This window comes from Mycena indigotica (genome assembly GCF_014461135.1).
Source record: "Mycena indigotica strain 171206Taipei chromosome Unknown Mind.scaff0008, whole genome shotgun sequence".
Classification (NCBI taxonomy): Eukaryota; Fungi; Basidiomycota; class Agaricomycetes; order Agaricales; family Mycenaceae; genus Mycena; species Mycena indigotica.
The window spans coordinates 2,157,245-2,207,985 of NW_023503007.1; the positions used below are offsets into that span (position 1 = coordinate 2,157,245).

The window sequence follows — 50,741 nt, forward strand, 5'->3', positions numbered from 1 at the left end:
GTCATTTTCTTGACAGAGAAAAGTCATTTCTGACTTTCCCTTGTCAACAAAGATCATAAGAAGACGACCAACGAGCAGGAGGAGATGGCCAAGACCCTCGTCCTACTTCGCAAGTGGGAGGAACTCCGCACCAACGGTCATCTCAAAACATTCCTCGACGCTATGCGCGTGAAAACCCAAAAACTCCTCGAATGTGGCATCCAAAGCTTGTTTTCCACACTCAACCATGACGAACTCCATCAGGCTGAAGCCATTTTCGACGAGAACCCCAGTACCATGCGTCTCTCGAAGCTTGCTCATTACTCCCGCATCCAACTCGAAGACAAGGCCGAGATTCGTCGTGAGCAGGTTCGTAAAAAGGTCGAATCCCTCAAGAACGAGTACAATTCCGCGTCAGAGCTACTCGCTCGACTCGAATCTGCTCACTCCCAGGTCATTTTCCTCTGCGAATCGTCCATTCTCATCCATCTGACCGATTCCCTCAGGCATCGCTCTTTGGTTTTACCCAAGATAACGATTTCATGAACGAATATGGCCACACCACGATCATGAACGTCCCAATCGACTCTCCCGTGTCCTCTGCATCCTCTCTCACTGATATGCCCGCACTGGAAACGATCCCTGAGCATGGAGATCATTCCCCGGTGATCCATTCCATCCCAATGGGTATTCCTGACGCTCCAGCTTGCTCCACCTGCCCTTCCACGCAGGCTCACACTTTCCGCCCTTGCCCTACTGATCATGTCGCCTGACAATCTCAGCATTGCAAACCCCTAATCCAACTTCTCGTCTGTCGTCACCGTCGTTTACAATCATTCCTGTCGTTACAGTAGCGTTTTGAATCACAAAGGGCGTGTTGTTCCTTGATTTCCTCTGTTTCGGCACTTTTCCTACTCGAAGATTTGGTGGATACCGAAGATCTCGTTTCCAGAAACTGCGATCAGGCTACCTTGGCAGTCCTGCATGAGGCCGTGGTCCGGGTATATCCTTCTCCATGCTTGCATTTCATAAGAAAGTGGCAATCTCGACGGTAATAGCATATCTTTGAGGGTGGAAACATGATCCAGATCGCCAAAGTGTTTCGCTCTTTTGAGAGAACCATGCTTTTGCGGTCCACAGCCATGCTGCGCTCCATGTTCTCCATGTTGTGCCAAAACGTGCACCACGTTGGGCCCATCTCCCCCATTTTTAAGATCTTGCTGTCCCAGCAATAAGCCATCGCCTATAAAAGATGTCCTGGTTCGATAACCCATTCCAGTTTCTCTCGCATCTCTATCCAAAGACATTCGCTCCTTTCCAATCTCGACCAGTACGAGCGTTTCCTCCACAGTCTCCTCCAAGTACTGACGATATGAACCCTCAGACGTCTCCAGTTGAACACCAAATGGCAGACTCGATGTATGCCCCTCGCGAACCCGAGGAAGGAGTTCCAGAAGAACTTCGAAGCCGACGTTCACGAGTTCATAACCACCGTTTCCGACTTGCGCATTCGTACCAACGACGAGAATGTCCGTAAAATTCACTTGTTGTATCGGTATTTGGTGCGTCGTTACTTTTCCTAGTCGGAATAATGGTACTCATCATCGTTCGAAGCTTCCCCAGCTCAAGGAGGAAGAGGTCCGCGACCGTTTGGCTGCCAGCCAGTTGATCTATCAAGACCTTCCCCATGCGCTTCAAAAACTCCATGCGATTCAGAACAATATTCGCAACGACAGCAAGTGGACTGCCAAAGTCAATCAACATCTTCGCGACACCAACACTTGTATCGCCCATATGCAGCATATCGACGCGTCTGCACGCACATTCGCGGCTCATCGCAACAAAGCGGATGAATCCAAGAAAAAGACCCCTGAGACCAAAAAGGTAATATCATTTCCCAAAGCGGAAGCGACACTATCTTATCAGTGACAGACATCTTCGTCCAAGAACACTCCGGTTTCACTTTTCTCCGTCGAAGATTTCCTCCGCAACTCATCATCGCGTCAGAATACTTGTTCTTCGACCGTTAACCAGTCGCACAAGGTATTTTCCCTGTTGAATATTCCTTCGAACGTTGATTTACTCCAGCGACAGCGTTCCACTGAACTTCGAAGAAGAAGAAGAAGAGGTTCGTCATCTCTTCTCCGACTCTGAGTCGAACGTTTTCATCGTCAATCTCCCTGACTCGGTGCGTTTTTATCCAGGAAGGCTCTGGCGATAACCGACAAGAGTCCCTCTAAGAAGAAGCGCAACAAGGCCAGTTCTCCCGAGCTCATAGACGAGTCTGGCAAGACCCCCGCGCCGATCTCTTCTTTCTCTTTCAAGAAGAAAGACCCCAAGGACCTCCCAACTGTGCGTAAACTCCTTCCGATGTCGATTCCTCGCTGATACGTATCTTGACAGATCCCCGCGGCTGCCGTAGCCGGAATTGTAACTTTTCCTTGACAAGATTTCGAATTTCCTAACTTGAATTTCCCAGATTTTGACCAATCCGTACCCGATTGACGATTCTGCTCCTGCTGATCTCGAATACAAGACCATTCAAGAACTTCTCGATCAATTCGCGCAAGGAGGTGAAGTCCGAATCACCAATAAGCAGCTGACCGCCTGCCTCGAACTCGCTCAGCAGCAAGTGCTCATCGCTGTTCAGCGTATGGCATATGCCCGTGACTCGTACGAAGTAGTCGCTCGTCGCTACCAAACACTCTTCGACCTCGCGAAGGACCGCAACATGAAAGTTGATAGTAAACTCCCGTTCGTCCCTCTCAGTCTCGTCATAGTGCTCGATTTCTGACTTCTCCTCGTCAGCGATCCGTCTCAGTACTTGGCTATCATCCGCGGAAATGCTCGTCTCGCAACTCCCAACGGTCCTTCCCATGGCCGCAAGTAAATTCATTACTGCCCATCGAAATCCCTTCTCCCATAGTACTATATACCCCCACATTCGTTTCCAAGGCTTTCCAGATCAGCTGTTCCGGTCGTTACTTGAACTGTACTATGTCTTCACACCTCGAACGAATGTATTCTTGCGTTGTGACACTTCTTCTCTTCGATTTCGAAGCAGTCTTCAGCCTTACGGCGTCGTCATCTGACTTTTCGCTCTCGGAATCTGACTCTTCCTCGTCAAGATCTATGTCTCCAAACTGTAAATCCGTTCCTTCCACATCCTCTCGGCCTTCTGCGAGCTCATCCAGTTCCTCTTTCGACATGTCGATCATCTTTTCGATGTCTTTTGAGAAAGAAATCTTCTCCCTGGCTTCATAGGGTATTACTCGGAATGCGCCAATCTTCCCTGGTACCATAGCTCCATTTAGCTCGCATACTAGATAAGATCCACCCATTGTCCGTCTAACAACCACCATTGGTCCAAGATAACGAAGTTTTGCCTTCTTGTCCAGACTTTTCTCGATGCGAGTGTTGCGAATCAAGACGATATCCCCAGGTTTGAAGTCATAATCTTTGATAGTAGCAGCATGAATGCGCTCATATCGTCGAACAGCTTCTAACTTCTCCTTTGAGACTCAATCTCTCATCTCCTGAACATGACTTCGATGTTTCACCAATGCCCTCGCTCGATATCCAACCAACTCAGCGGTACTGATGATTTTCCCTGGGTATTCGACCAGCCATGTCGATTCCACTATGTCGAATGGCAAAATCGGATGACAACCAGTCGCGGCGTAATAGGGTGAGCAGCCTAATCCTCTCCGAATGGTGATTCTGTCCACCCAAGTGACTTGAGGCAAGAAATAAAACCATTTGTTAGGGTTACCAGCGCACGCTTTCACAATCGACTGTCGAACATCTCGATGTCCACTCTCCACAGGTCCATTCGCCTTCGAATTATAGGGTGAAATCTTGATTCCGGTAATGCCATACTTGTTCCCGAGCCATTCGAGAGCCGCGAGAAACTGAGGCGCATTATCCGTCACCAATTCAGCAGGACAACCCCAGCGACAGATGATATTCTCGAGTAAGAACATCCCAATCGCCGACGCCGTGTCTGATCTCAAGCCCTTAGCTTCCAGCCATCTACTCAATGAATCCCTCGCCGCAATGACCAACTTGTGTCCGTTTGAAGTCGCTCCCATGACCATCACATCGGTATGGATTTTCTGGAACAAGCTCGGAGTCTTCGTAGGTATAGGCGGTATTCGAATCATCGTACTCTGACGAACTTGACACATATGGCACGTTTTCACATACCAAGATACGTCTCGATCCATCTGAGGCCACCATAATCTGACTTCAATCAAGGATTTCGTTGCATACGCTCCTCGATGACCCAAACTATCGTGTGCAGAACGCATCGCGTACATCCTATGTTCCTTCTTAACAACGATTTTGTGCATCCCATCCTTATCTCAACGGAAAAGCCTTCCTTTCTCACTTAGAAAGAACTTCCGAGCGTATTTTATCAACGCTTCGAAGGCCCTGTCCGTGAATCCAGCCGGTCTTTTCTTGGTATTTCGAAGCCACTTCTCGACTAACTCGAGTTTCTCATCCGCGCGTACTCCCTCTGTCGTCCGATGCTCTTCAGGATATGGTTCCCTCTTCTTAGCATCCCATTTGAACGCTGAATTCGGTAGGAGTTTCTCAGGCTCTCGCACGAACGATGAAATGTACTGTGGCATCTCAATTCCTTCTCTGCGATAAGTGTCCCTGATAATTTCTGCCTCATCCATTGATTCCACATAGGTATCCAAGCAAAGTTGGCCATGTTCCCTCCAGGCTTCGTTCTCCATTGTGTCATTCTCATCGAGATCCAACGCTCCGGAAGTAGAATCCACCTCTCGTGTCAATTTCCGACTTGAAATCATCATACTCCTTCGGTTGAGGAATCGAATAATCCCAATCTTTATGCACTCCTGGCTTCACCAACTCGGGTCCATCATCAGTATTCTCATACTCTTCATCTCCCGGTACTTTGTCTCGTCTCGAGAGTCCATCTGGCGTAAAGGTCTTGCCGATTACATGTTTCAACTCGAAATGGAACATGAGAATCTGTTCAATCCACCGATTTATCGTTGCATTCGGGCCCATGCCAGGATTATCCAGCATTCCCTTAATATACGACGCATCCGTTTCAAGTACCAGATTTCTACAGCCCAAAATCCAATATTGCATGTGCTCCAAGCCTCGCTTTATGCCAAACAACTCTCGTTTCGCCTGAGAAAAGTTCGCCTGTCTCTCGTCGAGCGGTATTGATGAAAATCTTGAGTAGTATCGTTTCTTGGGACTGTTCTCATGATACTGGTAGATCACGATTCCGATTCCCTTGTACGAACTATCGATCTGAATCACTTTTGTCCATCCTTCTCAGTAATTCAACGGTCGAATCGCTGGACACTCCGCCACTGCCTTCTTGATCAACGCCATAGAAGCCTCTTGAAGCTCTCCCCACTCGAATTCCACCCCTTTCTTCAGCATATCCGTCATCGGCTTGCTCATAATATGGAAGTCTTGAATGAAGTGCTTGATATACGTCAAGACTCCTAAGAATTGTCTTATCTCAGAGACATTCTTCAAAGGAGGCCATCGTGTAATGACTCCTACTCGATCCGTCGATGGTCTTCTCCCCTCGTACGAACAAGTATGGCCTACGACCACGAATTCATCCGCACACAACACCGCCTTCATGCCAGAAACCGTCAAACCTGAATATTTCAATCTCTGAACTACTCGATTCACGTTCTGCATATGCTCCCAGAAGAATCTACGAATCCCCTTATTCTCAGGTATCGTCTCCTCTTCTCCGTTCTCATCCTCATATCGCGTTGCTGGTCCTCGAATAGGTACATCATCGATATATGGCATCGAAACATGGGGAACCTCTTCTCTCAAGACGAAATTGATATCGTCATGGAAAATCGGTATGGAATTCGTCCATCCTTGAGGAAGTTTCACTAATCTCAACGCTCCGAAGGGCGACTGAAACGTTGTGTAGTCCCTTGAGGTCTCCGCAAGGTCTCTATGATCATATCCCGAGTACAAATCCAAAACTCCCCCACACGCTCGACCCGAAAAGTGGTCTGCCAACTCTTCCGTCGCAGGTGGGATTCCTGAATGCGCAATTGTAACCGCGTTTAACGGCTCCAAGGCATGAACGAGTCGAATACTCTTGCCGTCCTTCTTGAGAACACCAAAGAACTTTGAGCGATATGAAGCATTCGACGGTTCGTACACGCCCGCGTCGATTTTCTTCTTAATCACTTTACAAAACTCCTCTAGTTGACCTCTCGGAATCGGAATACTCTTCTCTATCCACACCTTATGCTCGACCGTCGGTATTTCGACAGGTGGAAAGAAATCATGTCTCAAAGTTCCTCGCTCCTCGTCATTCCAAGCGAACGCAGGCCAATGAAGTATCATGAAATTATGAATAACCTTCATTTCCTCGCTCCTCAAGAACCCAGTGTTGTGAACTTTATCGATAACTTCCATCCTCTCCTGCGTATACCTCTCGGTAGGTACGAATTCACTCGGATTTGGTGATAACTTAGGCATTTCAGCCAAAGGATCCCCGATGATTTCCCTCTTTATGCGATATTTCTCTGGAAGCTCACCATAAACTGGCCTCGTTTTCAACGCAACCGGTTTATACTTCTTCCCAGCGAACGTATCCATAATCTCGATTCCCACTTCTGCAGGTGAACCATTTCTCTCTCGATCGAACCCAAGGTCGGCGCATTTCAGACACGGAATCGACGATTCATGCTGATGTACGTTCCCCAGATAAGATGCTTCTACCGCCGCTCTAACTTCCTCATCTACTCCTTGACGGACACCCAATTCAGACTCGAATTTTACCACTCGCCCACTTTTCCTACTCTGCGAAGAGTTGTCGACTCGCTGCTGGACAAACTCCTCGAGCAACTCCCTTGCCTTTCGGTCCTTGGACATGGATTTCGACTCTTTACTGGCTGTTAGGTACGCCAATTGCAGTTCTTCATCCTCAAATCGACACCCATCCTCAGGTTCGATGTATCCCTCCACTCGCAACTCGCCCTTTTCATCAATTCCCATCCACACACACAGTTCTTCGCCTCCCCAGTCTCCCACTAGTTCCTTGACGAGTTCTGAAAATCCGATTCCACCTCGACTTTGGCCCTATGCTCTCGGTTTTCCTTCTGAGCAGGCGGATCCTTCCCAGGTTCTTCGACCCGTTTCGAGTTCGACACCACAGAATAAGTTCCCCTTGCCTGAGTCGGTATCACACACCTTCGCTCTCGGTTAGGATCGCGAATAGTGAGCATTTGGTTCCCATTTCCGAAGTTTTCTAACTTGGATTCCGTCACGAGATCGAATGGTCGTCCGAGCAGAACTTCATAAGCCACTTGGTCGATGATATGCACTTGCAGATAGACGGGTATGTCTCCAAACAAGAAGCATACGTTTCGTGCTAACCCAGCAGACTTCTTCAGTTGCCCATTCGCACTTTGCATGTAGATTTGCAAGTCAGGATCCCAAGGAATCCCCAATCTTTCCACTACCGACAACGCCATCGACACAATTTGTGATCCACTGTCAATAACACACTCTACACACTCTCGCGCAGCGATTAACGGCCACACAACCCTCAACGACGCCCGAATCTTTCCCTGAGAAGACTTGCTTGGGCGGTTCTCCCGGTGGGAGAGAAGCCACATACTGGAGATATGGGTCGGTACTCACGTATGAGCCTTCCCGTATTCTGTATTGCTTATCCTCTTCAGTAGAAATGTAGAACGAGTCCACCATTGGCAATTCGTCGATGTCTACCGCGTCATTTTGGAGTCGAACTTCAACGTTCTCATCTTCCATGAACGGGTATTCCGATCCTTCATCCAATTTCCCATGTAACAAGACTGGCTTTATAGGTTGTCGAGTCCGCTTCGTCGATTTCCGCATCGCTTTCGCATACTCTGGAGAAAGAGAGATCAAATCGCCCACAGTAACATCGTGCACGACTGTATTTTCTGTCTTTTCCACAATTCGCTTAATTATATGCGGGTCGTCGAACTTCGTCGCCAACTTATACGCCCTCTCTTCTACATCTCGCTTCTTATTCGTCTCGCTTGGGCGATTCCGAGTTGGGTACCATCCTGGCAGCATATTCCAACTTTTCGTCCTCAGAATCTTCTCCTCTGAATCGAGCTTTTGCGTTTCTTCTTTGGCACATCCTCTTTCTCCAGCACCTCCGGCTCAGATTCTTCCTCCTCACTCGAAGACTCGACAGGATCATCCCTTTTCCTTCGATCTTCCTTCTTTTTCGACAATTCCTTTTCCTTATTCGCAACTTTCGATCGGTTCTCAGGAGATTTCGTTGCCTCAGGAGCTTTCTTTCGCCAGCTTCCTGTCTCCTTCCTCGAACTATCTAAAAATTTCGTCCCTCCCCAGCGTTAGAGTCTTTTCCCGAACGCGTATTCGCAAATTGGGACTCCATCGACTGATTCGCGGACTGCGAACTGGATCCAGATTGGTTCTGCATGGCCTGAACCATATTGTACATCGTCATGAACTGTTGAAAGTTCGGATCGATTGGGGGCAAGCCTGGTTGAGCAGGCCCTTGAAGGTACGCAGGGTACGCTTCACTCTTTTGCCCCGTTTCCCCCATTCTCTGCTGCTGTCTACCTCCTATCCCTTGCTGCGACGCTGAATCTCGTTGTAGGATTTGTGGAAACGATTGGATCGCCCCCGGCTGGTTCGAGAATCGTGCTGGTTCATGAGCTGAGACATTATTCGATTGATATTGTCTAGTCATAGCAGCCATTTGCGCCCTCAATGAACGGATTTCATCCTCATTCGTGTCATACAGCAAATTATACTGCTCGCTGGGAGTATATTCGTTGTAGAACGACGATTGAAGGTTTGTCTGCGCATTTCCTGACACAATATTCCCTCCGCCTTTGCCATACCAGTCGAGAATCCGTTGATATCTCGAGACATTCTCAGGATACTTCGGAATATATTGACCTCCTGGTAGACGCAAGCCTCCATTCTCCATAACGATCTTCCCTTGGTCCAACAACATCCTCTTCTTTGGGCAATCTCGCACCATGTGTCCAGTTTCTTCACAGAAATGACACTGGTCCCCTCCACTCTGTTGTCCTCCATATCCACGACTTCCTCCTTGTTGATAATCGCGCTGCGGTGGTCCCGATTGAGGGTGCGCATGCTCCTTGGACTTACTTTCGGTAGCCTGATGGAACTGCTTCATCGTTTCGATGAGTTGCTTGTCCCTGACAGCCATAACGTCCTTCAACGCGTTTATTTCTAAGGCGAAACTCTCCATTTGATCGCGAAACTCGTTTTTCACTCTAATATCGTTCGTAGAGTTTCCGCTTTTCGAGCTCGAGAGCAAATTCGAGGGTTTCGAGTCGTTTCTCATCATCGCATCTGCCTCCCGTCCAGACCAATTGTTCGCCAACCATTCCACCACCTTCAAGACGTCCTTGTAGTTCCACTTATCGCCTCTTCGAGATTTTCCCGTTTTGGTTTCCCGCATTCGCGTTCGGACCCAAGATATTTGCCACATTCGGTTGGTTCAACACAACTTCGACTGCCGAAGCAAAATCGTCGCTGAGCGTACCAAGAATCGACGATACCAACTCTTTGTTGGTGATTTGCGATGGTGGTCTGAGCAGTTTTCGGATTCTGCCAAAAAGAATGCACAAAATCGAATCACTAGACCCAGATCTTCACGACTAGCACCCCGTGCCTCGGCGCAAATTTCCTTCAAGCGTCTCCTCGACCCTTCGTTGACCTCCTCCAACTCCGGATACATCTTCAGTATCTCCGCCTTCCACCCATCGAAGTCTCCTCCAGCAAACGCTGTCAGATTCCGCCACGCTTCCTTCACATGCTTAGTATCGAGATACCTCAGCACCGTCTCCTTCTTTTCCGCGTCGTTCTCGATGCCTCCCTGCACGATGATTCGTTCGCACTCCTCTAGGAACTTCTCCAACTTGGCAGGAGTCTTTCCATCGAAGCTAGGACGACCAGAATCCCATGTTTCAGGCACCTTGAACCGCACCGCTGCTCCTCCTTGAGCGTTTCTACCTCCACCACCTCCATTTCCACCTGCGCCACCTCCGTTCCCGCCATTTCCACCATTTCCATCGTCCATGTTTTCGTTGTTCTGTTGAATCGGAGGTTCGTTAAGCCAATTCGTGTTGATTTCGCTCTCAGATAAGTCGGTTAGAGGCGAAGATGGTGTCGGAGATTGTTGTTCTTCTTCGACAGTAGCTGAATTTGTGTTGGTTTTGCGCTTTGTTGTAGATTTCGATTGAACGCGCTTTTGAGTTGATGCTTGAGTCGGTCTTTTCGACGAATATGCTTGAGTTTTTGTCAATTTTGTCGGGAATGTCCGATTTCGATCGCCTTGCGAGTTACGGGTAGTCCTCGGTTTCGCGTTCGCAGATAGTTTTTTGGTACGAATAACGGTGTCGGTCTCAGTTCTCCAACTCCGCGTAGTAAATTCGGAAAATCGTTCGGTTGGGAATCAGTTAGATCTCGCTGTTTCCCTTTTAGTGGTATTTTGACGTTCGATCCAAGCGTGTGGGCGCTTGCTTTTTCTTCTTGCTTGTCACAAATTGCACGAAACCAAGTTTCAGCAATACTCGATCACCCCTCGCGGTGGGCTCCAGATGATGAGTGCGGAGTGGGGACAAAGCAAATGAGCCTCTAACTAATCAAACCAACAAAAACAACCAAAACTCCACTTGAGATAGAGAGAAAGTTGTATAATGTCGAGTAGGAAAAGTCACAAAACCCAAAATATCGTCGACTCCTTGTGCGAGAACAGACCCCTGTGAACAGAGCCTTGGCACAAATGTGTAAGGTTGTAGGGTTGATACAAGTTTCTTGCGAAAAACGTTGATTTGTTGTGCCCCAAAGCGTACTATCGACGAAACTCAGCAATAGAGAAGCGCCAATACGATGCCCGGAGAGTTTATACTCGTTGGATCAGGACTAACTGCCTTAAACCCTCTGAGTTGTCTCGAGTCAGGAACTAACTGCCTTAAACTCTCGACCAGCAACCGAAACCCAATAAACAGCAACCGGAACTCTTGTATTCAGCAACCGAAACCCTCAACCAATAATCCTTCCGACGCGATAATACTATTTCGAAAGAGCTAGCAAGATAGATTTGACGAGCTAGATCCCCAGATGCACCTAGTAGAGCGGGGCAATCCGTGAATCCCCCAAATACAAGACAGTGATATAAATACTAAAACGAAATTGATAGAATCAAGGAAAATCTCGAGTAAGAAAAGTCGTCCATGTGCATAATTGTATAGGTATCGTTTTGCCATACGGCCTAGAGTCGAAAATCCAGGTCCAGATGACTGGTATCGCGTGTATTGGAGTCAATGACCTGTGTAAATCTTCCGTGTTCGCGACCATCTAGTTTTGCTTGTGAAGAATCCCTCGATCTTGAGTAGGATAAGTGGATAGCTCTGCTTCCCAGCTTTCGATTGACACCCATAACTCGTATCTTGTGCGTATGGCCTCAGCGGTAGTTGTCCCAACTCTCCTGGCGCATTTCCAATGTTCAGATGATCAGTTCCTCGACAGTGTTTTAGAGTCGCCGTTGATCACAGGTCCAGGCCCCAATCAATTGAGTAGGTTTTCGCCGTTCAACCGTCCCTTGGCACTCCCGATCCTCCAGCATGATCCGAAACCACGTTCCAATGATGTCAGTCATCGATACCAACAGAGATAGGGGTGGCCCTAGTCTAGGAGTTGTCGATCTCGAGTCTCCACTGAGCGCCAAACCGAATATGCCTTTTAGAATACACTCCCTTTGGGTATTTTGCATAGAATTGGATGGATTCTAGCGAGAAACGGGCTCTGCGAACTTTTCCTAGTCAAGATTTTGGAATCACCATGAGCGATTTGATAGGATTTGACTGGATTTTGATAGGTTCTTGTGCAGGTAACTCCCTAGTTGACCATTCGGGACTCATGTCAACTCTGAGACGTGCGCTGAGCAACAAAATCGACAAAAATAGTCGTTTCCTGGTCTGTCCCAGACTGCGGCTTATCAGCGCCCCCCGCTTTTCACGCGGGTATTTCCAGGATCCTGCGTATCGGTTTTCCCGTCTCCACCGTCCTCCCCTAGTCCGCCCTCCCAGTATCAGTCTCTGGGATTGGGTACAGGCGTCCCTTTGACGCAGCGATGGCGGCTGCCCTCTGACGTCCTTCCGTGTTCGGGCCTTGCGACCGCTTCTTCAGCGTCCTTTTCGACGCTTACGAGTCGTCATGTTGTTGGAATTACCCTGGTCGCGGGCCCGGCGGTCCCTCCGACCTTCGTGAGTATTTGGGCGCCCTCGCACGTCGGTTGGTTGTTGCTTTGGTGCCGTGTGAAGAAGACGAGGCGGATAGAGAGGTGTTTGAGGATCTGTGGCCAGTCCTCGTGCATAGTCGGCCACTGCCCTACTTTCGCGTTTACTGACCCCTTTAGTAGCGAGACATCCTTCGCTTTATGTTCTCGTTGTCCTTGGCGGGTCTCCCCGTCTTCCTGTCCCGCGGCCTCTGGGATCTGGCCCTCGACTGCGTCGGTTGCGTGTTCCCCTCGTCGTCCCGCCCCCGTGCCGAGTTGCTCCTTCATCATTTACAACAGCCCCGCCCGCTGCTCGTTCCCCACTACTTTGCTTGGGATCCGGTGTTGGAATTTGGGGTGCGGTTCTGGGATGGTCCCGACCCGCGCGCCGCGGCGACCTTTGCGGGGGCCCGCAACCTTCAAGAGGCGGAGTTGGGAACCACTTTCTCCTTTCTGGGCATGGCGGAAGCGTTGGGCGGAGTGGTTGGATCCTGGTACGGAGCCTTCCCCGCCCGTTGTTGTTCGTCAGGACGCTCCCGAGATGCTTTTCCCGGATCCGCCAGTTGTTGAGGAGCTGGAGTCTGTGGTCGGTGCCGGACTGCTGCCACCCGGGCCGGGAGTCGTTCGGCATCGAGCCCCCGCCGGTCTTCCCGAGGGTAACGTCTGGTCCCCGATCCTCTCCTTCCGCCCCCGCTCCTCGCCGGTAGCTCCCGATGTCGTTATGCTTGATGCCGATGATTCGGACGATGTGTTGATGGGCCCTTCGCGTGCGTCATCGCCTGGTTTAGAGATGTTGCCCGGTCCTCCCCTCCCGATCCGCGAGGTGTCTGTGATTGAGATTTCAGACAATGATCCGCTGACCCCTGTGGTCCTCAGCCGTCCTGCCCCCCGCACCTTCCCGTCGAACCGGGTGTCGCGGCTTACCGTGGAGGACACGGACGGCTACGTACCCTCTGCCCCCGGCTTTGAGTCGTACGGGCGTGACAGAGTGTTTCCCGGGGGAGCCGTTGCGCCGCCTTGGCGAAGTGGTTCGGACCATCACGCCTCGTTGCTCTTTTTGCGTGCAGACGGGTCAACTTTGTACCGTCTGGGGTCAGCCCGGCGACCTCGCCTCTAAGCTTCCGGCCAACGTCCGGCGTGCTTGTGACTGGTGTAGTCGCTCGCACCGCCATTGCAATTCGTGGGGCCCGTTTGCGGCCGCTTACGAGGCCAAGGATTTGGGCGGATCGCCCTGGCGTTTCGAGTTTTGGGAGTGTACAGATGAGGAGGGCGTATATGCCTCGTTAGAGATGGACTCGCGGTTCGCGGACCTTCAAGCGGTGTCGGAGAGCTTCCTCTACCGGCGTTTCTGCTTCCGCTTTCTCTCCAACACCCTTCGGGCGCGACATCGGCGTCGCTCGGAAGACCGGGGGCACTCTACTCGCCCCAACATCCGGAACCAACATGCGGGCCGTCAACCGTCCCCGCGGCGCCCCCGGGCTAGGTCACGGGGCCCCCGGACCGGGTCCACGCGTCGGTGTTCCCGTTCTCCTTCTCCTCGTCGGTCGGCCTCTCCGGCTCGTCGGCCAGTACCGCCTCTCCGCACACGGTCGCCCGTGCCTCCTCGTTCTACCCCAATCACTCCTGCTCGCCCTCCCCCCACGGGGCCGCGTACAGGATGTGCACTCAGTTTTACTAATAAAACTGTGGCTACTGGTGAAGGGCTGTACTCATAAAACCTGGGGGAGCTCATGCCAGCCATGGCCGGAGTATTGTGACAAAAAATGTGACATTCAATCAATTGTGAATATCTCAATGAGTTTGACAGCTATGACTAAGCTATTACCAGATATGGAAAGGCAAATCACTATTCTTTCAGGCCGAAGACCCGGATAAACATCTAGGTAGGCCTGTGATCTAGGGCAAAGGTATACATCCTAATTAGGCTAAAATTGATGTATCCTGACATAGCCAGCAATGGTACTGATGTCCATCAAAAATCGTTCCACATTGATCACTTTATCTTGATGCCATCAATCCCATCATCAATACCATGATCTAACACCCAAAAATAAATACAATGGTTTTTTAAAAAGTGTGACATTTGTGACCCTTGAGCCCTTCCCCAGGTTTTATGAGTACAGCTAGCCACAGTTTTATTAGTATTCCTGAGTGAATGAGCTGCCGCGTAGGGACGCGGGCTGCCCCGAGGCGGGGACCAGTTCGGGTCGTGCAGTCCCCTCGACGCGATGGGTGACATGCCTTTCCGCCCGGAGAATTACCCGGACGTACTGCTCTGGTTCGGCGAGCCGTCGCCGGTTCGGGCCGCTGCCGAGGCGCACCGTTTGTTGGACGACCCGGATGTGGCCCAATCGTGCCGGTTCTCCGCCGTAGGGGTGACGCTTCTGCACCAGTTGCTCACCCGGCCCCAGGACAGCCCTCTATCCCTCGGCGTTTTGCGTTCGATCCGGTCCGAGACTCGCATGTTGATGCAGCCGGCGGATTTCGAGTTGATGGATTACCTGGGTCACCGGTTCTCCGCTGCTCAGATGGTGGAGCTGTATACTCGGGTGATGAGTGTCTTCGGTGCCGTTGATGACTCGGGATCAACCCGGCTCGGTTGGTGGGAACAGAGGGCCGCCGCGGATCGTCGCCAGGCCGGTCGCTCGGGCCCCGTTCCTGGGGGTACTCGGCCTGGGTCGGGGTCGCGACGTTCTCCCCCATCAGGTCCTTCGGCAGGTCGAAAGGGAAAGGGTCGTGCGTAGCCGGCAGGTGTTTTTTTTTTTTTTTTTGTATTTTATTATTTTGTACCTCTCGTTTTTTTTTGGACTTTTTGCAATAGACCGTGTTGCCCTCTCGTGTGTTCTGTTGTGCGGGCGTAAGGGGATCACTTAGATTCTGTCAGACTGCGGGTCGGGCCATGCAAGGACCTCCTCTCCTAAGAACATGCGCGCGGAACAGAACAGACGGATAGTCAGGCCCGCAGGTATGGCGGGCGGGGTAGATTGAAACCGAAAGGGCCCGTGAACTCGGTCCCTTGCCATGGTCAGTGGTCGAAGGTTCGAATCAGGTCGTGTCGGGCCTGATGAGTCGATAACGTCTCCTTGCACGGAGTAAGGTAGTTCTTCAGACGATCTAAGCGATAGAGTACAGGGTACACTATCGCGCCTTATATACGCAGGCCCGCAAAGGGGGTGATCGGACACCCTGGCCTCTCCTCCTCCTCCTCGCTCCCATTCCTGGCCGCAGAGGGGACGATCGTACATCCCTTGCAGGCCAGGCGCTACTCCTAACCTCCTAGCACTCCTCCCCAGTCCCCTTGTGTCAAGTTGGGCTCGGCGACGGCTCGACACGTCGTTCTCGGTCACGTGCTTCCCACGTGTGCGTTCCTCCTACTGGGGCGCATGTTCCCCGTCGTCACATGCTGCGTGCTACGGGCCCGCGATGGCCCGACACCAGCGCTGGAGCGGACGGGCCGGGTCTTATCCGTGACAGGTGTCCAATCACCCCTTTGCGGGCCTGCGTATATAATGCGCGAGCATACCATGTACTCTATCGCTTAGATCGTCTGAAGAACTACCTTTCTCCATGCAAGGAGGTGCCAACGACTCATCGGGCCTGACATGACCCGATTTGAACCTTCGACCACCGACAGCGGCAAGGGACTGAGTTAACGGGCCCTTTCAGTTTCGATCTAACCCACTCACTCTGCTTGTGGGCCTGACAATCCGTCTGTTCTGTTCCGGGCGCGCGTTCTTAGGAGAAGTCCTTGCACGGCTGACCCGCAGTCTGACAGTCACCGTAATATGGCGAGACGGTGCTGTCCCGTACGGTAAGCACCTTGGACTCGAGGGCTTACGGTATGGCGTGGGGCCATCCCAGCACCGTCAGAGCCCGTACCATACATGCCCGTAGCTGTATATGGTATGGTCTACAGCCCTAGGTTCCACCCATGCAATGTTATGATTAAAAGAGGAAAGATCCAGCAAAGAATGATATAACTGATTTAGGCTTGTTGTCTAGACTCCAAGAGATTGGCACAGCCAGAGCCAATCTTGTATAATGTCCTGGCAAAACAGAGACAACACCCAGTGAAACGCGGAAAATCCGGCAGTAGGTGGGGAAAGTGGAAACCCAACAAACACCCAAAACAACCAGATCAAAGCGGGTGAGGTCGGGGCTCCATGCAAAGTATATGCATGCTGCAATCCATAAGGAGGAAGTGATGATGGCAAAGCTGAGTGGGAACCATAGATAGATGGATGGTGGTGGTGATGTAGGTAATGTAGATGTAGATGTGAGTGTGGGTGAAGATGTGAGTGTGGGTATAGGTGTAGGTGTGGATGTGGGTGTGGGTGTGGGTAGATAAGACCTGCTCACCATATCATAAGAGGAAGGACCTGCCCTCTCTAACCACTAATACACTGGGAAAGTGAACTAATAGAGGAGTTCAATCAAGACCTCAACCCTATTAATCTACTAATCCACTAGTTTTTTGTGTATGTGTGTGTGTTCGGGGGTTCGAGTTGCAGGAAACAACTAACTGATTTAGAATATCCAAATATAGCAATAGAATCTGCTTATTGAGAACTTTCTACAGATCACTTTGTACTGTTGTTATGAAACACAGAAGAAGGAACAATTAAGCTCAACCTTTAAAGTGCTTCACAAAATGAACAAGAATATGTATCTGTTCTTGACACAAGATACTAACTCAAATATGCAAACAAACTTGCTTCCTAGCCACTTGTTTCTTACTATAAACAAGATCCCTTGCTTCCTTGTCCTTGCACTTAACCTAACTTGACTACTACCTTGCTACCTGGTTACCTGGTTGTCACACTTGTGACCTAGCTGCCTTGCTTACTTGCCAAATATGGTAATAAGTGGGGTGGGATTCGTTCTTCTTATCTACTACAATCGAGCTCCTTATATACTACTCAGAAATTAATTATGTAATGTGACAATTAAACCAATGATGTGACAAAAGAAGCACTATGACTCAGTTGGAGTCAGTATGACTCAGTTCGAGTCATTGTGGCTGTGCATTCTAGAATATTCTGGACAATCAATCTTCTATATTGGAATGTTCTATTCCCATAACCAATGGTTCTGGTTCAGGTCTAGGCCGGAGTTCTGTGGCTGTGCTGCTAGAGCGGTCCAGAGCTGGTATTCTTAGCATTTCTGTATCTAGACTCATATAATTCTGCTATAACTTTGGAATGTTCTCAAGTATTTAGAGCATTCAAATCAGAATATTTGCTCTGTTTGATCAGTTTCTAGATGTGCTCCATTTACAGGCTCATCATCTCCCTTTTTCATAAATATTGACCGTCCTCGGTCAACTGATCATACTTGTATTTGACTACATTTTTCATCAAAACCCAGCTACATTTTTCACTGGACATGGAATTACATTTTTCAGTAATACCATGGATGAACATTCCAAGGTTACTTTCAGAAGTCTAGTGAGTTTAATTATCCACCACTTATGTCTAACACCTAGTCATTATTTTGCTGAACACTACTGTGGTTGTCTAACAATATTGGGATCATCACTATATATTTCTCAGAATTTTCCACAATTTTATGGCTTGCCATCTAATTTTTCTGAATATTCCCGGCAGTATTCCATCCCATATCACCTTCTTTGTAGTTATCCTGCGCGATGATATGTTATTTACATCAATCGGTCTTTGTCCGAAGCTGTTCTGCTTTGGTCTTGCACTTCTGCAGCATATATCATTGTTATCCTCTTATAACGGAGTCTTATCCTAATAAGATCGTTCTTATCGGTCATAATCAGTTGCAGATCATAGACCTCTTATGTTTGTTCGTCCTCAATCGCGTTTAGCAGCTCTCGAAAATCTTATCTGACGGTCGGCGATTTCGGTCCATCTCGGCGGACAGGATCTTCGGCCGGAGTCGGTCCGTTGCCGATCACGGTTCCCACACGCGCTTCTTTCTTCTCGTCCACCATCTACGCTGCTTCAGCCAGCTCCTCTCCGGTCAAACACCCTCGCGTTCGCAATCTAGGCAACCTGGACGACTTCATCAAGCCCTGGGCAACGCTGGCTTCCAGCCTTTCAGTCTATCTCGCGACTTCCGCGGGGCTGTGTCGGCAACGCGTCATCGCTCGACGCTGGTGCTTCTTTCGCGTCTCGCGCTCCATTTCGCGTTCTTCGACGGCGGGATGCTGACGGAAACACATTGGAGTGTTTCCCAGGTCCGGGATTATCGTGTTGGACGGGGTGAAGCACTGGTATGGGGTTCCATGCGGAGGGACCAGCGAGATACTCTCGGGTGAGTGCTCCTTTTCAGTTCTTTATGAATCTAGTCGGTCTCCTTTGCTTTCGCACCCTGTACCTCTCGTGTCGCGGTGCCTCCTCATGCAACTGCGCAACGTCGAATCCCGCGCTGTGTGTTCGGGATCGCTCGCGATCTCGACACGAACGTGGTCCCTTTTCGAACCCCGGTCCGTCATTCCGGCTATCTCTCACGGTAACTTCTGGGCAGATCCAGGCCCTTCCCTATGACTCTTGGTGACTCACTGCGGAAGCGGCACCGCTATTCGTGGCCTTAGTCAGCCGCCGCCGCTGGCCTCTATATATGTGGGTTTTCTCCTCCGTTGTGCTCGGCTCCACACCTGTATACCATTACATAATCCAGTTTAATGTACCATTATTGTTCAAATCCGCTACTCAAACTGTGCAGTTCCCATCCCGGAATGCGCAGTTTATCAAAGTTGGAGTCATGACTGATTCAACTTGATCAAGTTGAATTATCTGAGCCTTGACAACCTTGATATATGATAGTACATATTAAAGAGCAGTGACCCTAGGTCTTCAACTGTTCCTTTTTAGTTGACAGGCCCGAGTTCAGAGCTCTAGGCTATAATCCAGTCATACAATATTGTATATCATGACTGTCATATTGAGAAAATGGGTAACATAGGTAAACGGAATGCATAACTTAAATCTCATAATTTGTAGAGGCCTGCTCCACCATATCTTCAAAATTTATAAATTAAATTCCAGATTAGACATAATGGTTGAGTTCATTGAAAAGTCTTATTATAATAGACTTGAACTCTCCAGGCCAGTGGTTCATTTCCTGATGGGAGACGCTTGTCATCACCAAGCTGAAGTTTTCCTCTGTGATCCAATTTGATCCATGAATCACGAATATGCTTCAATTTCTGAGGGCACTCCCTGGCAAAGTGACCTGTGTGATCACAGTAATAGCATCTAGACTTATCTGCAGTACTGTATGACTTTCTTGCAGGGCTTTTGTCTGTAAATTCGTTGACGGATTTATTGATATGTTCAGACTGTACAGCTTGACCAGACTGAAACATTGCAGAAAACTTAATTGGTGAAGTACCATGTGTCAACTCTAATTCAGCTTTCTTAGCCTCAATATAGTACTCAGCAATTTCAGTCCTATTCTTGCCTATAGAGAACTTTTCTGCAATACCAAGTAAATCTTGTAATGTGATAGAGCCATTGTCAATTGACAGAGGCTCTATAATAACTTCCATATTCATCAAGGAATCAGAAATTTTGGAAATAATATTTCTGATTGCCCATGCAAAATAGTGTGTCAATGTAGAAACATACAAGTTACAGAACATCATATGGATTGATTCCTGTGAGTCCGGTATTACTTCTGCAAGCTTTGCACATCTGATATTGTGAATATGAAGCTTTCCACATTCTACTTGAGAGATTCTAGGCATTGTAATGAATGACCTAAGAGTATCTTCAAAATTATTCAAATGAAGTTTGGGCTGGTTGTACAGTGGCGGCGGCTATTGATGCAACACCCAAATCGGGAAGAAATTGTCACACATGTGTTACATCGAGTGAAAACGCACCATTTTGGTATTTACAGCTATGCTACAGGCTAGAAAATATACAGCAAGGGTACAGTAGGGTACAATAGGTGTATTAGTAGTCAATCCAAGCAAAATTATTGGCTTTTAGCTGCACTAGACGACGAGGAAGGGAGTTGTAGGTATGAATAGCGTACTGCTTGAAGGATTCCGAGTGCCAGATTTCGCGGCACATTTCCAGCAGCCTCTCGTTGGTTGCAACTGTTGGGTAATCCGGGTGTTGACGAAGCCGACGCTTGAGCTCGGCCCACACGTTCTCGATCTGCGAGATGTCTGGTGATGCGGGTGGCCATGGCATCGTGTTGATGCCCTTGTCCTTGAGGAATGCCTTGGCCAAGCGTGATGTGTGCTTCGGGTCATTGTCCTGCTGGAAGATGAGGAAGGAGCAGCGGGTGGGGGAGCTGTCATAGTGGTCGATGATGGGGAGGAGACCGCGTTTGAGAATGTCGACATATTGATGCGCGTTCATGAGACCTTTGACTTCGATGAGCTCGCTGACGCCCTCGGGGTGAATGGCGCCCCAAAGCATCAGCTTCATTTTGCCTCGACCATGCCGGTGCTCTTGCTGCACATTGCGGGGCACCAGCAGATCCTGGCCACGACGCCGCCGGCAGTAACGACGCCCATCCGAGCCGCCAACCATTATCTTTGTCTCGTCTGAATTAATCATGACACCGCGAGCAAAGATAGCAGGGTCGGTCCAGGACTCGAACTGCTCGTACCACTGCTTGCGGAGGTTGTAGTGGGGGGGTGTGAAGGGGAGTTTTTGACGCTGGACGTGGCCAACAAGACCATGACGATGGAGAGAATCCCGGACCTAAAGAAAAAAGTCAGTGAAAAGTGATTGGAGTGATGCATTGTCGCGCACCGTACGGGCTGGAATGTGCGGGAACATAACCCTCTGCACATCTGCCCCATCCGTAACGTCCCCTGCCTCCAACGCCGCCTCCACCCGCTCGATATCCTGCTCTGTGATTGATGTCTTCCTCCCGGCCTTGCCCTTCTGCTTGTCAAGGTGCACATTGTCACCGTTCTTTTTGACACTCTTGTAGTTCCGAAAGAGTGCCGACTTGTCGCACATGGACAGGCGCGGGTGCTCAGCGATCCTCTGCCACGACCACTCAAAGTCGTCCCGCAGCAGGAGGACCTGCGCGCTCTTTCCAGGAGTAACCAGCGAGTACTTGCGGCGCTGCCGAGGCGTACCCGGCTGTGTGAGGTGCACAGGCATGGCCAGGAGGAGGGAGGGAAGAGGGGTGGCGGAAACCGGGTGCTGCTGGCTTTTATACGACCGGTGGCGCTGGTTGTTGAGGCCAGTGGCGCTTGTTGACTGCCTCATGCAGTCAACAAACACGCCGTGACCCAACAGACGCGTCTGTGGGCCAACGACGCGTCGAGGAAATCAGCCGACAAGGTCGGAGGCAAGTGGGTCACACGAAATAACGCTTTTGATCTACTCTACCAAAATGGGACATTGCATCAATAGCCGCCGCCACTGTATATAGCCTTCACTTCATCAACAAATTCACTATAACTGTGAGGAGGCTGGTAGCTGTCAAGGTCCCTCCAACTGAATTGTTTGACAGGTGGAACATAACAGGTTAAGCACTCCTTCTTGTCCTGCTCATTGACTATGGGAGCACATTGGATAATTCTATTTATTTGATAAATGTAATCATCCAAATCATCAGGACCATCAGTTTTGAGTCTAGGACGATCTTCATCCAAAACATTTGGAACTTGAAAAGGAACCAAGAATGACATAATTGACCAGCAATTCTGGGTAGGGGATTAAAATGAAGAAAGAAAAACTGAATTGAAGAGAAAGTAAAATTTGATCAAGTTTCTTTGTCCTTGTCAAATAATTGGTAAGTAGTATTGTCTTCTCACTACTTGGGTATATCTAAGCTTACACTTAGATCTTTGATCTGGTGGAAAGTGTGCAAGATTCCTTTTGAATTATGCAATTGGATTTCTGAATGAACCCCCTCGCGGTGGGCTCCAATATAATACACTGGGAAAGTGAACTAATAGAGGAGTTCAATCAAGACCTCAACCCTATTAATCTACTAATCCACTAGTTTTTTGTGTATGTGTGTGTGTTCGGGGGTTCGAGTTGCAGGAAACAACTAACTGATTTAGAATATCCAAATATAGCAATAGAATCTGCTTATTGAGAACTTTCTACAGATCACTTTGTACTGTTGTTATGAAACACAGAAGAAGGAACAATTAAGCTCAACCTTTAAAGTGCTTCACAAAATGAACAAGAATATGTATCTGTTCTTGACACAAGATACTAACTCAAATATGCAAACAAACTTGCTTCCTAGCCACTTGTTTCTTACTATAAACAAGATCCCTTGCTTCCTTGTCCTTGCACTTAACCTAACTTGACTACTACCTGGTTACCTGGTTACCTGGTTGTCACACTTGTGACCTAGCTGCCTTGCTTACTTGCCAAATATGGTAATAAGTGGGGTGGGATTCGTTCTTCTTATCTACTACAATCGAGCTCCTTATATACTACTCAGAAATTAATTATGTAATGTGACAATTAAACCAATGATGTGACAAAAGAAGCACTATGACTCAGTTGGAGTCAGTATGACTCAGTTCGAGTCATTGTGGCTGTGCATTCTAGAATATTCTGGACAATCAATCTTCTATATTGGAATGTTCTATTCCCATAACCAATGGTTCTGGTTCAGGTCTAGGCCGGAGTTCTGTGGCTGTGCTGCTAGAGCGGTCCAGAGCTGGTATTCTTAGCATTTCTGTATCTAGACTCATATAATTCTGCTATAACTTTGAAATGTTCTCAAGTATTTAGAGCATTCAAATCAGAATATTTGCTCTGTTTGATCAGTTTCTAGATGTGCTCCATTTACAGGCTCATCACCACCAACCCAATATGCAACTAAACCCCAAACCAAAACAACCTCCTCCTAATATGGTAACAGTCACAGTCACAGTCACATCGAATATATTTGTTGTTGTTGATATATTATTTGTTGTTTTTATTGTTGTGGTGGATAGCACTGAAGCCAGCATCAAGAGCATCAAACAATATGCCATATATAGCAATAATGTTCCAGATATGGGTCGCTCCATCAGGTGAGGGCGACGTTCCATATTAGGCAAGACGCGTCTGAGCATAGTCGCAGTCTTCCTGCTCAACCAACTCCTATATCATAGGTCGTCTCGGACCGACGGCGTTGACGTTTGACAGCTGACGTTGATGTTGACAGATGTTCCTTAATAGATACCCCGCAGCCGCGATCGTGATTCGTAATCTCGCTGAGTCAGATCAAAAGCAGCGCAAGAGGTGAGGAAACCCAGAGGGGAATTCACTGTCTATCTAGGTACAAAAGGCCCCCAATATATACATTTTGGCTCGTCACTCCGTCACGGTACTGCAGTCACTCCACAGCGCCCTCGTCGCTACCACTGCCCCCTCGTCGCTGGCGACGTTGCCTCGTCTCCTTAACGGCTTACACTATGCTTAGTGAGCTGCTGAGTAAGCCTTAGCAAGCCTTACTCATCGCACTAGCTTGCCTCCCGCCCTCTTGCTGTGCTTTGCTCTTCGACGGCCACCACCCGCCGTGTCGCCCGCCCTTCACCAGTTATGCTAATACTATAGTATTTCAATCAGTTCGTCAGGGGGCTGGTCACGCAGCCAACCCCCCTGACAAACTGAAGCTTTTGTCAGTGGCGGAGCCGCTGCATCACTGACAAACATATTTGTCACACAGAAGCCCCAGCCAGCCACTCTGGCCTAAGCCGCCTTTCACCAGGTCCAGTTGGGATTTCAGTTCGAATCTGAATCAGACTGGACTGAATGTACATTTGACATTCAGGTTTGACCAAAGCCATTCCTGGGCCCAGGTTTGAGCAGGTCCAGCTATTTTCAGGCTAAAAATGTCAGTTCGGGACTGGTTCACACCAGAGTTCGGTGTTCAGGTTCAGCAAAATTTGGATTTGAACTGAACTGGAGTCTGGCATTATTCAGACAAAAATGGCCAAGAACTGGGCCAAACTAGACCAAATCGGACTTAGCCATCACTACCTGGGACCACTATTAGTGGTATTTCACCTTGAAAAAATATATCAAAACTATGTGGTGCTAGGCACAATCAGGCTGCTTGGCCTGAAGTGTTTATGAAACCTAAAAACCGGTTTATAAACAGGGTCTTAGGGATTTTTTTTTACAAACTGTTTGTTAATAGAGGTTATTAGCAGCCCCAATTCTAGCAAAATACAGAGGACTGATGCGTGAAAACTAAGTATGATTTGAGCTACACTTGTAAATTTTGGGAGAAAAGTGCCTGGTTGCATGGCACAGAGAAGTGGTAACATTTTAAAAGATGTAAGAACAACTCCACCTTTCAGTTGATTGACTACAAGTTACGAGGTAAACCAAAATTCATAAACCTGTTTTTTTTCTTTTTCGCTGCTGATAACCTATTTTTTTTAATCTATGAAACAAGTCCTAAGTCTCAAGTTGATCGGGATTCGGGAGACTTTGAACATCAATTATGGAAACATCTATCAAGTCCAAGTCTGTCAGATAAGCTGTCACCTACTGTCTGATGAGCTATGGTTGGGCGACGAGTACAGGAGCTACCCGAGAAAATCTAAAGACACTGATGTCATCCCCTACGTATGCCTCACCTTGTGTATATTTAGCAGTGACACTTGAAGACTATATAAACTGTGGAGGCGACTCCTAGTTGTTGCCATTGTTGAATCATGATGGCTCTCCACCTCTCACTCAGTCTAAGGCTGCAAGTCTCTTTTTTCTGTCTCAATCAACTTGATTTATAATGAAAACAGTGCTTGCCTTTCCACCTTCTTCCTAGTTGTTGCCGGGATATCAAATGTTAGATTCCCTCAGGTGTCGCAAGTTGAGCCCGGCCATCGGATAGTCATTAGTTGGGACATTGAGTCCATTCATGACGTGTAAGTCTTTTGTTGGGTTTCTTTAGAACAGAGTCATTAACATTAGGACAAAGGAACACAATTGATGTTGTATTGGTCAAATCTGGCTGGAACCAACTTGTAGTTGTGTTTGTCTATGGCTCCTTTCTTGTTCTGACTCTCGACTAAGGTCACAGACTCTCCGAAGCACGATGCAGTTGTTCTCAGTGGTGCTGTCGACGTGCAAGCTAAAGCAGTCAGTTTCATTCTGCCTGATGCAGACGAAGGGTAACTTTCCGATTTAATGCCCACTGCTACTCACCTTTCATGCCTCCACAGAACATACTTGTTGACGATATCGGAGTCACAGTCGCCAGATACACACCAGAAACGCAGTATCTTGTCTTCCTCGACGCCTTTTATCATCGCTCCAAGGCGTATCCACTTCACCCCTACCGGCCCCGGCGCCAGTGTGGGGACACAGACAATCGCACCGTCCTCGCGCTCACTCTCCGCTTTATCGTCTAGTATCTCCGTCGTCTTATCAACCTTATCGACCGGTGACACAGCAGGGTTAAGCTCCTTGTCGAGTGCTGCCTCGTCTGCGTTATCAGCAATAGAAAGCGACGCCAGCAGAGTAAGCTCGGCGGAGAGCGTCAGCGCGACGTCTACACAGACACACGATCCCAGTGCGGCGTCGAGAGAGGTTGTGGCGAATCGATTCGCCGTTGCATGCGGGCTGGTGGTGGCTGGTGGTCTGGTCCTTGGGGTTGGATTACTCTAGTCTCCCAGTCTGAGCCTCTGACTGGCCTCTGAGGTCGCTGGTACATAATACAAGCATGGCAACATGGAAGTTCTGGAAAAAGATCTGATGTCCTTGGCGTGGGACGCCGCGCCGATCGACAACTCGAAGAAAGCAACACTCATTTGAGATTGAAGCCCGTTAAAGTTCCCTGGCCAGGGTGTATTCCTGCCCGAGCCATCCACTCCGTATACCACGTTGATTCAGGGCGTAAGTATACCTTGCGAGCTTAGAACTGCGGATTCTAGCGAAAATTCCGAATCAAAACGTTGTCAATCAGTTTTTTACCCCTACATGCGTCACACCTCATTTTCTTGGCTTTCTGCTTTTTCTTCCCTCCGCCCCGTCCACTCCTTCACCCACACACCCACCCAGCGAGTCCGACATGCTCGCTCGCTCGACTACTCTCTTTTTCTTGGGGCTCACGACGCTCGCGGCCGCCGGGCCGACGACGGAAGCGGAGGCATCTGCTCTTCTCGGTTCGTGCTTGGTTTACCCCTCTCCCATTTCCATTTTCAAGTCTGAGCCCTAACTCAAACAAACCAGGTGAAGCCGAATGCCAGCCATATGGCTACCAGCCGGTCACGAACGCCATCCTTGCGAAGCAGTTCCCGCCAATATGGGTGCCCGTGCCAAGTTTACAGAATGACACGGATGCCTTAGCAAAGTTCCGTTCTATCGAAGCCAATATTCCCAAGATTGCGCCGAAAGTCTGTCTCTGTGTTACTTGGTTCACTTTTGCCGTGTTGACTCTGGAGTAGGGCGAGAATGGTGTTCCAAGCAACACCACAGTGTATGATCGCGCTGCTGACCCCGATTGTTGGTGGACGCAGGCTCAATGTGTCCAGCCCAAGGCTGCGGGTGTAAAACCTGACATCTTCAATGTCCCTGAGGTGCGTCGAATCATTGCATGTTCCGATGTCGCATTAATTCACCTCTGTAACAGCCACGGACACTGGGCTACGGTTTCGATGATGGCCCGTACTGTGGACATAACGCGTTCTACAACTATTTGTCCCAGAAAAACCAGAAAGCTAGTGTGTCAACTGCGTTCTTCCCCTCGCCGGTAAATCTCACAACCTGCTAGCAATGTTCTTCGTTGGCTCCAACGTTCTTAACAACCCTCTCCAAGCCCAGCGTGCCGTAGCCGATGGGCACGAAATATGCGTCCGTGAGTAGTAGTATCCTCCACCCATGTCCTCTTATTTACTTTCTGCAGACTCTTGGTCGCATGCATTCATGACCGCTTTCAACAACGAGCAGGCCTATGGCGAGCTCTACTTTACTATGAAGGCCATTAAACTCGTCACTGGCTATACCCCCAAATGCTGGCGGGTGAGTCGTTCTTTTTGTTGTCTTCTTCCTTTCTCTAACTGGCTCAGCCTCCCCGTGGGGATGTCGACGATCGCATTCGGTTCATTGCCCAGTCGCTCGGACTCGACAACGTTATGTGGAAGTACGACTCGTTTGACTGGGAGAAGGGTCTGAATGGTGTCACGGAGGACACTGTTCGGAGCAACTACGAGAAGCTCATCAGCGACGCAAGCACTGGCGTGCTGAATACTGTCCGTTACATTCCTGGTTTTCTCCTGCACCCAAGCTAATGTCGTCAACAGGCCGGCGCCATCATTCTTGCCCACGAGCTTAGCAACTACACAATGCAAGTTGCGGTGGATTACTATCCCAAACTCGCTGCAGCCTTTGATGTATGCTTCCACCCTTTGGGCCGTGTTTCTAATATCTGACTAAATGTCTAGCACATTGTCCCAATTGCCGTTGCCTTCAACAAGACGCAGCCATATGCGGAGACGGATCTGACCATGCCTGATTTCAAGCAATGTGTGTTGGACCTTTCTCCTTCCTCGTGTCTTCATTGACGTCTCCTCTAGACATTGCTCAACGCCCAGCATCCTCTTCGAACAGCTCTTCTTCCAACAATAGCAATGGCAAAGGCGATGGCAAGAACGATTCCTCAAACAGTACGAACGGCAAAACTAGCGTGTCAGGAGCTAGTGCAGCCATTGTCGTACGACCATTATCGACAGGGGGAATTCTCTTAGCGACTCTTGCAGTCGCTATCGCGATGCTCTAGTCAATATATGATGTCTTATTTTTTGTTGGTCGATGGGACATTTGATACTGATACTTACATCTTGCCTACGATTATGCGTTGGCTTATAGTGTAGACGATCTACATATACAGATACCAATGTGCGCGGTTGCGCAGCCAGCTTCTGTCGCGAAAATGAGGTGTCAGCCACGCTGTGACGATCCATGTGATGCAGTCACGGTGACGCGACCACCAATTCTCTTTCACTTTCGTCATGCGGCAAAAACTCGCTCTACTGGATCTTCCTATTGAGCTGCTGCAGGAATGCATACTCTATCTATCGCTTGTTGATCTAATTGCCTGTCGAAATACCGGGAATCGTGTCTTGCGAAAGCTCCTCGCTGGGTCAGTGGCAATCCAGTACAAGATGCACCAGGAACGCGCAGGCGTCAACGAAAACCCAAACTCGAGGGAGATCCGCGGGCTTACCACCTCAGAACGACTAGTCTCGCTGCTCGCTCGGGAGCGGAACTGGTTCGACATTACCCCGTTGAATGGTCGTGGTTACAGACTCAAAATGCCGGATCCTGAGGGAGCGTGGTTGTATAAACTTCTCCCAGATGGGATCCTCATCGTTGACGGGCAAGTCCCCAACTCGCTTCCCGGTCATTGCACCAGCGTCAAGTATACTCCGCTTGCATTGTCAGGTGGACTGGCCCGTTCACAGTCCGAGCCTACTCCCATTGCTGTAGAGACCAACTTGGAGCCCTGGACTACCCTATTCTCCGGCAAGCAAATCGTTGGATTAGCAACTTACCCAGGGGAGGAACTTGTCGCTGTGGCTACCTCGTAAGCTATTCGTCTCTATATCATGAACAGACGGTTGACCGATTCTAAACTGCAGCACACCGCCTTCCACGCACTCTTCCCTTTTTTCTCTGGATATTCACCTGATCGAAATGCCTATGGGGAGACCTCATTCAAATGCCACCGAATCCATCCTGAATCTTGCGTGTTCCTCCATTCATTACCTCGAATCCCTTGCCCAGATCGAGATTGTGGGCTCCACGCTAGCAGTTGCGTTAGAATTCGAAATCGTTCCTGGGCCACAGACCGATTTGCGACACTTGTCCCTCAAGCAAGAGCTACACATAATGAACTGGAAGTCGGGACGATCACTTATAGTATGTGTTTATTTTGTTTTACCTTGACTCTCATTGGAACATCATGCAGAAGCCATTTGACTGTGGTAGTATCGCTCCAGTTTTTCTCCGACCCGACGTCGTCATGATTCCCCATGCAGGTTTGAATCAGCTGCAGGTGTTTCGCCTTGACCTCGACTGCGACGAGCCCGCTAGCCTCGACCGATATAACACCAACTTCGTCTCCTTTGCCTTGCCATCCCTTGCCTCAGGTGTTTCGATTGTCAGGGACAGCTTCAAGTCGTACAGCGCACCGCCACCGCAACAAGAGCCGAGGCCGGTCTCTGGTGTCCAGGAGCCATTCTCGTCCAGAGCTGATACATGCCTGGTCAATTGCCACTACCAGACTTTCCAGACGCGGACGGACTTCTATGACGACGACGAGGACAACGTTCATTGGCATGAATTTACCGAAGTTACAGACCACTGTTTTGTCGTCCGGAGAGCATCACTGCTCGACATATTCAGCTCTAGCGTTGTTCGTGCAAGAGATCTCGTGGTTGCGTGGGAGCGCTGGGGTCCCGGCTGTTTGCGTTTTCTAGACTTCGCAGCGGGCCAAGGTGCTGGACAGAGACTAATCGGTCTTGCTCCTCGAGCACGAGGTGATTACTCTCACGGCCGGTACCTGCAAATACTCGATTTTAATCCGTGGAATCACAAGAAGCCAGTGCCCGACTCTGACTCAGACTCAAAATCTTCAAACCGCTCGAGGCTTGTAGGCGAGAAAGGAGCATGCCTCGCGTCATTCTCTGCGTTCACGAGCCCCCCGATGTCATCGACTTTGCCATACACCGAAGTCACATCTGCGCAGGCCTACGACTTCGACGAGGTGAGGTTGTCGGATTCGTGTATCCTGGGTCTTCGGGTGAGTCTTCTCAACCAACGCCGTGCCGCTTACAATTCCTGACATGACCCTCACGTAGAAGCACGGCGAGCTCGGTGGTATCAGGGAAATCCATATCTTACATTTGGGTTGAGAGGTGACTTTATTCAATCTTGGCCTCCATGAACTTGAAGTCCGATTCTCAACTTTTAGACACAGACTTCGATTTGCGCAAGTAGTAATTGTACTTATTGTTGTACTAGTAGTAGTAGTACTTAGCATTCCTATGTGATACTTGAATCGTTTCAATGTCAATGGCAACAGTAGATAACTCTCTCCTCGGTGGGGGTGTGGAGGATGGTACTTGTACGATAAAGGATGCAGGAAGTGAGTTGCGCTCAAAATTTAAATATCTCAGGTGGAATTCCTGCTTACATCATCAGCACTTCTTTCGCGCCGTCCCCCATCTCCAGCCACACACACGCCATCCTTTCGCAAGGTCTGCTAGGACTATGGACGCCCGACTGCGGAGAGTAAACAAGGAGATCGCCGGTGCGTGTGGCTTCATCGATCCCCGCCGCTCCTTGCAGCGACAGTGGCCACTCAAGTCTGTTGACTGACTGGTGTGGGTGCAGACTGCAAGAACGACAAGACGTCAAATATCACCATCGACCTCATCGACGACTCGCCTTTCCATCTCCGCGGGTCGTTCCCGGGCCCAGAGGACACGCCCTACCAAGGGGGCCTCTTTCAAGTCGTGTGTAGCCTTGCCACTCTATAGCGACCAGCTTGCTAACTCTTGCGCTTCCTTCGTTGCTTTAGGATATTGTCATCCCTGACTCGTACCCATTCCAGCCAGTAAAGATGAAGTTCATCACGAAAGTCTACCATCCTAATGTGTCGTCCGCATCGGGGGCAATCTGCCTCGACATCCTCAAAGACGCGTGGTCGCCCGTGCTTACCCTCAAATCGACACTCATCTCGCTGCAAAGTTTGCTCTGCTCACCCGAGCCGAGCGACCCCCAGGATGCAGAAGTCGCAAAGCACTACACTACAAGTCGGCGGAGCTTTGAGGAAACCGCACGGTATTGGACCAAGTCGTATGCTATGCCAAACGGAGGGGCACCGGAAGGAGCAGGAGCCTCGAAGGCGGGGGCTGCTCCCAGGGACGAGGTGGCGATTGCGGGGCTTGAGAAAGCACATGTCGACCAATTTGAGGCTCTGGGTTTCCCTCGCGCCAAAGTGGTGCGTGTTTTTCTACCTTTGCCAGTGTTTCCCTTTTTTGACTCTCTCTCTCTCTCAGATCGACGTTCTCCGCAGACTGAACTACCGCGGAGCCAATGTCGCAAAGATACAGGACGACCGTATTGTGGAGGAGTTGTTAAAATAGTCGCTTGGAGATATCCACGTCTGTTGAACTTTGTGTTTGTACGATTCCAAATGTTGTTCATTGGTCGATGTACTTTTATTGAGATCCTGAGTTTACAATTACGAGTGGGATTCTTGTGTGTGTGAAATAATCTACTGTAGTACTTTGATTTGGTACAATAACTAGTACAAGTCCGTATTAAAACAAAAAGCAAATTTATGCATTGTTTCCAGCACTTATATCGAGGACTTCGTCAGAGTCCGAGCACTGTCGCAGTTTGCCATACACCTGCCAGTGCCTTCCTTGAGTGGATGCGTCCCCGAAGCTCCCGCTCCTGCTGTACCCATGATGCGAAAAAACTTTGTTGATCTCGTATTCACGCGCCGCGTCTTCTGCGGCGACGGTGCGGGTGTGTGTGATGAGGCGACAGACGAGTATGCTGTGCATCACTTGGACCGGACTGTGTATGATAGAATTGGGTTGAAAACGGAAGATCGACGAAGACGGGAAAAAGGACTGACGTGTCGAAGACTTCACGGAGTCCGCTCTAAAAGAACATCAGTATGCCAGACTGAGGGTCGGGGAGGACGAACGCACAGGTGCGACGTAGAGACAAATGAGGGACGCCACTGTAAAGGCTATATTGGAGCGGATTTTTCGTCAGAAGACAGCATTTTTGGCGAATAATGAAGGCCCTACGGAGTATGGCGGGATAAAACCAGACACCTGGCCCAAGTTCAATACGGTCTAATCAGGTTGTGTGATTAATGAAGCATACCGTCGCGATGCAAGCTCTGCAACATCCCTGTTTTGTCGGGAACTGCGTGAACGGGATTCAATCAACTGGTTTAAATTGGCCCGAAACGAATTTACGCCTACATTTGTGGCAAACTTTCCAGAGGGTCAAGAGGAATATTGCTATGCCAAAAGAGGTCAGCTGTCATGGAGCTATTTGGACAGAAACGCACTCGTTTCGGATGCCAATAACGCCCACGAAGCAAATTTTGCGAAATAGGTTGTCCTTGGCGTTGAGACATAGCATGTTACTGCTAGATCTGGACCCAATGCTTCGATATCATTGAAAGAATGGACCCATCTTAGGCCGGTCCACAATGCAAGGGCGGCAATGGTCTTCAAGTTGTTTCATCAGTCAGCTGCTTGCCAAAAGTGCGGTCAAAGGAACTTGGACGTACAAACCACATCAACCCGAAGAACAGCAGTAGGGACTTGGAGCGCTGGTACAGCGTATAGGTGCGAATCATGAGGATGACTTGATATGATGTTTGATTCGAGCGTACGACTATGGAAGAACTCACGTTGTGTTATCCCGATGCCAAAGAGTGAAAATGCTATACGGCTGTTCAGCACCAAACGCCAACGTCTTGAGTGTTCTGGGCACTCGCCGGTGGTGAACATCGTCACCTCATCGCACACCTGAAACACCCGTCAACGCTGATTTTAACTGAGATAGCTAACGCACAAAGAACCCTTTCAGCAACGCGTGTATCAGCGGTGCTGTGGCACCAACGAAGGTCCCGTAGCGTGTCCACAGATAGAGGGCTTTGATGATCGTCCATCGCGACCGCCAGATGTGGAGATACTCTTCATTCAGCTGGAGGACAGTGTCGTATATCTGCAACACAAATAAAAATAAATCTTGGGCGGCAGATTCGGGTTAGGCGCCGACTTGCCAACAGAGCCAAAAACGCGACTAGCCCGGAACAGTCAGTACGCAGCCAACTCCCAGAAAACGCGGTGTGTTCTATTGTTTGGCAACTAACCTTTGATATACTGCGAAGGTAGCCCATGTCAGCCCTTGATTGTCCACATGCCATGAAAGAACGGCGACGGACGAAAACAACTTGTATGTCTGCCCGCAGTGTCTCGCTGTCCATCGAACGAAGGAGTGGGTTGGTCTGCCAGTGGTGGCGCCGAAGAGGGCGAAATCAGCAGCTGCGAGAGAGATGGCATATAAGTATCGAAAGAAGCACATCTCCGTCTGTAGGATCAACTCAGGCTGTCATGGTACGGCGGTGTTGACGCGGAAGATGACCATAGACTATTTTGAATGCATGGAATCATCACAGAACCTAGATGGATGTGGGTAGCTGCGTCCAGGAGGCGTAGTAGTGCACTCACAGGCATGTGCTTTGGAGCATTCTTCACTGGTATCTATATCTTCCCACTGGAGGACCCTCCGAGGACCCGCTGGGAGCGTGGCAGGCAGGTGAAAGTCTTGGTCTGCGGGCGGGACCAGTCCAATCAAGCACGTCAATCTTTGTGATACAGGTTGCGCAGGGGGCAGATTGGGCGGATCTAGCCATGGCCAAAACGCTGAAGGCGGCGATGGCCAGTGTTGCAGTCATCTAATTTTCGTAGTGTCCGGCATTGTAGAACGTTCGGGTCGGCAACCGTAGCTGTAGAGACAGCATGCAACTACTCCGAGTCGGAGCTGCGACGGAGCAGAATAGCGAAGTGCCAATGAGCGGCAACCTAAATGGACGTGTTTCAGCGTGGTTCGATGATATTGTATCAGAGCGGCCAGCCCTCGGTTTGGCGGGCAGCATGAGCCTGCATATGACAGTATCAGGTATTCCTGGAGCGGTGCCATGACCACCTCCCATACTGTATTGACATCTACCCGACTAGTCAGTACCAAGGATAACAAATTGTGTGGAGGTAGCAGAAAGGCAGCGGAAATAGGTGGCTATGCACCTGACATGGCAAACCGGGAACTGTCCAGCTAAAAATCTCCAGTCTACTTCCGTAGACTTCCCAGGACGGACAGGTGGCACTTAAGGACATGTCGGGCCCCAGCGGGGAAGAAAAGACTGTGCAGAAGTGCGTGGGCGTCTTTCCTCAACGCTGCCCTTGGAAATGCGCGTTAACGAGGAAAATGAGAGAAAGTGTGATGTAACGCCTCGGTCACTGTTGATTACCGATCACGAGGTCAGCGGATCCGATAAGATTAGATTACAACATCACGACGAAATTATTAAGTGGAGCAGTTACTCGGTAAGTAGTCTGAGGACACCGTCCGGGTCGGCATCATCTCTCACTAATCCTTTGAACTCGGATTTGCCCATCAGAAAATCGACCCGTTTCACGCCGTCGTTTCTTGCGTCGGTCTCCCTCTCCTTCCAGTCAGCCGCCGGCACACCGTCCGTGCTCGCGACCGCTTCTTTTCGGCACCGACGCGTAAATGCCTGACCCACAGAAGCCTCTTCTTCCGCAGAAAGCGCGGCCCAATCGTCGGGCGTGATCCGAGTGTGCAGAGAGCGATGGATCGCGACAAGAACATCACCAATGGCTATTGGAGGAAACGTGCCTGGCGACGCAAGCGCAGACTCCGGGGCCTTGAGGTCGATAGGATAGAACGCGAGACGCGGGCTCGGATGCATTATCCGCAGCGACATCCGTGGCGGATAGAAAGCTACTTCTCGCAGCTCTTCGGCCGAGAGTCCGACCTTCTCTCCAGCGCGTAGGGGCATAATTCGGGTAGGTTCGAAGCGGGACGACGCGAGGTCAAGGGAGAATAAAGGGGTTGGTGTGTTTCCGTCGAGACAGGGATGTATTTGGGGAGGGGGGACAACGACATCGCTATCGGTTGCCCATGGATCAATTCCAGGAAGAGGTATAAATGGGGTTGGGTACCCAACCTGGGGTTCCGATGCATCAATGGCTGTCACCACAGACATGGAATGATGAATGAAGGTCTCTAGCTCTGACCTGGCTCTCATGCATCAATGTGTCTCTGCCTCCATCGGTGAGTCCAATCACATCAGCATGTCATCATAGCGTGACGTACTGGTTACCGCTTCACTGACGACGTCCATCACAGCAATCAATGCTTCTTGTCGTCGTCCTCGACAGCGAGCAGAGGCATTCCCAAATAATTCCCGAAAATTCTGAAAATATTAGGGTGCGTCGGTCCAATGGCGCTGATGAACGAATGCTACTTATGCTCATAGCATGCGCTCAAAACCGAGACTTCTCTCGCATTTTCGACCTGCACACCATAATCAAAGCCACCCACAGGCAACCATCCAGCGGGCGAATTGCTGCTGAATTGAACATACACAACGTCCTACATCATATGGCTGAAACCCCCGAGTTTCAGAGGAATCGGGCGGCTGGATTCCGGCCGGCATATGCAGCAGTCCCCCAGGTCTACTCTGAAAATGGCGCCTGGCTGCCCTCGGGGCGCCCGGCCCTCTCCGCGACACGTCTATGACTCCTGGGCCATCGTCTAGGCTCTTGAATGCAGCTGGCGCCGGCGCTTCAGGGTGCCGGGTGCATCCTGTGAATCCTGCGTGCCGGGTTCATTCCTTTGGTACTCGCAGCGAGGGGACCTGTTGCAGTGGGGCAGCCGCTTGTATCGACGATGGAGGGCCGAAGAAAGCCCTGTAATGACGCAGAAGGTGCGTCATTGCATGAATTCAACTGAATTCACTCAGCAGGAGCAGACTGGCGGCACTGGCCACTGCGGGACGATGAGACAGTCGTTCCGCTTGAAATCTTCAGGAACTCGGGGGGCATGGCGTCGCTGCCGGGGGATGAGATCCCAGCCCGAAAGCGCGGAAGGCGGGCCGGAACGCCGCTCGTCTCGCAAATCAGCGGGAGGGTTGCGCAGAGCTAACCGCTGGCTCGTTCCGCCTGAGAATCTCGGGGATGGGAGGGACACATGTTCCTTCCCATCCCTGAAAATTGCAGGCGAAACGGGCCAGGACTCGGCCCGGTGGCCACGGGCCTCGCCGACACCTGCCCTAGCAGCTTCCGTTGCGCGCAGGGGCAACCCCTCCCTCGTTTTCCTCAGGAGTTGGTGGAACTCGAGCGGTGCGTCAACGCTACCTGCGCTGGAATTTCCAGCCAGAAAGATGCAGAAATGGGCCCGGCGCTCACCGATTTCGTAGAGAACACCGTCAACGGCGACGACGGCCTTGCGGCCTGCTGCAGAGCACTGGGAGGCGCCGAGTAAGTCGGGTTACGTCCCCAGAGGTTTTGCGGACGTGTTCGGGGCACGATTCGTGGTAGTCGGGAATAAGAACATAAAGTTCTACGATAGTAGTGGGAATTTAGTAGTGCTACACACCAGTACTTCTGCAATATACAAGTTTTGATAAAACTGTATGATTTTCCTTCAGAAACTTGTACATAGGCGGGGGCTGACTACGAGACACAGATAGTATAAATTTACTCACACATTTGGGTCAATAGAAGTCATTATTGTCGGTTTGTCGTGCCCCGATATTCCGTCTCACGCTCAATAGACGTCATATGGATGCTGATCAACCCCAAGCGCGGGGAATAACCGATGGCGTTGATAAGCGGCTACTCAAAATGACATCTGTTCCGCCCCGTGTCCCGCGTCCTGCACCCTGCGAGCCCACCCCATGCACTACAGGCATTGTGGCCCAGCCCTGAGCTACCAATAGCACGCGCCGTTGAACAGCGGGATGAGCATCGCATAGGTCACCACACGCATGGCGAATTGATGGGTAGGCGGGCAGTAGGCAGTAGGCAGTAGGCAGTGGGCAGTGGGCGGCGGCCAGCGGCCAGCGGCCAGCGGGCGGCGGGCGGCGGGCGAGGGAGCCCGGTCCGATATGTCATGCATATGTGGTCAGCAGGACCGCCGGCATGAGCACGTGCGCAGCCCACGTTATGTACATTACCCACGCCCAGCGCAGGGGCGGGAAGCGGGGCGGGCAGGTGGCAAGGCGGCGGCGGGCGGCTGCAAGCAGACAGCGTGGGGGGGGCTCGCTTGCTTTAGAGACTTGTCATGATGCATCTCAGCCGGTCTCTAGGAGAGACCTTGATTCATCATGGCATGTCTCTCTTGACAACCATTTGATGCATAGGATCCCCAGGTACGCCTGGGGTTGGAGGAGCGCTAGTGGTACCAGCACCAAAGGAGTTTGCGCGACGATGTCCCGCGCCGAACATAAATGGCATCGGAGAAAGAAAAGGCGATCCAGTGCTAGGCGGGTGTCCATGCCAGGAAGTCGTCCGTTGTCTTTGCGGGACAAAGAATGGCGAAAATCGGGGGTCAAAACCCGAAGGGCTCCCGTGCCACGGTACACTATTTGCACCAGAGATCTGTGGAGTCCCAGGCAGGGATGTTGGGGCGATGAATGGCGATGAGGGATGCAGGAAGGGGGAGGGTGGAAGGAATGGAGAGGCCGGATGCGGAGGAGGGCAGAAAAATGGATTGTATGGTGTGGGGTCTGATTGAGCTGCGTCCTCTGGAACGAATATAAATGGTTGTGCCATGACGGAATAAGTTCAAGTTGATAGCGCGGACTTGCACCAAAGAGTCTTGGAAAATATGAATCACGAAATAGTAGACCGAGTGCTAATGAAAAAGGTGAGGAAAAATCGAGGGACAACTTGTCACGCACAACGAATGAGACGATGTAGAATCTCTATCGCAAGGGATGTGTGACGAAGAATTATCCACGTTTTCGCGCACGGTCGATAGAGCAAGATGGAAAGAAGGCGGTTACACGTGGTGTGATGCCTCTCTGGTGCAAAATCGTGATCGCTGATTCCATAAGCAGAATGGCCTGACGCATTCAAGATGGGGGTATTCTGACCAGACAGTAATCGCGATGAGAAGCTTTGTCAAACTAGATCCTTTGGGAAATATTAAGAGTCCAAAACAATCACATTACTCAGATATTGCGCTCTCCTGCTAGTCCTTTGCATCGACTTCTCGTTTCCTTCGGGTACTACCATCGTATACGGTGAGCCAATTCGTTTCGTCCTCTTCGACTTCCGCATTGATGTTGATATGAAATGACTGTCCCGGACGCGGAGTTGATTCATCACATCCATCAGTGAACCAACACGTCGAGCCCTCATCCGAGTCTTGGCTCCACTGCCACTGAGGGAGACGCTCGAGCTCCCCATCTCCGTTCTCGTCACAGGTGTCCTCTTGTGATCTGACAGCAAAGTCGTGGAACCGCCCCCAATTGATCCACCATTCGTCCGCGTCGTCACCTGCGTCGTAAGAAAATCTGCAACCGTGATAAGAGAAGAACACTGGGTAGAGAGAGTTGGAGACCCACAGCATGCGTGTTTCCTCCATCGTCTGCCCTTCGTGACTCTCTGGTATCTCCATAACGTTCTTCCCTTGTTGGTAATTTGTGCGGAACATCGCGTCGCGGGTAATGTAAGTGTCCTCGTCATCCTGGGTGAGCGATGTGACATATTTCATATCGATATCACAAAGGAGGTTGCACCGAGGTTCACTGAAAAAAAAGCGTTAGTCTCTTCACGACCCTGATATTATGTAATAAACTGACCGATGTTCCTGAAAAGCGTACAACAGCTCTGGTATCCTGGAACGGTCATGCGTATGCGAAAATATCTTGCCAATAAACACGCTGTCTTCTAGCGCGCAGGCATACGAGTTAACAGCTCCGGCCTAGCATTGCCTCAGACCGTCGCGATTGACTTGGGAAATATTGGACATACGGGGAATGGATGAGCAGCTTCACCGAGAACGACAACGCGTCCGCTCTCGGAGACCCAAGATTGAAGAGGTTCGTGTTCTTGGAGTGGCCTTCCAGATGAATGTAGGGACTTGTTTGAAGAGTCCGCAACCAAAGCTAGGGAGCGAATCCTAACGAAGATATCAGAGGCGTAATAAACACATTTAAGAGTAATTACCCCGAGTCACAGACAGGCCCAAGAATGTCGGTTATCTTGCTAGTTGGACCATCCTCGGGACTGTAGATACAGCACGAAAGGTTGTCACCCTGTAGGGTCATGAAATCAAACGACATGCAACAGCGGAAAGGCATTCGGAAAGCATACCACACTATAGACGAACGCTGCTCTATTTGCCCCAAAGAATGCGGACTGGAATCGCAAACATGAGTTTCGCCCCAAAAGAGAAGGAGCATGACGGACATGATTATAGGATAATAAACCGGCAAGGGCTGGGTGGTCTCGCATCGCAGATTTGGGAACTGTAGCGCTGTCCAACGGTGTCATTAAGAACAAGCCAAATGAATTTAGACCACGCACCTGTAGACAAGTAGGGATACATTTTCCTTGTCGGCCTGAGAGTCTTCGGACTCGGAGTCGGAGTCAAGCCAAAAGTCGCCATCATCGGTTGCTCTCGCCTTCCTCTCTTCATCTTCCTCCCGCTTGAGCGCAGCCCTGACTACACCGTTCGGCCCATCTGCACCAATGATCGCGTCTGCCGTCAATTGTTCTCCATTCTGTAGAGTGACACTACAGGCCTCTAAATCGATGGACGTGACTTCTGCATTGAAGCGGACTTGAATTCGGCTCTTGTCGAGAGAGGCTACAGATGAGGGAGGGTCCATTGGCCGAAGGAATTCATTATAGAGAATATGGATGAGGTCAACGTGCTGTAAAAGATATGGGTTGGAGAAGACGATGAACTAATCACGTACTCGCAAAGTCAGGTATTGCCCTTGTGCCTCAGAAAGCATCTCTTCATCGTAGCTCTGAAGTCCTATAATTGGTCATTCCTGCTTTTCCGGTTGAGAGAGCGAAACTCACCCATCAAGTCTTGTCCTTCCCCCCTACCCTCATCTATTCCAAGTTAGACCCATTACCAAAACTTGACAACCATACATCGAAAGACCGCGAATCCTGGGGAAGTCGTCTGGTATTGTAATGCACTGATGTGTTTGTCGAGGCCCCAATGAGAAAGTATCTTGGAGCCGTTCGGTGGTATCCTTCAAGTGGGACAAAGTCAGTCCGACACGAGTGGGGCACGACAAGGGGCGGATTACCGAGCGCATCCATATGGTATCTGGAAGACGACCCTTCAGCACCTAGAAACGAAATTTAAAGCCGACGCACCGTGGGACGACCCTCTCCAAGCCCAGCCGCCTTCTCCACTACTAAAACGCGATGGCCCGACTTCTTCAATGCAATACCGGAGGCAAGACCTGGCCAAAATGGAAATGTTGCGGTTAGTCCAAGGGCCACAGGCGGGTATCCGGCTTTGACCTGCTACTGAGGCCCCGACGATGATCTAGCTGCAGGATAAACTCGAGTGCGAAAAGCATGAACGATACTGACGAAATCGAGCTGTTCTGCCATGGGGACTGGACCTATGGCTCGTATGGAAGAGGAATTGAAGAGGAACGCCTCCTCGTCGTTGTGATGGGATGGAAGGCTTGCTTGCACCGTTCAGCGGCAGGAGGGAATTAATTTGCAATTTGCTTTGAAGCGTTTCGCCAATCCGGGTAAGTCAAACCCAAACTGCTTGTGAATGGGCCGAGCAGCCAGTAGACCCGTTGTATAATATATATAGTGGTGAAGTTGTGGAGAAGCAGCTTTTGACGCTACGACCCATGGCGTTTCGCGAGATGGCGGAAGTGCTCAACGATGTTCTTTGCCTAGTCACCGCTTATGTCAGGATTCTCGGTCCGATGGCTCGGACATCCCTGGATCACCCAAGGATCAACACAAGGATCAACATGAGCCTCCCTGAGCTACTCAACTTGTACTAGTACTAGTCCTACTTGAGTACTACTGCCAACACGAGCCAGATTGAAGACAGCTACGAAACTCCGAGCTCGCCGTATGGCTAATACTTGAAGCTTTCTAGTAGCATCTAGTAGCATGTGGTTGCTCATTGATGACATGTTCCGTCCGCCGGGGCAAGTGGCAAGTGCCGACCCGCCTAAGAGTATGTACATGGATATGAATTCGCGTCATATAACTCGTTTATTAGATACACAGGTAAGCCGAACTTGAAGCCGTAAATTGCGAGCCAAGGTCAATCTTACTTATACTATAACCAAGACCCAGGTAGAAAACATTTGGACACAGCAGACCCGACAACGTTGCTATCAAGAGTGTACTTCAGGATCTTCTGCTTGTGCTGTCCATTCCCTTCGAGCGCTGCCATCGTATAGCCAATGCGTGTCATCCCGGGCCTCTCCAAGTTGGCCTGGGCGAGGGGTAAGGTCACCAAAATGCGAATCGGACGAGCTTGCATTCGAGTCTCGACTGGATTTGTGTCGCATACGAAGCCGTTCAGGGGCCGCTTTTTCATACACTTCCTCCCGCTGGCTGACAGTCAAGTCGCGGAACCGGCCCCAGGTGATCCACCACTCATCTGCATCGTCCGCCGCGTCATACGCAAATCTGTGCAAATCAGCAATAAATTCAGATTGAAGGAGAGACAGAGACCCACATCGCCCGCGTTTCCTCCATCCTTTGGCCCTCCATACTCTCGGGCATCTCCAAGACGTTTTTCCCCTGCTGATAGTTGGCTCGGAACATTGCGTCGCGGAGCACGGACATCTCGCCCTCAAGCGTTAGTGCTGCCACATATTGGATCTCGATGTCGTGAAGAAGGGTGCATCGGGGCTTGCTGCCAAAGAACTTGTAAATTTGGGTGCAATACTACTGAGTAGACAAACCGATGCTCTTGAAAGGCATATAGCAGCTCTGGGATTCTCGATCGATCTTGTGTGTGCGAGAATATTTTGCCGATAAACGATCCGTCTTCGAGCGCACATGCGTATGAGTAAACAGCGCCTGCCTGTGGTTGTATTTGGTTTGTTCGTCAGCCTTGGTCGGTTCGGGATTATCGTTGAAACAACAAACAGGAAACGGATGTGCAGCTTCGCCAATGACCACAACGCGTCCGCTCTCGGAAACCCAAGACTGGAGAGGCTCGTGTTCCTGAAGTGGCCTACAAAGCGGAGGTTGCACTTTGTCGTCATCAACAGTGTCTGCGATTGAGACGATACAGCGAATACTGTGGTCGAGTTAAGCTTTAACACGATACGCAAGAGACACTTGCGCTGAATCACAAGCAGAGCCAAGCATGTCGGATATTTTCAAGCCGCTCGGTTGACCATCCAGAAAGAGTCTGGACATATAGATACAGACAGACAGGTCTTCACCCTTAAAAACGAAATCAGGAATCCTTCAGGAAGAGGTGATTGAAAAAACGGACGACGCTATACACAAACGCTCCTCGATTGGACCCAAAGAAGGCACACTGAAATAGGGAACGTCAGAAGATTTAGACACGAAAGAGGAAGGGCATGACAGACATGACTGTAAGATGAGAAGTCGGCGAGGGCTGGATGACCTTGCATCGTGGATTTGGGAATTGTAGCGCTACATACCGCGGATTCTAGTTCGCACAAGGCCGGAAATGTTTTATACGCACCTGTAGACAACCAGGGGTACACCTTCCGTGTCGCCAAGCACATGAGACCCTTCCGACTCGGAATCGGAATCAGCCCAAAAGTCACCATCGTCTGATGTCAGCCTATCGCTTGTCCTCGATATTTCCTCTCTGTCCCCCTCTTGCTCGAGTGCAGCTCTGACCATGCCACTTGGCCCGTCTGCGCCGATAATAACATCCGCCACCAGAGGTTCTCCGCTTCGGAGAGTAACCACGCAGGACTCTAGGTCGATAGAAGCTGCCTCTGCTCCAAAGCGGACCTCTACCATGTTTTTGTCCAGAGACGAGGATTTCGTCGGTCGATAGAACTCGTCATAGAGTAAATTGATGAGGTCGACATGCTGAAGATAGTACTTGATATGAGTAGAGCGATTGCGGAAGAAAATTGACCCACTCGAAAAGTCAGGTATTGTCCTCGCGCCTCAGAAAGCATCTCTTCGTCATACCTCTGGACCCCTAAAATTCATCTAGATTATTCCCCAAAATGCATCAGCACGTACCCATAAGGTCTTGTTGCTCCCCGTTGCCCTCGTCTACCGCATGTCAGACGTCCATAAATAATCAGGAGGGAGAAACAGACAACGGAAGACCGCGAATCCTGAGGAACTTGTTTGGTACTGCAACTCCTCGATCCGCTCTTCGAGGCCCCAGTCGTACAGTATCTTGGAGCCATTTGGCGTTATCCTTGAGAAAAACCGTCGTCAGCACAGTCGCAGAAGGACCCGGGTCAAATTACCGGGCACAACCCACGGGGATCTTGCAAACGTCAGCATCTCGAAACAAGAGGTGAAAATCAAGTCAGACGTACCGTAGAGCGGCCATCTCCAAGCCCAGCTGCTTTTTCAAGTATTAAGACGCTATGACCAGACCTCTTCAACGCGATACCGGCTGCAAGGCCTGCCAACAGAGGACGTGTATCGGTTAGCTTAGCTGCATTGACAGCAAGTTGAAAGAGAGGTCCGACCTGCTACTGAGGCCCCCACGATGATCTGGGGGATAAACGTTGACAGGCATTCGAAGCCTCAAATAAAGAAACACGCACGAAACTCAGCCGTTGCTCATTCATACTGCTATTGTCGGATGATAGACACAGGCGAAAACGAGCGCAAAGACTTGGTCGTGTTCAGGCTCTTGTGGGGCCGTATTCGTGGTCGTGGGGACGAGAGCTGCTGGTAGCGCTGGCATCAAAGGGGCAGTGGGAATCTGGCTAAGACTAGCTTCGCGAGCACGATGCCACCACGGGCATCTTTCGGGGCGGGCCGTGGTGCCGCAGTACAAAGAGAAGAATAGCGCGTTGAGAGTGGCAGTTGTCCCATGTGGACGGCGGACGCTGCAATTCATGGAGGTGGGAGGCTTTTCACGGCTTACGTCAGAATCGGCCCGTTGATGCGTAAGCATCACGACACCGACGCTTTCGTCACCACCACCACCCTAGGCCTGGGTCTGACTCGACGAGGCTCTCTCCAACAGAATGGCCGCTCAATCATCCACTGAATGTGGTTGGATTATGACGCGGACTGAGCGCTGGTGCATTCGGAACGCCGAGCTCGCCGTGGAACGTCGGGATGAGACGGTGGGCGGTCGCGCGGCATTTTCGTTTTATGACAAGCTGATAAGTATAACTTGAAATTGTAGTAGGTCATCAAACAGGCTCCCTTTTAGACAATCATCGCACATATTCAACTGATTGATCCCTGGCCAGTGTTCACAGCCCGCATATCAAGATTTTACAGACGTTCTCTGAGCTTTCTGGTTGGCCAACGGCGCTCGAGTAGGCGTATTTAAAGCATGTCGACTCGTTGAGATATGCACCGCTGGCAGGCCCTTCATGCATTCACAAATAACCCCAACGAGCGGCGCTCCTTTCGCAATCATCGCGTTTTCCACATTCATCCTCGTCCTCATCCCGTTGCTGCTCCAAATCCGCTCGCGGAATGTGCCCCCTGCTCTGCATAATGTCCTGGTTTGCCGTCTCCGACTTGATTTACTTCGCCGACGCCCTGCTGTGGAGCGGAAACGTTGACATCAAGGCGCTAATATGGTGTGATATCAGTATGCTTTTTCTGTTATCTGTGACTCAGGTTTACTGACTGGTTACATTTGCAGCCACCAAGCTAAAGATTGGCGGCGAAATTGCACTCCCTGCTGCAGCAGTTCCGCTGTCGGTCAAAGTCTACCGAATCACGCTTCAGAAACGACCAATGGGACTGTTATTTGACCTAGGTGTTTGTGTTGCACTGCCGGCGGTTATTATGGCTCTGCGTTCGTCATCTATCTTTCATATCTGAATCCGCGGCTTAACTCCGCTCGTCCACAGATACCATCGTCCAAGGGAACCGTTTTGATATCATCGAGGTCATCGGCTGCAGCCCAAACATCTACGTTTCTATTCCCTCCATCATCATCTTGGACATTCCGCCCCTTGTTTGTTCAATCCTCACTCTGATCTTTTGCGGCATCTCACTGGTCAACTTCACCCGACAAAGAAGAGCATTCCATCTCCTGACGCGTGGGCCAAAGAGCGACGGCCGCAATCGGGCACAATACATCCGTCTCATGGCTCTAACTACCGTTCTCGGTGTCTGGAGCACGATTGTCGTCGCCTTGACGCGCTCGTCAGAGTACCACAGTGGCCTCCTGCCCTGGATTTCGTGGGCGGAGGTCCACGCCGACTTCTGGAGCTTCGAGCGCGCACAATACATGCTTTCGCTTATCCCCCAGGCAACGCTCGGGCCGCTCATGTTCAGCTGGGCCAGTATCCCGATAAGCAGCCTCATCACATTTGCGTTTTTCGGTGTCGGCAGCGAGGCGGTGACGAAATACCGCGCGCTGTTTATAGCCATCAAGATGCGCGCAGGGATGGGCGATGGCGGCGATCCCGTTACAGGCCGACAGCTGCAGCGTGAGGCGGTGTCGAGTCAGCGCAAATCAGCAGAGGTTTGCTGATCCTCCGGAGGCCGGAAAGGCGCCCACGATGATTCATACCCAGTGGTATTTAAAGATCATCTTTGAACCCCATACCTTCAGGCCGATATTTGTTTCTCTTTCTCTTTCTTCTTCCTATCCTTATTCTTCCCATGTTCATCCTTTCCATTCGTTTCATCGCACTCGCGATCATGCTAGCCATGTCGTCCTCCGCGGTCACCGCAGTCCCGCTATCAGCCACTCCCGAATTGGATATTGACACCGAGGTACGGCCATACACAAGTATTTTAACCACCCCGGTTGACGAATAGCAGACCGCACTGCCAATACAGCCATCCAACGCCACTTCTATTATCGTTGCAGAAGCACCGGCCAGTATGAACACCACAGATGTGTTCCAAACACTGTCGGTTAGTTTGTCGCATGTTCTTTTCGTTGACTGATCGTGTTGTTTTTTCGTGCAGCCGCCGTCATTTAACTCTTCGGACGAGCCTCCGCCGGCGGGAGGCGCAGCGGCCGATCTGCGCGGCGGGTCTGACGGAAATGACCCCGGCCTGCCGCCGTGTGTCATCGCATGAACCAGGCGTAAACAAGCGTGTATATACTTGCAATCAATGGGCTGGTTGAGCGAGAGCGGCCACTGATGCCAGCCGCATCGATATTTTGGATGCCGAGCGACGCCTGAGCGCCTTCGCCAAGCAGAGAACTATATTTATTGGCCTCTGAGGACACTGACCGCTAGCTGCGCTCCTCTTGCTCTTCTTCTCAACTATTCTCTCCTTGTTTTCCGAGTTCCTTCCGACAATCGCCAACCTCACCATGCCTGGGCCGCGCATCATTTCCATTCGCGTGGTTGCGCTTGCAATACTGATGCCCGCTGCCCAGTGAAACGCGAGAGATCGGAAGGGGGAGGGAAAGGAAATGGGACAGATGAGGGATGGGAAGGAGGACCTAGACACTCTCACTCACTCTAACAACTCAACAAACAACCCAAAACCCAAATGTATTAGTCCCAGTCCAATACACGTTGATCCAATGACTGTGCGCGCGTGTTCGGGGGTTCCTACGAAAGTATATCGTAGTGGCAACCCAGGTATAGATGACAGTGAAGGGGTGAAGTGGGTAGAGTCGAGGAATAAACAGTCCGCGCAGCGGCAAGGGGTGTGGGAACAGATGAAGGAGACAATACAATACCTCGGACCGACGGCGTTATCGGTGACAGCGGGGATCAGACGTTTGACAGATTCGTAAGCGGCGCGTTCGTTCGGCAAGTCTCGTATTTCTCACGCAAGCCCCGGCCCTTTGGACGCAGGCTTCGCAAGAGAGCAATACTAACGGTGAGGTATTCGCTCTCCTACTGGTACAAACGGGCTAAATATATAGGTTTTGGGCGGGCTTGGCGCCAAGCCCGTCGTTATACGACTATTTCTATCCCTAACACCCGTCGCTCTCACTCCCAAGCCGTCTCCTAGCGCCGGCCTGCCGCCTTCTCTTGGCACGCTTGGCGTGCTTGGCACCTCTTGGCACCCCGACCTGCTCTCAACCACCACCTCTCTCGCGCCCCGTTCTTGCTGCTGCCCCCATACGCGACGCACGCGCTTCATGTCCCCATTTGAAAAATCCTGAGTGTCCTCACTCAGTCTAGTCAGTAGCTAGAATGTTTTTAGTTTTTATGGTTGTTTTAGAGACCCAATACCATGGATACTTGCTCTATTTTTGTCCTTGGTTACTGGTCTCCTTTTTAATACCAGTCATTCTGCGCTCTGAGTCTTCATCATGTCTTACCCCAGTTACTTCGACACATCCGACTTTGTGGTCGATCCGCGATTTCAACCAGTGGAGATCCCTGCGCCGGCCGCAGTGAACTTCTCCTCACTCCGAGTGCCGCATCCCGCGGTACTCCTTGAAACCTCCATCGGCCCCAATGGCGAGGTTATGCTCCCACATGTGCATGAACATCCTGCGGCAGCAAATTCCAGTGACGTTCAACGTGCCCTCCGTTGGCGATGTCAGGCTTTGGCCAAGTGCTCCTACTGTACCACCAACAATCTCCCTTGCCGTTTCCGTGCTGTCGGCATCCCTTGCCCGAATTGCTTGTTCGCCGCGCACGACGATTGCTCGTTTACCAACCCAACGTTATTTTTGGAGTCGGTCCGAGAATGGCGTTCTGATGAGATCACCGGCGTCTGCCGTGAGCTGACTCAACAGATTACTGATCCCGCTCAGCTTGGTGCGTCTTCTGTATATTCCATTTCATAGTGCTTATGCTCCCAAGCCATCTGCTTCAATCACGCCGTTGAGTGCGTCGACCGGACTGTTCAAGGCGCTATCGCGCTCTTCGAGGTGCGTGTGCATCGTTCTTGTCGTGAATATTTGGTGATCGTCTATAATAGGCAACAACCCAGGCCTTCCGGGGCATCACCGCCGGTGGCTACCGGGACCTTGCCCGCCTCCCTTCTGAGTCGGAGCACCTCGGGCGCATTGTCTCTCTCGCACTCGACTCGCGCTTCTCCGATTAGAAGTGCCAGTATTCTTTTTACTGCCGTGCCCTACGCGGTCGACCGGCAGGATCCGGATTGATCCGCCTTGTTCGGTTTAGTGTACCATGTCGAGTATTTATCCAGATCTCACCTCCAATGTATTCTTATAATGCCTGCTTCCCGCAGTTTTTCAGGTGTTCGCGTGCGTATCTCCGTGCCAGCAGTAGATTCCTCAGAGGATTCAAATATCTCCTCATCCGATGGCGCCGCCACTTTTGCCACCGCTGATCCTTCTCCTGGCTCATCGTGGAAGCCACGTCCCATATCTGATCGCTTGGAGTTGTTCATAGATGGATCGGGGCGGGCACTCTTTTCCCAAATAAGCCCGCAACCATACCCCGCGACTGCCGCTGAAGTCACCCGGGCCATGAGTTACCGCCTTCCTGTTAGTGGTTTAAGCCATCTTGGCTGTATATTTGCTGACATCTACTTCAGCATCTTCACAGCTGCTCAGGCTGCCTCGAGCGTGGTCTGTTATGTGTTTTCCGTCACATGGGTGTCCCTTGTGGCCCTTGTGTTGTCTCGGGCTCGGATTCTTGCTGCTTCACCGACCCCATCAACTTCTTTGATTCAATTAGTAAATTCCGTGAGATCGAACTGGACGAGGTTTGCCGTGATCTGGCAGATCGCCTGTCCCACTTCAGTGTCGATCCCGAAGATGTCGGTACGTGATTTCATTTGTTTACCTTGTAAATTTTTGAACCTCATCTAGATTCATACTATGAACACTCAGTCCGACGTGTAAATCGCGTTGTTCAAGGCGCCATCCAGCGGTTTCAAATCACATCCTCAGCCACGAAAGGTCTTGCTTCCGAGGGGTACCACACGTTCATAGCCGCTTGTCAGAAGCCAAGCTTTCTTGGTCAATTTATCCAGATTGCCGAAGATTCTGGTGTTGTGCATCCGTCGATCAAGATTGCTGCCGCTCAGCGAGTTCTCGCGATGGCTCATTCCCAGTTAGAGTAGCACTTTAGTAGCCCCGTCCTCCTGTACCCTTTATTGAACCTCTATTCATGATATTCCTTGTTGTTCCCTTTGTACCCGAATTTTTCCGGTAACGCGGATCTTGCCGGACCCGTCCCCGCCCGTACCCGCGTGCTTCTTTGATGCTTGATGACGCGTCCCGCCGCGCGTCGCGTCGGCGGTTGGGAGGCCTTCTGCGTCTCCCTGGCGAGTGCCTTTCTCCTACCGGGCTATTTTCGTAGCAGTAGTGTAGCAACCGGCCAGTTTGTGCAGTATAAATTCATGAATCTCTTGCCCAGATTCTCCAGTATCTCAGATCTTATTCAGTCATGTCTTCTCCCGCTGCCTATCTTACTCCCTTGGAGCAGGTCTCCGTCGCTCAAGTCCTCTTCGCGATCCGGTATCAACTTCCGCAAGATCCCGTTGAACGGGACACCTTTTTGGTAGATCGCGCACACCAGATCGTGTGTATTCTATTCCCCAGCAGAAGCCTAGACCCTGACTTGATCGTAGCTCCGCCTCAAGGCCTCAATTGCTTCCTTTTGTCGAAGATGCGGCTACTGCCGAGTGTGTATTTGCAGGACCCCCGATAGTACGGTTCCCTCAGTGATACATTTTCGGACACAATTGGGCCAAAAGTGCCAAACAGTTTGGTACTTTGTACGGACAAATTTCGTCAAAATCTGGAACACTTTGAGCCATGCTACGGACATATTTGGCTGCTGGACCTTGTGGTCTGCCTGGCCTAACACCCCGGGCCATCTCTGTTGGCTTCTTGGATCAGCGGTTTCGACCGCTCCGCGTGGGTGTTCCTGGCTTAGCAGTGTTTTCTGCTGTTTTCTGTCGATCCTCTTTTCAGGGCTCCGGCCAATCCGGATTCGATGCCCCATCAAATTTTGATTCCCCCAGCAACTTGGAGACTTATACGGACAAATTTCGTCCAATTTCGGCCGCGCGTACGGACATAATTGGCCTTCGGAGGTATCAAACTTGTAAGCGTACTATCGGGGGTCCTGTATTTGCGCTGCGTACTGCTATGGCGCGTCACGGCTTCCGTATTGGTGGCCCATTCGGACGCGTGCTGAATGACATAGTCGTCTTCTGTTCGGATATCTCCCGCCTCCGTCGTGCCGCTCGCAGCCTTAAACGCGCCGAGAAGGATCAAAGTCACGCCGACGGCCCCATCCGCTCGGATACTGCGCTGGCCGATCTGGCCGAGTACGCGGCAAGTCTGGCTGCCTGGCAAGTATGTGCTTTCTCTTCGGGTTCGTTCTTCAACTATGCTGACTCGCAGCAGGCCGATCCTTTGGGCAATCACCAAGCCAGTTCGCACGCTGCCCCATCTGTTGGTACCAGATCCACTCCGCCCGAACTTCGCCCGACAGCATGCCCGACTTGATTTCCCCTACTATCGTGACTGATGCTGGCATCTCTCATTTTGGTGCGTTGCTTTCCTCTGTTTTGTTCATGGTTAACCTTCTAACAGTAAGTGTTTCAGATTCTTTTTCACCTATTTCTAAGCTTTTGCTTCAATTCAGCGGACTTCAGACGAGCGGCGCCCGCACTTCGGTAAGGTTTTACATTTTTGCTGTTTTCTTCCCTCATATAGCCTAGATCCAGTCGCCGATGCCCGTGCAGATGACCCAGACCGACGTGTCCAGACTCTTCCAGCAAGTTCCCCCACAGTCTCGCGTGTAAGCGCGGTCGAGACCCCCAGCCAGACCCCTTTCGCCGTCGGGCAGGCCGTCAAAACGGCAAGGTATACGCGTCTACTCCACTCCCATGTGATACTGAAAATTT

General features: G+C 50.5%; 9 protein-coding genes across 9 annotated transcripts; 5 read left to right on the forward strand and 4 right to left on the reverse strand.

Annotated features, from left to right (window-relative positions):
• Positions 1–24,902: 24,902 nt before the first annotated feature.
• On the forward strand, positions 24,903–25,857 carry MIND_00931900 (uncharacterized protein; the record flags this gene model as incomplete). The annotated part of the gene is made up of 5 exons (XM_037365943.1): positions 24,903–24,940; positions 24,990–25,115; positions 25,169–25,214; positions 25,264–25,361; positions 25,413–25,857. The coding sequence occupies exons 1-5, from the start codon at positions 24,906–24,908 to the stop codon at positions 25,855–25,857; spliced, it is 750 nt and encodes a 249-aa protein (XP_037217355.1). The 5' UTR covers positions 24,903–24,905.
• Positions 25,858–26,188: 331 nt separating this feature from the next.
• MIND_00932000 (Carbohydrate esterase family 4 protein) lies at positions 26,189–27,967 on the forward strand (the record flags this gene model as incomplete). Its single annotated transcript, XM_037365944.1, has 10 exons — positions 26,189–26,354; positions 26,422–26,585; positions 26,637–26,768; positions 26,822–26,912; positions 26,963–27,046; positions 27,095–27,210; positions 27,258–27,440; positions 27,492–27,581; positions 27,633–27,714; positions 27,765–27,967. The coding sequence occupies exons 1-10, from the start codon at positions 26,261–26,263 to the stop codon at positions 27,965–27,967; spliced, it is 1,239 nt and encodes a 412-aa protein (XP_037217356.1). The 5' UTR covers positions 26,189–26,260.
• A 232-nt stretch (positions 27,968–28,199) lies between these two features.
• Positions 28,200–30,104, forward strand: MIND_00932100 (F-box domain-containing protein; the record flags this gene model as incomplete). The annotated part of the gene is made up of 4 exons (XM_037365945.1): positions 28,200–28,774; positions 28,830–29,109; positions 29,159–29,992; positions 30,051–30,104. 4 exons carry the CDS (start codon positions 28,200–28,202, stop codon positions 30,102–30,104), a joined length of 1,743 nt encoding a protein of 580 aa, XP_037217357.1.
• A 301-nt stretch (positions 30,105–30,405) lies between these two features.
• Positions 30,406–31,340, forward strand: MIND_00932200 (Ubiquitin-conjugating enzyme E2-24 kDa; the record flags this gene model as incomplete). Its single annotated transcript, XM_037365946.1, has 4 exons — positions 30,406–30,502; positions 30,586–30,707; positions 30,773–31,195; positions 31,254–31,340. Exons 1-4 carry the CDS (start codon positions 30,463–30,465, stop codon positions 31,338–31,340), a joined length of 672 nt encoding a protein of 223 aa, XP_037217358.1. The 5' UTR covers positions 30,406–30,462.
• Positions 31,341–31,535: 195 nt separating this feature from the next.
• Positions 31,536–33,214, reverse strand: MIND_00932300 (uncharacterized protein; the record flags this gene model as incomplete). The annotated part of the gene is made up of 14 exons (XM_037365947.1): positions 31,536–31,779; positions 31,841–31,866; positions 31,917–31,957; positions 32,019–32,045; positions 32,098–32,139; positions 32,199–32,237; positions 32,288–32,450; positions 32,513–32,589; positions 32,636–32,668; positions 32,723–32,753; positions 32,800–32,952; positions 33,011–33,030; positions 33,101–33,110; positions 33,173–33,214. The coding sequence occupies 14 exons, from the start codon at positions 33,212–33,214 to the stop codon at positions 31,536–31,538; spliced, it is 948 nt and encodes a 315-aa protein (XP_037217359.1).
• A 1,113-nt stretch (positions 33,215–34,327) lies between these two features.
• MIND_00932400 (uncharacterized protein) lies at positions 34,328–34,918 on the reverse strand (the record flags this gene model as incomplete). Its single annotated transcript, XM_037365948.1, has 1 exon — positions 34,328–34,918. The coding sequence occupies exon 1, from the start codon at positions 34,808–34,810 to the stop codon at positions 34,328–34,330; it is 483 nt and encodes a 160-aa protein (XP_037217360.1). The 5' UTR covers positions 34,811–34,918.
• Positions 34,919–38,010: 3,092 nt separating this feature from the next.
• Positions 38,011–40,403, reverse strand: MIND_00932500 (FAD-binding-3 domain-containing protein; the record flags this gene model as incomplete). Its single annotated transcript, XM_037365949.1, has 15 exons — positions 38,011–38,335; positions 38,387–38,569; positions 38,624–38,745; positions 38,796–38,943; positions 38,991–39,079; positions 39,138–39,182; positions 39,234–39,300; positions 39,351–39,700; positions 39,746–39,807; positions 39,855–39,887; positions 39,930–40,033; positions 40,091–40,110; positions 40,161–40,249; positions 40,311–40,335; positions 40,383–40,403. 15 exons carry the CDS (start codon positions 40,401–40,403, stop codon positions 38,011–38,013), a joined length of 1,683 nt encoding a protein of 560 aa, XP_037217361.1.
• A 755-nt stretch (positions 40,404–41,158) lies between these two features.
• MIND_00932600 (FAD-binding-3 domain-containing protein) lies at positions 41,159–43,579 on the reverse strand (the record flags this gene model as incomplete). Its single annotated transcript, XM_037365950.1, has 15 exons — positions 41,159–41,456; positions 41,506–41,685; positions 41,735–41,856; positions 41,922–42,075; positions 42,115–42,224; positions 42,277–42,321; positions 42,377–42,443; positions 42,496–42,854; positions 42,908–42,969; positions 43,014–43,046; positions 43,094–43,197; positions 43,250–43,269; positions 43,322–43,410; positions 43,478–43,502; positions 43,556–43,579. 15 exons carry the CDS (start codon positions 43,577–43,579, stop codon positions 41,159–41,161), a joined length of 1,692 nt encoding a protein of 563 aa, XP_037217362.1.
• Positions 43,580–44,447: 868 nt separating this feature from the next.
• Positions 44,448–45,459, forward strand: MIND_00932700 (STE3-domain-containing protein; the record flags this gene model as incomplete). The annotated part of the gene is made up of 3 exons (XM_037365951.1): positions 44,448–44,565; positions 44,620–44,775; positions 44,831–45,459. 3 exons carry the CDS (start codon positions 44,448–44,450, stop codon positions 45,457–45,459), a joined length of 903 nt encoding a protein of 300 aa, XP_037217363.1.
• Between the last annotated feature and the right edge of the window lie 5,282 nt (positions 45,460–50,741).